Consider the following 68,955-nt stretch of genomic DNA (forward strand, 5'->3'; position numbering starts at 1 on the left):
GGCAGAATCTAAACGATGGACATGGGAGTCTCCCGGTGGACGATTCCACAACGAAATAGACCACATCATATTCAATCGACGGTTTTGCCTGACTGATGTCACTGTTGTCCCAAAATTTCGAACGGGATCGGACCACCATCTCCTTCGTGCAAAATTCTACTTCACAGAGCGGGGAGAAAGGGCTGCAAAGTTCAAAAAGAGAACTCCCAGAATGACCACCAACTGGGAACTCTTTGGTACTATTGCGGCAACATGGGAAGATGCCATTGTTGACAACATTGACGAGGAATACGATCGACTGGTTCAGCACCTCCACGAATGTGCGAGGAACGCCAAGAGAGAGATAGCCACAAAAAATCGCCTATCTTCGAAAACTCTTGAGCTAATTCGCCAGCGTGGTTTGGCGCATGCCTCAGGCAACCGCAAGCTAACGTCCGAGCTCGCAAAGCAGTGCAGAGATGCGATCAAGGAAGACCTCAAAGAGAGAAGAGCAGAAGTACTGGTAGATGCGGCAGAAGCTGGGAAAAGTATTCGTAACGCCCGCCTGTCCTTCGCCAACTATAAGACCAAGATGACTGCCCTCCAACGTCCTGATGGATCCATCACATCCTCCAGAACGGCAATGGAGAAGATTATCCATGACTTCTACTCAAATCTCTTAGATAGCCATGTCCACTTGCCGACATACCAAATTCCACAGGATGGATATGTCGTTCCCAACGTTCTCCCTTCCGAAATCCGACACGCCATTTCGTCTTAAGCTCATCTGCACTAAACCTGGTAAAGCCCCACCTCTTGGAAACTGCATCTTCTGGCAACCAGAGAACTTACACTTGGCCCATCCCACAGACTCAATCACAATAATCATGGTATTTTGAAGTCAACTTTCACATCATTCTTGGGCTTTATTTTGTGTCATGTGAACCCACTTGAGAGAGCAGAGTGATGGTACATCGGTTAGGGCACTTGCCTTACACAGGGCTGACCCGGGTTAAATCCCTGGCATCCTATCTCAAGCAATATCAGGAGCAATTCCTGAGTGCAGGACCCCAGGAAGCCCTGAGCATCTCTGGGTACGGCCCCAAACCAAAAGAAAAAAAAATCACATTTTAGTCTTAGAAGGGAGAACTGTTTTTCCTCCAGAAGGATCGATACTCCTCCTACGTTAATGAAACCTGGATACAGCTGAGAATATTATTTCTCTTTTTGTTTGAGATTTTAGCCATTGTGACCAGAGTCTGAAGAGTTGATCTCTCAGTCATCTAGGGAGGGTCTCTTGGGAGGGTCTCTAGGGAGAGTCGAGGAGGGTCAGGTAGGGTCAGGAGGGTCAGGGTGGGTCTCCTCCCAGTGTACATAAGAGGCAGGACTCCTCCGAGGTTTATGTGGTATCTGCCTGAGAAGAAGCTGCAGTGCAGGACTCCATCAGACTTCCAGAACCTTCCAGGACACATCCATTCCTGGGACAATGGACCACTCCCACCATCACTCCGGGATGAGCGCCATAGGCCACCCCAGTGACCCGGCCCCTCCACCCCAGCCTCCGGCAACCATGGAGCCCCACTCCCACGGGGGCATCGCACACACGATGCCCATGACTTTCTACTTCGGCTACAGGAACGTGGAGCTGCTCTTCTCGGGGCTGCTGATCGACTCGGCTGCGGCCATGTCCGTGGCTGTCGTGGCCGTGTTTCTGCTCGCCCTGGGCTATGAAGGACTCAAGAGAGCCCGCGAGAGGTTCGGCGCCCAGTACTCGACTTTTCCCAGACCTGACGGAACCCTCCCCAAGGTGACACCCAGGCAGCAGGTGCTGAACGCCACTCACCTCCTACAGATGGCGCTGCACATGCTCCAGGTGGGCCTGAGCTACCTGCTGACGCTGACCACTATGACCTACAACACCTACCTCGGCCTGGCCTTGCTGGCAGGGGCTGGCATCGGCTACTGGCTCTTTGGCGGGAGGATGGCAGAGGACGTGGAGTCCCAGACCCATGACGTGAACAAGGTCGAGCTCCATGAGATTTGCAGCGGAAACTCTCCTGGCCTGCAGGAATGAGCCCTCACCTCCTGTCTCTCCTGAGCCCTCTGGATCTCAGCGGTTCTGAGTTTGACAAGCTCAAGAGGCGACTGCTCCTGGACACTGTTTCCTGTGAGTGGAAACACTCACAGGAGATGAAGCCCCTGGACCGCCCAACATCCTGGTTCCTGGTCCACGTTCTCTGTCTTGTGTAATGCATGAACTCCATCCCTGGCTCCCCGGGATTTATGCTTTTGTTTATGTATTGTGCTTATGATGGCTTCTTTTTTCCCCTTAGTCATGAAAATTGTTGCCCAGTGAACCCAGAACCCAAACTTCACAATAAAACGCTTGATCTTTTGGGCTCAATGAGGGGGAACTCTCTATAGTGTGTCCTTGTGTGTGATGATCTGGCCAGAAATTTCTAGCATTCACACAGGGTGGGGTGTGAAGATCAGTAGGAGGGGCACTGCCCATGGATGTGTGTTCTGGGGGAGGTTGGCTCTTTCACGGGGTTCCTGCTTCTCTTTGGGTTGCAATAATGTTGTCAATTTGGGAAGATTCTCACTTGGCCAGAGAGAACATACTGGGGGTTGATTGCGTACAGTTAGCAGGGTTCAATCCTCGTCTCCGAGGCTGTTTCACCCTCTTGTATTGGTCCATACCCGATGGCGTATATTTGGAAATCTTATGTAGCACCGGGGAGCATAAACACCAGAGCTGTCAGATTCTGCTTTTGGCATATGGGACATGGAGAATTTGAACTCGCCACCATAGTTGTGTAAGGCAGGCGTTCTCAGCCACAGTGCTCTACCAAAGCAATCCTCCTGTCTTTTGTTGTAGGGTATTTATTATTATTATTATTATTATTATTTATTTATTTATTTAGCTTGGGGGCCAAACCCGCTGATGTCTACGACTGACTTCTAGTTAGTAATTCTGCACTTGTGGCAGGGCTAGGGGGACTATAATGGGTGTCGGGAATCTAACCCAGGTCAGCAGCATGCAGTACATATGTCCTACTCTCTGTAATATGATTCAGGCCCCCAAAGCTATATTATTTGATCTTCACACCTGGCCACTATTCTTTGCAATTCGCTTAATGGGTGGCATAAAGAGAGATTATGCAATGGTCAGGCTTGCCTTGCATGTGGCTGACCAAGCTTCAATCCCCAGCCCTCCATATGGTTTTGTGAGCCCACCAAGAGTGATCCCTGGAGAAAGAGCCAGGAGTAAGAAAGGAAGCCCTGAGCACAGTCAGGTTGGCCCCAACTCCTGCCCTCACAAAAGGGGTGCTTCTCCTTAAGCACAACACTAACCAATCACTCTCAAAGGCCCAACCCCAAAACCATCACAGCCAGAGTTGGATTTCGCACAACTTTTTTTGGCAATAACCATTCACTCACGAGCAATAGTTTCAGATTCATTTTGATTCACCTCAATATCAAACTCAACAAGAGCCTTGTGCAATGAATTTTGATATATGGATCACTTTGAAGCAAACAGGTGTTTCCATTTGTATTCCTCATTTATTTTGAGGGGCTACGGTTTCCCCACAGGACTGGACCTAGCAGAGGAGGACCAGGCTGTTTCTTGAAGGCCATGGAAGTGACAGAGCCCTGGCCGCAAGCACAGCAGCGAGACATGAGCCCTCAATCAGTATTTGTCCACTTAAGGTGTTAGAAATTGCCATTTTTTTTTTCCTTTGTTGTTCATCGGTGGGTTGTTTACTCTGCGTTGGCTTCTTTGTCGTGGTTGGTTTGGGGGCTACATGTTGGGATGTTCTGGGGATAATCCTGGCTCAGGACTCAGGGCTTGCTCCTGAAAGTGTTCAGGGAGCCCTGCAGAATTACTGTCTTTGCTGTTATTCTCTAGTTGAAGCACTGTCATAATTTCCCTTAGATTTTTTTGGACAGAAATGTGATAGTTGGGTTGGAGTGATAGCACAGCGGATAGGGTTTTGCCTTGCAAACGGCCCGACCCGGGTTCGATTTCCAGCATCCCATATGGTCACCCAAGCACACGGCCAGGAGTAATTCCTGAGTGCATGAACCAGGAGTAACCCCTGTGCATCGCTGGGTGTGACCCAAAAAGCAAAAAAAAAAAAAAAGAAAGAAAGAAAGAAATAGGATAGTTGCTTCAAGAACCTTGTTTTCTAAAACCGCCATCTCAGATCATTTATAATAATTATACCCCAAGTGTATGGTCACATTTTTCTGTGCTTTTGGAAACAAGTCGCACATATAGCATTTCTATGTTCAGATCTCCACTTTTATCAGCTTGTGTGATTTTTTTTTAATTTGGTTTATGTGCTGAAGCAATAGTACAGTGGTAGGGCATTTCGCCTTGTACTCGGCCAACCTGGCAGACACGAGTTTGATTCCTCCACCTCTCTTGGAGAGCCAGACAAGTTACCATGAGTATCTAGGCTGCAGGGCAAAGCCTGGCAAGTACTTATTCGATATGCCAAACACAGGAACAACACAGTAACAACAGGTCTCACAATGGAGCTGTTACTGGGCCCACTCGAGTAAATAAATTAACAATGGGAGAACAGTGCTATAGTGCTATTTGGTTAATCGGGGTGGTAGAACTACACTCAGTGATACTCAGGGACGAGCCCTGGCTCTGTGCTCAGGAGTGACTCCTGGAGAGCTCAAGGAACATTTTGTGTTGGTAGAAGCCAAAGGCTCTGGTTGCTTGCAAGTAAGGCAGGCACCTTATTTCCTGCACTGTGTCTCTGGTCCCGAGTTTGTAGGATTTATGCGCGGGCAGTCAAGAGTGGTAACATGCTACTTAGATTGTGTGTTGTCTCTCTGGCTTTAAAGTACTCTTCTTTTGGCTCACAATTTGGGGAGTATTTCACACCAGAGCCACCTGTTATGAGGCACTCTTCAGCCCACATGTCTTAAGCTCATCTGCACTGAACCTGGTAAAGCCCCGCCTCTTCGAAACTGCATCTTCTGGCAACCAGAGAACTTACACTTGGCCCAGCCCAGAGACTCAATCAGTAATCATGGTATTTTGAAGTCAGCTTTCACATCATTCTTGGGCTTTATTTTGCTTCATGTGAACCCACTGGAGAGGGCACAGCAAAGGTACAGCGTGTAGGGCACTTGCCTTGCACACGGCTGACCTGAGCTTAATCCCTGGCATCCTATCTCAAGCACTATCAGGAGCAATTCCTGAGTCCAGAACCCCAGTAACACCTGAGCACTTCTGGGTGTGGCCCCAAACCAAAAGAAAAAAATCACGTTTTAGTCTTAGAAGGGAGAACTGCTTTTCCTCCAGAAGTATTGATTCTCCTCCTAAGTTAATGAAACTTGGATAGACCTGAGAATATTATTTCTCTTTTTGCTTGTTTTGAGATTTTGGCATTGTGACCAGCAAAGCTGGTCTGAAGAGTTGATCTGTCAGTAAACCTGGGAGGGTCTCTAGGGAGGGTCTCTTGGGAGGGTTGAGGAGGGTCGGGGAGGGTCGGGTAGGGTCAGGGTGGGTCTCCTCCCAGTGTACATAAGAGGTAGACTCCTGCGAGCCTTACGTGGTATCTGCCAGAGACCCGGAGAAGAGGCTGCAGTGCAGGACTCCATCAGACTTCCAGATTCTTCTACAACAAATCCATTCCTGAGACAATGGACCACTCGCACCATCACTCCGGGATGAGCACCATGGACCACACGGGCGCCCCGGCCCCTCCACCCCAGCCTCCAGCTACCACGGGGCCCCACTCCCACGGGGGCAGCGCACACACGATGCCCATGACCTTCTACTTTGGCTACAGGAACATGGAGCTGCTGTTCTCATGGTTGCTGATCGACTCGGCTGCGGCAATGGCCGTGGCTGTCGTGATTGTGTTTCTGCTGGCTCTGGGCTACGAGGGACTCAAGAGAGTCCGTGAGGGCCTTCTGCGCAAGGCCCAAGAGAGGCTCCGTGCCCAGTGCTTCCATTTCCCCAGAACTGACGGAACCCGCCCCAAGGAGACGCCCCGGCCGCAGCTGCTGAGCGCCACTCACCTCCGCCAGACGGTGCTGCACATGCTCCAGGTGGGCCTGAGCTACCTGCTGATGCTGACCGCCATGACTTACAACGCCTACTTCGGCTTGGCCTTGCTGGCGGGGGCTGGCATCGGCTACTGGCTCTTTGGCGGGAGGAAGACAGAGGACGTGGAGTCCCAGAACCATGACGTGAACGAGGTCGAGCTCCATAAGATTTGCAGCTGAAACTCTCCTGGCCTGCAGGAATGAGCAAGCTCTCACCTCCTGTCTCTCCTGAGCCCTCTGGATCTCAGCAGTTTTGAGTTTGACTGTGCTCAAGAGGCGACTGCTCCTGGACACTGTTTCCTGTGAGTGGAAACACTCACAGGAGATGAAGCCCCTGGACGCCCAACATCCTGGTCCATGTTCTGTGTCTTGTGTAATGCACGGACTCCATCTCTGGCTCCCGGGGGTTTATGCTTTCGTTTATGTATTGTGCTTATGATGGTTTCTTTTTTTTTGCCTTTAGTCCTGAAAATTATTGCCCACTGAACCCAGAACCCCAACTTCACAATAAAACGCTTGATCTTTTGGGCTCAATGAGTGGAAACTCTCTACAGCATGTCCTTGTGTGTGATGATCTGGCCAGAAATTTCTAGCATGCACACAGGGTGGGGTGTGAAGATCAGGAGGAGGGGCGCTGCCCATGGATTTGTGTTCTGGGGGAGGTTGGCTCTTTCTCGGGTTCCTGCTGCTCTTTGGTTTGCAATAATGTCAATTTGGGAAGATTCTCGCTTGTCCAGAGAGAACATAAGGGGTCGTTTGCGTGCAGTTAGCAGGGTTCAGTCCTGGTCTCTCAGGCTGTTGGACCCTCTTGGTACTGGTCCACACCCGATGGGGTATATTTAGAAATCTTATGTAGCAGCAGGGAGCATAAACACCAGACCTCTCAAGATTCTGCTCTTGGCATATGGGACATGGAGGATTAGAACTCACGATCCCACTCGTGCAAGGCAGGCATTCTCAGCCACAGTGCTCTATTGAAGTATTCCTCATTACTTTTGTTGAATGGGTTTTATTATTATTATTATTGTTATTATTATTATTATTATTACTGGCCACGTTTGTGTTGACAAGGACACCGACACATCCAACACCTCTTTTGTTGCATGTTCCGAGGAACAATTCTTCTCCAGTGTTGAAAAGGGCGTGATGAGATTGGTGCCTATTTGTCTCAGTCAGACCAATGATGTCGTACTAGATCTTTCACGCTTGTACCATCAGGTCCTCGATGGATGCATCTGATGCTAGCATTGAAAGTACAGAGGATCATTTTTGTCTTCCTTCGTTGTGGCAGCCTAGTTCGGCCTTGAGATCTTATTGGCCTCTCCTTTCTCCTCCTTCTCAATGCTGACATATTGGTGACACCTTCTGGGTCAGGGGAATGAGACCCATTATAATTACTGGTTTTGGCATATCGAATACACAACGGATAGCTTGTGAGGGTCTGCTGTGCGGGCAGAATTCGCTCGGTAGCTTGCCAGGCATTTCAAGAAGGATAGAGGCATTTGGGGCGACCTCTAATCGCCCTTGTAGGTGTTACCATATCTGAACCCTATCAAATATGGTAAGGCAATTCTGGAAGATGGGTATTTAGTGGAAGATGGGTATTATTAGACCGCGTGGTCGCCCACCTACCAGATGGTCAGACTTCTTCATCAAGATCATGAACAATCGGTTTGAGGGTCTTCATGTTCCTAGAGCGAACAGATGCCACTGGGCTACACTAGCACGCGACTGGGACAAATGAAGACGTTACTGGCGCCCGCTCGAGCAAATTGATGATTAACGGGAAGTCAAGTGATCAAGTGATTATTATTATTATTGTTATGATTGTTATTATTATTATTGGGCCAGAGCGACAATATAGCCGGTAGGGCATTTTCCTTGCACATGGCTGACCCAGGTTTGATTCCTCTGCCCCTCTTGGAGTGTTAGCAAGAATATCCCACCCGCACAACAGAGCCCAGCTTGCTCATTGTGGCGTATTCCATATGCCAAAGATCGTATCAACAAGTGTCACATGGAGTCGTTACTGGTGCCCACTCGAACAAATCAACGAACAGTGAAACAGTGCAGTGATATCATTATTAGTATTTGTTGGCTGGGGGCCACACCCGGTGATGTCCAAGGCTCTTCCTGAGGAATTACCTGTGGCGGTGCTAGGAGGATCATATCAGATGTCGGGAATCTAACCCAGGTCAGCAGCATGCAAGGCATATATCCTACCCTCAGTACTATGCCCCAAAGATTGTAATATTTGATCTTCACACCTGGTCACCCTTTCCTTGCAATTCAATTAGATGTGGCTTGCATTGCATGTGGCTGACCAAGGTTCAATCCTCAGCCCTCCATATGGTCTCCTGAGCCACCAAGGTTGATCCCCGATGAAAGAGCCAGGAGTAAGTGAGGAAGCCCTGAGCACAGCCAGGTTGGCCCCAACTCTACCTCTGCTCTCAAAAAAAAGGGTGGTTCTCCTACAGGACAAAACTAACCACTCACTCTCAAAGGCCCAACCCTAAAACCACAGCCAGAGTTGGATTTCGCACATCCACTTTCTTTGGCAAAAACCATTGAGTCACCAGCAATAGTTTCAGATTCATTTTGATTCACCTGGATATCAAGCTCAACAAGAGCCTTGTGCATTGAATTTTGATACATGGATCACTTCGAAGCAGGTAGGTTTTTCCATTTGTATTCCTCATTTATTTTAAGGGGCTGCGGTTTCCCCCACGGGACTGGAGCCAGCAGAGCAGTGCCAGGCTGTGTCTTGGAGGACATGGAAGGGACACAGCCCTGAGCCCAAGCACAGAAGTGGACCCAAGCCCTCATGACACCCTCCCCACCCACAGTTAGCATTATCTACCCATGAGGTGTTAGAAATTGTCTTTTCTATTTTCATTTGTTGTTCATTGATGGGTTGTTTATTCTGCTTGGCTTCTTAGTCGTGGTTGCTTTGGGGGCTACATGTTGGGATGCTCTGGGGGCAATCCTGGCTCAGAGCCCAGGGCTTTCCCCTAGGGTTCATGGAACCCTGCATTATTACTCTCTTTGCTGCTATTCTCTAGTTGAAGCATTGTCATAATTTTCCTTTTTGGACAGAAATGAGATATTTGCTTCAAGAACCTTGTTTTCTAAATCCTTCATCTCAGATCATTTATAATAACTATATCCCAAGTGTATGGTCACATTCTGGGACCATACTAGTTCTTTTGTAAACTAGTCACACATGTAGCATTTCTATGTTCAGATCTCCACTATTATCGGCTTGTATGATTTCTTTGGGGGTGGGGGGTTTCTGGGGGTGGTAGAACCACACTCAGTGATACACAGGGACGATCCCTGGCTCAGTGCTCAGGAGTGGCTCCTGCAGAGCTCAAGGCACATTCCGTGTTGCTAGAGGCCAAAGGCTCTGGTTGCTTGCAAGAAAGGCAGGTACCTTATTTCCTGCACTTTGTCTGTGGTCTCAAGTTTGTAGGATTTATATGCGGGCAGTCAAGTGTAGTAACATGCTGCCTCGGTTGTGCATGGTCTCTCTCTGGCTCTAATGTATTCTGCCTTTGTGCCTCAATTCTCTGTCCAGTGGCCCACAATTTGGGGAGTATTTTACCCAACAGGCACCTGGAATGAGGCGCTCTTCAGCCCCCATGTCTTAAGCTCATCTGCACTAAGCCTGGTAAAGCCCCGCCTCTTCGAAACTGCATCTTCTGCAACCAGAGAACTTACACTTGGCCCAGCCCAGAGACTCAATCACAATAATCGTGGTATTTTGAAGTCAGTTTTCGCATCATTCTTGGGCTTTATTTTGCTTCATGTGAACCCACTTGAGAGGGCAGAGCAAAGGTACAACGGTTAGGCCACTTGCCTTGCACACGACTGACTTGGGTTCAACCTCTGGCATCCTATCTCAAGCACTGCCAGGAGCAATTCCTGAGTGCAGAACCTCAGGAACCCCAGAGCATCTCTGGGTATGGCTCCAAACCAAAAGAAAAAAACGTCACATTTTAGTCTCAGAAGGAAGAACTGCTTTTCCTCAAGAATGATCAATTCTCCCCCTACGTTAATGAAACCTGGATAGGCTAAGAATATTATTTCTCTTTTTGTTTGTTTTGAGATTTTAGCCATTTTGACCAGCAAAGCTGGTCTGAAGAGTTGATCTCCCAGTCAACTAGGGAGGGTCTCTTGGGAGGATCTCTTGGTTGGGTCTCTAGGGAGTGTCAGGGAGGGTCAGGGTGGGTCTCCTCCCAGTGAACATAAGAGGCAGGACTCCTTCGAGCCTTACCTTGGTGTCTGCCAGAGAACCTGAGAAGAGGCTGCAGTGCAGGACTCTATCAAACTTCCAGAATCTTCTACGACACATCCGTTCCTGGGACCATGGACCACTCACACCATCACTCCGGGATGAGCGCCATGGACCACACCAACGCCCCGGCCCCTCCACCCCAGCCTCCGGCCACCATGGGACCGCACTCCCACGAGGGCAGCGCGCACACGATGCCCATGACGTTCTACTTCAGCCACAGGAACGTGGAGCTGCTGTTCTCAGGGCTGCTGATCGATTCTGTTGCGGTCATGGCCGTGGCTGTTGTTGTCGTGTTTCTGCTGGCCCTGGGATACGAGGGACTCAAAAGAGTCCGCGAGGGGATTCATGCCCAGTGCTCAGCTTTCCCCAGACCCGACGGAGCCCGCCCCAAGGAGACGCCCCAGCCGCAGCTGCTGAGTGCCGCTCACCTTCTGCAGACGGCGATGCACGTGCTCCAGGTGGGCCTGAGCTACCTGCTGATGCTGACTGCCATGACCTACAACGCCTATTTCGGCTTGGCCTTGCTGGCGGGGGCTGGCATCGGCTACTGGCTCTTTGGCGGGAGGAAGGCAGAGGACGTGGAGTCCCAGACCCATGACGTGAACAAGATTGAGCTCCATGAGATTGGCAGCGGAAACTCTCCTGGCCTGCAGGAATGAGCCCTCACCTCCTGAGTGGAAACACTCACAGGAGATGAAGTCCCTGGACGCCCAACATCCTGGTCCACGTTCTGTGTCTTGTGTAGTGCACGGACTCCATCCCTGGCTCCCCAGGGTTTATGCTTTCATTTATGTGTTGTGCTTGTGATGGTTTCTTTTTTTCCCTTTCATCATGAGAACTGTTGCCAAGTGAACCAAGAACCCAAACTTCACAATAAAATGCTTGATCTTTTGGGCTCAATGAGTGGGAACTCTCTACAGCGTCTTCTTGTGTGTGATAATCTTGCCAGGAATTTCTAGCATGCACACACGGTGGGGTGTGAAGATCAGGAGGAGGGGCGCTGCCCATGGATGTGTATTCTGGGGGAGGTTGACTCTTTCGCGGGGGTCCTGCTGCTCTTTGGTTTGCAATAATCATGTCAATTTTGTAAGATTCTCACTTGGCCAGAGAGAACATAAGGGGGTCGGGTGCTTGCCTTGTGTGCAGTTAGCAGGGTTCAATCCTGGTCTCCCAGGCTGTTGCACCTTCTTGGTACTGGTCCATACCTGATGGGGTATATTTGGAAATCTTATGTAGCACCGGGGAGCATAAACACCAGAGCTGTCAGATTCTGCTCTTGGCATATGGGACATGGAGGATTAGAACTCACAACCCCACTCGTGCAAGGTAAGCGTTCTCAGCCACAGTGCTCTACTGAAGCATTCCTCATGACTTTTGTTGTAGGGGTTTTATCATTATTATTATTGTTGTTGTTGTTGTTGTTATTATTATTATTATTATTATTATTATTGGGCTAGAGCGATAGCATAGCCAGGTAGGGCATTTTCCTTGCACACGGCTGACCCAGTTTCCATTCCTCTACCCCTCTCGGAGGATTACCGAGAGTATCCCACCCGCACGGCAGAGCCTGGCTTGCTCATTATGGCATATTCAATATGCCAAAAACAGTAACAACAAGTCTCACAATGGAATCGTTACTGGTGCCCACTTGAACAAATCAATGAAAAACAGGAGGACAGTGCTACAGTGCAGTGCTATCATTATTAGTATTAATTGACTTGGGGGTTACACTCAGGGAGGTCCAAGACTTTGAGAAATGACTTCTGGCAGTGCTAGGGGGACCATATCGGGTGTCGGGAATCTAACCCAGGACAGCAACCTGCAAGGCATATGTCCTACCCTCAGTACTATGCCCCAAAGGCTGTATTATTTGATCTTCACACCTGCATGTGGCTGACCAAGGTTCAATCCCAGGTCCTCCATATGGTCTCCTGAGCCCACAAAGGGTGATCCAAGATGAAAGAGCCAGGAGTAAGTGAGGAAGCCCGGGTTGGCCCCAAATAGCCCCTTGCCCTCACAAAAAGGGTGCTTCTTCTACAGGACAACACTAACCAGTCACTCTCAAAGGCCCAACCCTAAAACCATCACAGCCAGATTTGGATTTTGCAAAAATTTCTTTGGCAATAACCATTTAGTCCTTTCCATTCCCTGTCCTTTCACCACTGTGCATTTTCTACCACCAATGTGACCCGTTTCCCTCTTTCCAACCCTCATTCCCAGTCTATTTCTACGGCAGGCACTTTTCCTCTCTCTCTCTCTTTCTATCTTTCTCTCTCTCTTTCTATATATTTCTTCCTCTCTTCTTTTGGTCACTATGGTTTGTGATATAGTTGGTAGGGCGTTTGCCTTGCATGTGGCCAACCTGGGTTCAATTCCTCTGTCCCTCTTGGAGAGCCCAGCAAGCTACCGAGAGTATGCCACCTGCATGGCAGAGCCTGGAAAACTCCCCGTGGCATATTCAATATGCCAAAAACAGTAACAAGAAGTCTCACAATGGAGACATTACTGATGCCCTCTCAAGCAAATTGATGAACAACGGGAGGACATTGCTCCAGGACAGTGCCACAGTGCTAACCATTCAGTCACTGGCAATAGTTTCAGATTCATTTTGATTGACCTGGCTATCAAACTCAACAAGAGCCTTGTGCATTGAATTTTGATATATGGATCACTTCAAAGCAGACAGGTTTTTTCATTTCTATTCCTCATTTATTTTGAGGGGTTGGGGTTTCCCCCCACGGGACTGGAGCCAGCAGAGCAGGGCCAGGCTGTGTCTAGGGGGCCATGGAAGGGACAGAGCCCTGGCCCCAAGCACAGCAGAGAAACACGCGCTCTTCTGACACCCTCCCCGCCCTCAATCAGCATTTCTACCCATGAGGTGTTAGAAATTGCCTTTCTTTTTTCATTGGTTGTACATTGGTGGGTTGTTTACTGTGCGTTGGCTTCTTTGTCGTGGTTGGTTTGGAGGCTACATGTTGGGATGCTCTGGAGGTAATCCTGGCTCAGGACTCAGGGCTTAATCCTAAAAGTGTTCAGGGAGCCCTCCATAATTACTGTCTTTGCTGCTATTCTCTTGTTGAAGTATTGTCATAATTTCCTTTAGATTTTTTTTCTACAGAAATGTGATGTTTGCTTCAAGGACCTTGTTTTCGAAATCCACCATCTCGAATCATTTATAATAACTATTCCCCAAGTATATGGTCACATTTTTTCTGTTCTTTTGGAAACTAGTCACACATATAGCATTTCTGTGCTCAGATCTCCACTATTGTCTGCTTGTGTGATTTTATGTGTTTATTTTTTGGGGGGTTTTGGGGGTTGTAGAACCACACTCGGTGATACTCAGGGATGAGCCCTGGCTCTGTGTTCAGGAGTGACTCCTGCAGAGCTCAAGGCACATTCCGTGTTGCTAGAGGCCAAAGGCTCTGGTTGCAGGCCAGAGCCAGTAAGGCAGACACCTCATTTCCTGCACTATGTCTCTGGTCCCGAGTTTGTAGAATTTATGCGTGGGCAGTCAAGTGTGGTAACGTGCTGCTTACATTGTGCTTGGTCTCTCTGGCTTTTGTGTACTCTTCTTTTGTGTCTTAATTCTCTGTCCAGAAGCCCACAATTTGGGAGGTATTTCACTCCAGAGCCTCCTGGAATCAGGCGCGTGTCAGTCCCATGTCTTCAAGCTCATCTGCACTAAACCTGGTAAAGCCCCACCTCTTGGAGACTGGATCTTCTGGCAACCAGAGAACTTACATTTGGCCCAGCCCAGAGCCTCAATCACAATAATCGTGGTATTTTGAAGTTAGCCTTCTTCACAACATTCTTGGGCTTTATTTTACTTCATGTGAACCCATTTGAGAGGGCAGAGTGATGGTACAGCAGGTAGGACACTTGCCTTGTACACGACTGACTTGGGTTCAATCTCTGGCATCTTATCTCAAGCACTGTCAGGAGCAATTTCTGAGTGCAGAACCCTAGGAACCTCTGAGCATCTCTGGGTGTGGCCCCAAACCAAAAGAAAGAAAAAGATCACATTTAGTCTCAGAAGGATCAATTCTCTTCCTATGATAATAAAACCTGCATAGAGCTGAGACTATTATTTCTCTTTTTGTTCATTTTGAGATTTTAGCCTTTGTGACCAGCAAGTCTGGTCTGAAGATTTGATCTCTCAGTCAGGGTCTCTAGGGAGGGTCTGTAAGGAGGGTTAGGAAGGGCCTTGGAGGGATGGGGAGGGTCTCTTACCAGTGTACACACAAAAAAATTTTAATACACAAAAGTAATTTATAACTTATTCAAATCAAACACAACATTTTATATAGAAATACATGTATGTACATATATTATGCATATACATGTTTCAAATGCATAAACTTACGAATGATAAGTTGAGAATGAGTAGTTACCATTTACCTGCAGAAACAGCAGTAATAATTTTTAATTTTGGTAAGGAGTGATAGCACAGGGGGTAGGGCATTTGCCTTGCATATGGCCAACCCGGGTTTGATTCCTCCACCCCTCTCAGAGAGCCTGGCAAGCTACCAAGAGTATCGCTCCCGCATGGCAAAGCCTGGCAAGCTCCCCGGATGTATTTGATATGCCAAAGACGATGACAACAAGTCTCACAATGGAGACGTTACTGGTGCCTGCTCGAGCAAATCGATGAACAACAGGAGGACAGTGCTGCAGTGCTACAAGGAGTGGTAGGATTGTTTGTGTACTGCTCTGCATAGACAGTGGTAACTTCCTATATCTTCTCTACAAAGTAACTGATTGGTCATACTAAATCTTAAAGTGTTCTATGCTTTTTCTTTCTAAATTCTTTTTATAAGCATACCCTAAAATTCAAAGAAACAAAGTACTAAGCTTTTTCTCCCTAATTTTTTCTGAAAGTAAAAATATTTTTATTAGGGAAATATGAAAAATATGTAGACAGGAAATATTATGCTACCAGCAAATGACTCTCACAAACTTTTTTAAAAATTTTTTTTAAATTTTCTTATTAGTGAAACACCATGAGGTACAGTTATAGACTTACAAATTTTTGTGCCTCAGTTTCAGTTTTACAATGATCAAGTACCCATCCCTCCACCAGTGCCCATCAAGGAAGTGAGGAAATGCACAGTATATGGGCTGGAGTGATAGCACAGCGGTAGGGCGTTTGTGTTGCGCACAGCCAGCCTGGCCGAGCCAGGTTCGATTCCTCCGCCCCTCTCGGAGAGCCCGGCAAGCTACCGAGAATATCTCGTCCGCACGACAGTCTGGCAAGCTCCCCGTGACATATTCAATACGCCAAACACAGTAACAGCAAGTCTCAAAACAATGGAGATGTTACCGGGCCCGCTCTAGCAAATCGATGAACAACGGGAGGACAATGGTAAGGAATGCAAGGGGACATTATATACATATATGTTGATATGTAAGTTATTCTTCCTAAGTACAACTTCTTGCACTAGATCTCGGTGACACCAAACAGTGACTGACAAAAAGACGCACATGCACGCGTGTGCACACACACACACACACACGCATGCAGTCACACACACATATGCACGCACAGACATTTACATGGAATACAGGCCTCCCTAAATTCACCACAGGCTTTTTTAGTACTTACTATTTTCAGGTTGATGATTTCGAGCCGGAATCAACGAAGATTCTTTAGCTGAGACTTTTTAGCACGAGAAGACTTTGGCATTGCCTCAACTAGGAAAATGAACATTAAGTGTATTGCCAAGAAGTAAGCTTTTTACGAGAAATAAGCTTTCTACCTAGGGAAACTTTAAGTTAAATTCAAATATCTAAGTACAGAACATGGGGGCATGCTGGTCTTGACCACATGTGTGCCCGTTTCCTCATTATGTGGATCCATTTCATCGCTTCTAAAGCCAAATTTCCAAACCCATTTTTTAAAATTTTTATTAGTGAGACACCATGAGATACAGTTGTAGACTTACACATTTTTGTGCTTGGGTTTCAATTATACAATGATCAAATACCCATCCCTCTACCAGTGCCCATTTCCCACCAACACGGATCCCAGTATCCCTCCCACCCCCCATCACCCCCTACCTCTGTGGCAGGGCATTCCCTTTTATTCTCTCTCTCTCCTCTTGGGTGTTGTCAAACCCATTTCTTAACCCAAGATACATACTTTATTTTTCCCTGATGGCTTTGAAATCCCCATTTCTATTGAGAGTCTCTATACATATGTAGTGACATTATTTTCTACTAATCTGTCTGATGTCAATTTGATTACTCAGAGCCTGTATAGAACCCAGAGGTATAGGGGAATTTTCCCTCCTCCCTGACACATATTTTTCAGTCCTGCTCAGAGTGTGTGACACATTGCTTTCAAACCACCTGAGCGAACAAGGCAAATGGGTATCGATGAATACTTAAAAGATGAAATATGGTGGCAGAGCAATAGTACAGTGAAGGAGGGCGTTTGCCTTGCATGCAGCCAACCCTGTTCAATCCCTGACATCCCATATGATCCCCTGAGCACTGCCAGGAGTAATTCCTGAGTGCAGAGCCAGGCACGAATCACCCCTGAGCATTACTGGTGTGGCCCAAAAACCAGAAAATGAAAGACCAAATAAAATTTATCAAAGAGTTAGCAACTGTAGGAATATTTGCAAGTAAATTTTCCAATTCAGTTGCTTTGATTCTTGTTTCTTTTGGCCACTGCCAGGTGTGCCTAGGGCTTACGCTGAGCTCAGGGTTCCCTCCAGGAGGTCTCAGGGGACCAGAATGGGGCGCTGAAGATCAAACACAGATGAACCTTGTGCAATGCCAGAGCCTTATCCCCTGGCCTTCTCTCCAGCTCTGCTGCCATTCGGTCGGGACCATGCACGTAACCAAGGTAAAGGAGAAAATTCAGGGAAGATTCAGAATGAGAAGTGTTTGCTCCCCTAGATGCCATTACTGCCACACAATTTTTATTTTTTTATTTTCATAAAGTTATTCACAATAATTGATTACATTCAATATTTCAACAGCAATCCCACCGCCATTACACCTTCCCACCTCCATTATTTAGAATTATCCCACCACCACTCAAGCCTGCCCCACAGGCTGATGCTAGATCATTTATTTTGTATTGCTTGTTATCGGTAGCATGAGATGTCTGCATGGTCTATCTCACAGCGATTCAACAAAAAGAGTGAAAAAAAAAATGAAATGTCTCACGGCCACCTTTGCAGCCATGCACTCCTGGAATTCAAACATTTTAAATAATTGGGGTCCAGAGACAGCTCTGCTGCTTGCAGTTCTCCTCCGAGATTCATTTGTGAGTCTCAGGATCATGGTCGCTAATGCACTTAAATGGTGCCCAGAGGCAGTTGTGCCAACACAATCTTAATGTAAGAAGGAGCAGGATCTAGGAAAGATCCAGTCACCTCAGAACCGTCCTTGGACACTCTCCATCCAATCCTCGGCTGACCCACCCACCTCCACTGAGTTCGTCCAGAGCATCAATCCCCTAGACAAGAGTTTGAATCAAAGAGCACAAAACACTCAGAAGTTTATTGGTTTCAGGATTCACTAAAAATAACAAATACCTTCGCACACCAACAATTCGGGCTGACTGATCTCATCCCTTTTCCATCCCCTCACCCAGGGTAACTCCAACATACCCCCAAACCAGTGAAACAAAGCAGGAACACAGTCTCCGGGGAAGCAAGGTTCGGGGATGTGCATCAAATGAGACACAGAACCAGGGAGACAGGATGGTCCAGTGGCTTCCTCTCTTATGTTTCAGCTCCTCAGGAAACAGCTGCCAGGAGCAGTTGCCGCTTCAATTGCTGATACAGAGTGTCAAGACGATGCTGTAGGGAAGAGGAGGTGAGGGCTCATCCTGCAGGGATGGTCAATTTCCAATGTCAACATCATGGAGCTCCACTGCTTTCACGTCATGGTTCTGGGACTCCATGTCCTCTGTCTTCTTCCCACCAAAGAGCCAGTAGCCTGCACCGGCCCCCGCCAGCAAGGCCAGGCCGAGGTAGGCATTGTAGGTCATGGCGGTCAGCATCAGCAGGTAGCTCAGGCCCACCTGGAGCACGTGCAGCGTCGTCTGTAGGAGGTGAGTTGCCCTCAGCAGCTGCGGCCGGGACGTCTCCTTGGGGCGGGTTCCATCTGGCCTCAGGAAAGGCGAGAACTGGGCGCGGAGCCCCTCGCGGGCTCTTTTGAGTCCCTCGTAGCCCAGGGCCAGGAGAAACACGGCCATGACAGCCACGACCATGGCCGCAGCCGAGTCAACCAGCAACCCCGAGAAAAGCAGCTCCACGTTTCTGTAGCCAAAGTAGAAGGTCATGGGCATCGTTACAGACATGTGTGCACTGCTGCCGTGGGAGTGGGGCCCCGAGGTGGCCGGAGGCTGGGGTGGAGGGGCCGGGGCGCTGGTGTGGCCCATGGCACTCATCCCAGAGTGATGGTGACAATGGCCCATTGTCCCAGGAATGGATGTGTTGTAGAAGGTTCTGGAAGGTTGATGCAGTCCTGCTCTGCAGCCTCTTCTCAGAGTCTCCAGCAGACACAGGATAAATTTCTGAGCCCTGCCTCTTATGTATACTGGAAGGGGACCCTCCCAAACCTTCCCTGACCCTCCCTGACACTCCCTGAGCCTCCCCACCCTCCCCGACCCTCCTTAGAGACTCTCCCTGGAGTTTCTCCCTCTGAACCAATCTCTGATGGAAAGGCTCGATAGAATTAAAAAATCCAAGGCAGGAATAGCTCATATCAGCACTCATTCTATTTCCCAGGAAGGGAAACATATTCCTATATTATGCTCTTCATCACTAAATATATGCTTCTCGGAGAGCCCGGCAAGCTACCAAGAGTATCCAGCCTGCACGGGCAGAGCCTGGCAAGTTCCCCGTGGCGTATTTGATATGCTCAAAACAGTAATGACAACAGGTCTCATTCTCCTGACTCTGAAAGAGCCTCCAATCATTGGGAAAGCACTGAGCACTGTCCTCCCATTGTTCATCGATTTGCTCGAGCAGGCCCAGTAATGTCTCCAATATGAGACTTGTTACTGTGTTTGGCATATCAAATACATCACGGGTAGCTTGCCAGGCCTTGCCGTGCAGGCGAGATACTCTCAGTAGCTTGCTGGGCTCTCTGAGAGAGGCGGAGGAATCCAACCTGGGCTGACCAGGTCAGCCATGTGCAAGGCAAACACCCTACCCGCTGTGCTATCACTCAGTCCATCATTGGAAAAGAGGAGTAAAAAGAGTCTGCTAAAATCTCAGGGCTGGGAGAAATAGAGATGTTACTGGTGCCCACTTGAGTAAATCAACAAACAACGGCATGACAGTGATACAGTCATACATCATTAATTCGAAAGATGCAGACCAAAACAAAAATGAGATATCATCTCACACCATAGACACTGCACACACCAAAATGAACAAGACCAACCAGCGCTGGCACTTTTGCAAGAAGAAAGGGGCTCTCATTCATTGCTGATACGATGACAACTGGGCTGACTTTTGAAAACAATATGGGTATTCCTCCAAAAAAAGTAGAAATGGAGTTGCTTGTGACCCAGCAATACCACGTCTGGGAATAAACCCAAGAGCCAAAAACACACAGCAGAAATGCCATGTTCGCTCCCAAGTTCATTGTATCAAAAGTCACAATAGCCAGAATCTGGAAACAACCCAAGTACCCAAGAATAAATGACTGAATAAAGAAACTGAGGTACATCTACACAATGGAATATACACAGTCACTAGGAAAAATAAAGTCATGAAATTTGCTTATACATGGACGGACGGGAGAGAATCATGTTGCATGAGTTAAGTCAGAAGGAAGGGGAAAGACGTTTGCAGAAGGTGAAAAAACATTGCATGAACCTGATATCCAAAGACAGCAGGAAAGGGATCTAGAGGACGGGTCTATTTTTAGAAGCCTACCACTAGTGCGGGTCGAGTTGGGTTGAAGAGGACAGTTAGGCTGGAGACGGGACCACTAGGATGATCTTGGAGAGGAACTGAATGCTCAAAGGATAGAAAATGATACACAAGGGGCTGGAGCAATAGCACAGTGGGTAGGGTGTTTGCCTTGCACAAGGCTGACCGAAGTTCAATTCCCAGCATCCCATATGGTCCCCCGAGCACCGCCAGTAGTAATTTCTGAGTGCATGAGCCAGGAATAACCCCTGTGCATCGCTGGGTGTGACCCAAAAAGCAAAAAATAAATAAGTAAATAAAGAAAATAAAGAAAATAATACACAAAATAACCTTTCGATATCTGTGCTAAAACCTACAATGCCTAGAAGGAGAGGGAGAGAGAGAGAGAGGAGGGTTGGGTGTTGGAAACATCTTATGACTGAAACCCAGCTATGAACAACTTTATAACTATATTTCTCAAGGTAATTTTTTTTCTTCTGAGTCACACCCAGCGATGCACTGGGGTTACTCCTTGCTCTGAACTCAGGAATTACTCCTGGCCATGCTCGGGGTACCATATACGATGCTGGGAATCGAACCTGGGTCAGCTGCGTGCAAGACAAATGCCCTACCTGCTGGGCCATCACTCCAGCCCACCTTTTTAAAAGGTGACTTTTTTTTTAAAAAGGCAAACAAAGCAACTAAACCAGAGCTCTTCAAATTATACAAATAATATTTATCATTTGAATATAATATATAAATATATGTCTTAGAGAAAACGGACTCAAGAGTCTACTCCAGAGCGTCAGGTGTGGGATAACGGAGTATAGCACAGGCAAATGTGTCCATGCCTAGTACATGCAAGACCCGGACATTATTTTCACTTGAGAGGGACCCAAAACAGTAAAAAGTCTAGTCTTGGTGGTCCATGAGGCCCACTCACCTGGCATGACTGGATGGAACACTTGGTCTTCAGTTCCCCAGATCCAGGAGTGCATGTCTGGGAGAGGCGAAATCCCCAAATAACCACCCCTGAAAGAAACCATCAGCAGCATTTTACGGTTTTGTTTGTTTGGGGGCCACAGCTGACAGTGCTCAGGGCTTACTCCTTGCCCTGCACTCTGGGTCATTCCTGGTAGGCTCCAGTGTATCCCATGGGTGCCTGAGACGGAACCAGGTCAGCCACATGCTCAGCAAGGTCCCTCCGTGATCTGCGTCTCTCCTGCCCCAGAAGCAGAATTTCAAATGTCTTTACCTATCTGAGACCAGCCAAGGTCCAGTCCACAAACATCCGTGGTTGAAAACATTCATTTCTTCTCCACCTCCACCCCCACTCCCTGCCACATCTCGATGTATCTTTGGGGATTTCTGGAATTTTCTAGAATCCAAATGTGCCGTAGGATATCTGAGAGCCAGCCACGGGCACAGAGTCACCCACTCAGCACCCTGAACGTGGCTGACATGCCCTGGTCCCCACAGGGTTTCTATCCAGCACAGTGTCTGGAGCTAATGCAGAAACATCAGCACCAGGAAATACACAGACTGGTCCCTCCCCCAGTGACTCCCAAGATTCAAGCTCTTCTCTTGTGAACTCTGGGTCCTGGGTTGACTGATTGAGGGCAACCACCTCCTTCAGCTCCAACCACCCTCACCTGAGGGCTGCACCCTTCTGCCTCACTGAGCCCCTGGAACCACCACTATATTCCCATCAGACACAGTGACTCTTTCTGCTTGGAGCCGAAGGGATGGGTGCCCGCTCCCTGAGGCTGCTCCCAGTGGGGCTGAGCATGTGCTTCCTGCCTCCTGTCATGTGATCCTCACATGCCTTCTGTTCTGGGGTCTTTGTTTCAGTTCTCGGCATTTGCTTTCTCTGCTCCCAGACCGTGGCAGCACTCTTGGGAGTACTGGTCCATACCTGATAGGGTATAGTTGGAAATCTTATGCAGCACCAGGGAGCACAAACACCAGAGCTGCCGGATTCTTCTCTTGGCATATGGGACATGGAGGATTACAACTCGCAACCATACCCACGCAAGGCAAATGTTCTAGCCACTGTGCTCTACCGAAGGAGTCCTCATATCTTTTGTTGTAGGGGTTTTATTATTATTACTGTTATTATGATTATGATTATTTGGTTTGGGGGCCACACCCTGTGCTATCCAAGGCTCTGCCTGAGGAATTACCTGTGGTGGTGCTAGAGGGACCACATCGGATGTTGGGAATCTAACCCAGGTCAGCAGCATGCAAGGCATATGTCCTACCCTCAGTACAGAGAGGTTTCTGCCCCAAAGGCTGTATTATTTGATCTTCACACCTGGTCACCCATTCTTTGCAATTCGATTAATGGGTGGCAACACTTAATCACTTAACTTCCCGTTAGTCGTCGATTTGCTCGAGCGGGCGCCAGTAACGTTTCCATTTGTCCCTGTCGCGTGCTAGTGTAGCCCAATGGCATCTGTTCGCTCCGGGAACATGAAGGGCCTCAAACCGATCGTTCATGATCTTGACGAAGAAGTCTGACCATCTGGTAGGTGGGCGGCCACGCGGTCTCTTGACATCCTGTGGAATCCAATCAGTAACAGCTCTAGTCCAACGGTCGTCTTTAAATCTCATTACATGACCAGCCCATCTGATTTTCGACACCTTGGGTGGCATAAAGAGAGATTATGCAATGGTCAGGCTTGCCTTGCATGTGGCTGACCAAGGTTCAATCCCCAGCCCTCCATATGGTCTCCTGAGCTCACCAAGGGTGATCCCCGATGAAAGAGCCAGGAGTAAGTGAGGAAGCACAGCCAGGTTGGCCCCAACCCGCCCCCTGCCCTCACAAAGAGGGTGCTTCTTCTACAGGCCAACACTAACCAATCACTCTCAAAGGCCCAATCCTAAAACCATCACAGCCAGATTTGGATTTCACACAACTTTCTTTAGAAGTAACCATTCAGTCACTAGCAGTAGCTTCAGATTCATTTTGATTCACCTGAATATCAAACTCAAGAGCCTTGTGTAGGGCTGGAGTGATAGCACAGCGGGCAGGGCGTTTACGTTGCACGTGGCCGACCAGGGTTCGATTCTCAGCATCCCATATGGTCCCCTGAGCACTGTCAGGAGTAATTCCTGAGTGCAAAGCCAGGAGTAACCCCTGAGGATCAACGGGTGTGACCCAAAAACCCCCCAAAAAAGAAAGAGCCTTGTGCATATAATTTTGATACATGCATCACTTCGAATCAGTCAGGTTTTTTCATTTATATTCCTCATTTGTTTTGTTGGGCTGGGGTTTCCCCCACAGGACTGGAGCCAGGAAAGCAGTGCCAGGCTGTGTCTAGGGGGCCATGGAAGGGACAGAACCCCACCCCCAAGCACAGCATTGAGCCCTCCTGACACCCTCTCACCCTCAATCAACATTTCTATCCATGAGGTGTTAGAAATTGCCTTTTTGGCAGCTCAGATAGAGAAGGGAGTACCAAATAAAGGGTGTTGGGAGGATCCTCCCAGGATGAAAGAAGCATGCTGATAGTGAAATATAGACGGAACATGATTGCCACTCAATGCCTCTTTTGCAAACCACAAAACCCAAAAGGAGAGAGAGAACAAAAGGGAATGCCCTGCCACAGAGGCAGCGTGGGATGGGAGGGATACTGGGATCAGTTGTGATGGAAAATGGGCACTGGTGGAGGGATGGGTATTTGATCGTTGTATAATTGAAACCCAAACACAAAAATTTGTAAGTCTACAATTGTACCTCATGGTGTCTCACTAATAAAAATTTAAAAAAAAAAGCACAAATCAGAAAAAAAAAAATTGCCCAGTGACATTGTTCATGGGTAAAGGGGAAGTCTGGATATTTGGGGAGGACCTAGACCCATCTATTTAAACTGAACAATAAACTAACTTAAAAAGAAATTGCCTTTTCTTTTCTTCCCTTCCCCCACCCCCAAATATCTGTACCACCCCTCAGAAAAAAATCCCAGTGGTGCTTGGGACTTTCGCCTGGCAGTGCCCAGGGGCCATATGCGATGCCGGGGATGGAACCAGAGGGAAGACCAGCGCCCTCCCCACTGTGCTGTCTCTCGCCAGAATACCTGTGTCCGCACACTCTCGGCAACATGCTGTAGGAAAGGTTCTCATAGGTCTTTGATTCAGCAGGACCCTGGCATTGACACAACCAAACACAACATGACCAAAGCATTGAATGGAGACTTGCACACTGACAGCCCTGAATCCCAGGTGGCCACCCTCATTTCAGAAATAAAGCCTGGGACATCACATGGTTGGCACAGGTCACAGGGTTGGAACTAGGAAGGCACATTCAGAAGCAGGATGTCGTGAGTCTGGACAGTCTGGTTCATCACAGTCTCTCCCCTGATGATGACTCTGAGCTGCAGTGAGATGAAGTCGCTGGAGACCCGTCAGGCCCAGAGCGTCTGATTCCTGCCTCTTCTCCATGGGATCTCGGGCAGGGACAGGTCTATGCCCTGAGTCCTCTGTGGGGAAAGCAGCTGCTCAGGGCTGGGTCACGCTCTGCCCGTCATCCACCCGGGGAAGGACACGCACAGTCACCAAGGGAGGCTGCCGGGAAGGACACAGCTGGGGAGAAAGTGTGTCTGGGCCTGTGTTGTCAGTCTTGTGGGAGACACAGAGTGCCCCTGTGTCCCCTTCAGAACAAGGCTGGCACCTTGAGGTCCAGGTGTGCCCTGTGGGCTTGGAAGACTCGGCTCAGGCCGGACCTGGCTGCAGGGTCCGTTTCCTCCCGTGGTTCCCAAGTGGCTCTTCCCCTGTGGCTGTTTCTGCCTGAGGAAGTTTGGCTGAGGCCACTTGGCTGCCAGATGGGCTTGTCCTCGTATCGAACTCTCTGCTCTGTGTGGTTATTCAGATTCCAGTGACCTGAAGATCACCTGGTGTCAACCCCTTGATACCAAAGGGCTGGAACTCCTTTATCACAGCTTAGAGACGAATTGGCCAATCACAGACTCCCCCCTTGGTTGTTCATCTGGGAGGTTGTTAACTCTGCGTTGGCTTCTTTGTCATAGTTGGTTTGGGGGCTACATGTTGGGATGCTCTGGGGATAATCCTGGCTCAGGACACAGGACTTGCCCCTGTAAGTATTCAGGGAACTCTGCATAATTACTGTCTTTGCTGCTATTCCCTAGTTGAAGTATTTTCATGATTTCCCTTAGATCATTTTGGGGGGGGGGGCGTCATAATTGTGATAGTTGCTTCACGAACCTTATTTTCTAAAACCAACATCTCAGGGGCCGGAGCAATAGTGCAGTGGATAGGGTGTTAGTCTTGCATGCAACTGACCCAGGTTCAATTCCCGGTATCCCATATGGTCCCCGGAGAACCTCCAGGAGTAAATTCCTAACTGCAGAACCAGGAGTAACCCCTGAGCATTGCCGGCTGTGACCAAAAAAAGCAAAAAACAAACTAAATCCAACATGTCAGTATAATAGCTATACTCCAAGTATATGGCCACATTTTTCTGTTCTTTTGGAAAATAGTCACACATGTAGCATTTCTATGTTCAGATCTCCACTATTATGGGCTTGTATAATTTGTTTTTTTGTTTCTTGGGGTGGTAGAACTACACTCAGTGATACTTAGGGATGAGTCCTGGCTCTGTGTTCAGGAGTGACTCCTGCAGAGCTCAAGGCACATTCCATGTTGCGAGAGGCCAAAGGCTCTGGTTGAAGGCCAGAGGCAGTAAGGCGGGCACGTTACTTCCTGGACTGTGTCTCTGGTCCTGAGTTTGTAGGATTTATGTGAGGGCAGCCAAGTGTGGTAATGTGCTGCTTTGATTGTGGTTGGTCTCTCTGGCTCTAATGTACTCTGCTTTTGTGCCTCAATTCTCTGTCCAGTAGCCCGCACTTTGGGGAGTATTTCACCCCACAGCCATCTGGAATGAGGCGCTCTTCAGCCCCCATGTCTTAAGCTCATCTGCACTAAACCTGGTAAAGCCCCACCCTTGGTAACTGCATCTTCTGGCAACCAGAGAACTTACACTTGGCCCAGCCCAGAGCCTCAACCACAATAATCATCGTATTTTGAAGTCAGTTTCAGCAACACTCTTGGGCTCTATTTTGCTTCATGTGAGCCCATTTGAGAGGGCAGAGCAAAGGTACAGTGGGTAGGGCACTTGCCTTGCAAACAGTTGACCTGGTTTCAATCCCTGGCATCCTATCTCAAGCACTGTTAGGAGCAATTCCTGAGTGCAGAACCCCAGGAATCCCTGAGCATCCCTGGGTGTGGCCCCAAACCAAAAGAAAAAAAATGATCGCACTTTCTTTTCAGAAGGGAGAACTGCTTTTCCTCGAGAAGGCTCGATTCTCTTCTTATGATAATGAAACCTGGATAGAGCTGAGATTATTATTTCTCGTTTTGTTTGTTTTGAGATTTTAACTATTGTGACCAGCAAGGCAGGAACGATAGCACAGCAGGTAGGGCGTTTGCCTTGCACGCAGCTGACCTGGACGACCTGAGTTCGGTTCCTCTGCCCTCTCTCAGAGAGCCCGGCAAGCTACCAAGAGTATCTCGCCCGCATGGCAAAGCCTGGCAAGCTCCCTGTGACATATTCGATATGCCAAACACAGTAACAACAAAGTCTCACAATGGAGACGTTCCTGGGCCCGCTATAGAAAAATCGGTGAACAACGGGAGGACAGGGCTACAGTGATACAGACCAGCAAAGCTGGTCTGAAGAGTTATCTCTCAGTCAGGGTCTCTAAGGAGGGTCTCTAGGGAGGGTCTCTAGGAAGAGCCAGGGAGGGTCAAGGAGGGTCTCCTCCCAGGCCTTGGAGGAGCCTTATTGGTGTCTGCCAGAATCTCTGAGAAGAGGCTGCAGTGCAAGACTCCAGCGTCCTTCCAGAACCTTCTACGACACGGCTTTTCCTGGGACCATGGACCACTCGCACCATCACTCCGGGATGAGCGCCATGGGCCACCCCAGCGCCCCAGCTCCTCCATCCCAGCCTCCGGCCACCACGGAGCCCCACTCCCACGGGGGCAGCGCACACACGATGCCCATGACCTTCTACTTTGGCTACAGGAACGTGGAGCTGCTGTTCTCGGGGCTGCTGATCGACTCGGCTGTGGCCATGGCCGTGGCTGTTGTGGCCGTGTTTCTGCTGGCCCTGGGCTACGAGGGACTCAAGAGAGCCCGCGAGGGGCTCCGTGCCCAGTGCTCGCCTTTCCCCAGACCCAACGGCGGCCGCCCCAAGGAGACGCTTCGGCCACAGCTGCTGAGCGCAGCTCACCTCCTGCAGACGGCGTTGCACATGCTCCAGGTGGTCCTGAGCTACCTACTGATGCTGACCGCCATGACCTACAATGCCTACCTGGGCCTGGCGGTGGTGGCGGGGGCCGGCGCCGGCTACTGGCTCTTGGGCGGGAAGAAGGCGGAGGACGTGGAGTCCCGGAACCTTGATAGGAACAAGGTCGAGCTGGATGAGATTGGTGGGAAGGGCCCCAAGCAGGGACAGGAGGTGCCTCCCCGCAAGTCTCCGCTCCCTGAGGCCTACCCTCTGCCTCCAGAGAACCAGCAATACTGGATGTCTCCTCTCCGTGCTCCCTTCCCTGGGGTCTACCCTTTGCCTCCAGATGGTGAAGAAGACAGGACTCTTCAGCCGGAATCTCACTTCTTTGGCACCTGGGCCACTCTCTGACCTGGACCTGCAGGAGAGGAGGAGTTTCATGGTCTCAAATCTATATGGAAACCTCCCCTGACTGCAGTTTCCACTGAACTGACAGACTCTCGTCTTGAGCCAGAGCCTCTGAGCCTCCCTGCGCCCTGGTTTCAGCTTCACTTCTGTGTCTTGCCCGATGATGACTCCCTTCCCTGGCTCCCCTGGTTACTGGGGTCCTGCCGTGTTTCTCTGGTGCATGGGTATGTTGGCGTTATCTTGGGTGTGGGGATGGAAAGTCATGAGCTCCTTCAGCCTGAGCCGTTGGTGGGCAAAGGCATTTGTTATTCTCAGTGAATCCAGAAGCCAAACTGGACAATAAAGGACTGAGTGTGTTTTTTGCTTGCAAACTCTGGTGTCTTTGTTTAGAGGTGATTCTTGGAAGGACTCCATGGAGGGCAGGGTGGGTGAGGGAGGGGAGAGTATCCAAGGATGCTCTTGGGGTGATTGGATCTTTCCTGGGATCCTGGTCCTTCTTGGATTAGGATCGTGTTGGTAATGCAGTCAAGGGCAACGGACAAATCAATCACAACAATTCCAATCATGCCTTGGCCTCCTGTGTGGTCCCACAGGAATGGAGCAAGAGTTTCAATTTTTGAGGGGGTAGGAACAGAGAAGGGTGGTCTTGGGGCTACTCAACCCTGGCAACCCTGGTTTAGTTCCTGGGCCTGGAATGTGTGGTGGTGGCTCAGTGCCACACCTGGTGGTGCTGGGGTCTAGGTTGTCACTGTCACTGTCTTCCCATTCATCGATTTGCTCAAGCGGGCCCAGTAACCTCTCCATCATGAGACTTGTTACTGTGTTTGTCTTATCGAATACGTCACAGGGAGCTTGCCAGGCTTTGCCGCGTGGGTGAGATACTCTTGGTAGCTTGCCGGGCTCTCTGAGAGGGGCAGAGGAATGAACCCGGCTTGGCTGGGCCGGCTGTGTGCAAGGCAACCGCCCTACCGCTGTGCTATCCCTCCAGCCCGGGGTGGGGGTGGGGGATCTAGATTACACCCTGCATTTCAGTCAGGGACAACCATGTTGGGGCCCAGTCCGTGCCCATCCCCAGGCCCACAGTCTGGCACGTAATATTAGTGCACAAATCCGCTCAGGGCTGTCTCAGAGAGCCTGTGCTGAGCAACTGAAGCAGTAGAGATTGTTCCCCGGAGTCTGCAGGTCAACTTCCCACATCCGATGAGAGGTGAGCTCCATCTGCTGAAAATGCTCATTCTGTCCTATCTGGTCGGTGGCTAGTTGTCTCCTCAGTAGGCACAGGCTAGGGGGGACTGGGGTACCAATTAGATGCCTCCTGCTGAGGCAGGTTCCCTCAGTTGTGTTTTCCTCCAAGGACTCTAATCCTGTAGAGCCCCACCCTTGCACTCTTAGTTCTTCTTGATCGCGTGCTTCTAGGCTGAATCTCTGAATAGACACACAAGGACTCTGGGTTTCAGTCTCTGGGCTTGGGGGAACCTGTTCTGGGGGAACCTTAGTCCCACAACACTCACGGGTTTGAGCCCAGATGGAACCTAGGTGGTGCAAACACACACATGCATACTTGGTCCTTCCCTTCTAAGTGCTTCCAGTTGCTAGGAGAGACACCATATAGAGGCCTGCCGCCTGCGTCTGTCAGTGACTTCCATGTTTGCCAGGATGGCACTCATGGGCGGCTTTGGCCTTGCCCATGTGAGCCCTGGTTCTGTGCCCGGCACCACTCAAACTCACCCAAACCTCTGTGCTTTCCTTTACAATAAAGCTCATTATATTGAAAGTCTAAGAAGAATATACTCAGATTTGGAATCAATGGTGAATTGTTTCTACTATTCGTTGTGGTCATTCTGTGTGTCTTGTTGTATTTGAGTGACCATATCTGTGACACAGTTTCCTAAAAATGGAATTTCTTCATAAAGTCTCTGTGTATTTGTAGGTAAGTCGGGCACAAAACGAATAAGCAAGAAAATTCACAAATAGTGGTTAGAGGGGCCAGAGTGATAGTACAGTGGGTAGGGCATTTGCTTTGCACGGGGCCAACCTGGGTTCGATCCCTGGCATCCCATGTGATCCCCTGAGCACCGCCAGGAGTAAATCCTGAGTGCAGAGCCTAGAGCAACCCCTGAGCATCGCTGAGTGTGACCTTAAAAGAAAAAAAAATAGTGATTAGAAAGAATTTTTCTAAACTGTACTGGCCTCCGGGGCAGGGGGGCACATTCTCAGTTTCAGGCCTCACCCTTATTTCCACTTTAAGGAGTCATATGCATGCTTCCCAGGGAGAGGGGTCCTTGTTGGGACCCAGGATGTAGGGTCTCGGTGGGGGTTTCCGTGAGGCTCACGGAGGGGCACTTGCACGTGTTTGGGCTTGTGAGACTGCCATGGCCACACACACTCCTTTGTCAGTGCTCATATGCCCCTAGTCCTCTGGCCCCCTTGATATCATTCATTTGTTTATTTATAGCATGGGAGTCAAACTTGGCAATGGTTAGGGTTTACTCCTGGCCCTGCTTTTGTTTGTTTGTTTGTTTGTTTTGTGCTTTTTGGGTCACACCCAGCAACGCTCAGGGGTTGCTCCTGGCTCTGCACTCAGGAATTACTCCTGGCAGTGTTTGGGGGACCATATGGGATACTGGGGATTGAACTTGAGTTGGCCATGTACAAGACAAATGCCCTACCCTATCTATCACTCCAGATGTTATTCCTGTCTCTGGACTTAGGCATCACTCCTGGTGAGTCGAGGGATCATGTGGGGTATTGGGGATTGAACCTGGGTCAGTTTTTTTTTCTCTTTGGGTCACACCCAGCGATGCTCAGGGGTTCCTCCTGGCTCTGCACTCAGGAATTACTCCAGGCAGTGTTTGGGGGGGACCATATGGGGTGCTGGGGATTGAACCTGGGTCAGCTGCGTGCAAGGCAAATGCCCAACCTTCTGTCTTATTTATCCGGCCCCAAATCCCAGTTGGTTGTGTACAAGGCAATTGCCCTACTTGCTGTCGTATCTCTCTGGCCCCCATGATCTTATTTAAATGCAGGATCTGTAGAATAACCGAGATAAGTACCAGGAGGTTTACTCCATGGCTTGGAGGACAGCCACACATGCTAGGGTGAAAGGGAGCTCAGATAGAAAATGGAGCACCAAATAAAGGGTGTTGGGAGGATACTCCCCAAATGGGAGAAGCATGCTGAAAGTAGACTATAGACCGAACATGATTGCCACTCAATGCCTCTTTTGCAAACCACAGCACCCAAAAGGAGAGAGAGAACAAAAGGGAGTGTCCTGCCACAGAGGCAGGATGGGATGCGGGGACGGGGGTGGGTGGGAGGAATACTGGGATCAGTGGTGGTGGAAAATGGGTACTGATGGAGGGATGGGTGTTTGATCATTGTACAATTGAAACCCAAGCACAAAAATTTGTAAGTCTACAACTGTACCTCATGGGGTTTCACTAACAACATTTTTTTTAAAAAATGTAAATGATGGAGAATGGGCACTGGTGGAGGGATGGGTACTGGATCATTGTATAACTGAAACCCAAGATCAAAAATTTGTAAGTCTACAACTGTACCTCACGGTGTTTCACTAATAAAAATTAAAAAATAAATAAATAAAAATAAATGCAGGGTCTGTGTAGGGAAGTCCAGAGAGACTAAGCGAATAGTGGGAACTCCAGGACAGGGACTGAGGGACAGGGCGGGGCGCAGAGAGTGACTGTTCAATGGTTACAAGGCTCTTGCGGGGGAGGAGAATGTTCTGGCGCTTGTCCAGGCAGAGGAAGTACGTACTGTGGGCATTCTGAGTGACACTGATGAAACTGTAAACCTTTCCTTTCATACCACATGATTTCACCCCATTTAAACAATCGCAGGGGATACTGTGATAGCACAGCAGGTAGGGCATTTGCCTTGCCTGCAGCTGGCCTGGGTTCGATCACCAGCATCCCATATGGTGCCCCAAGCACCACCAGGAATAATTCCTGAGTGCAGAGCCAGGAGTAACCCTTGAGCATCACCTGCTATGACCCAAAAAGAGCAAAAAATAAAACTGAAGGGGAGGCCAACATTCAGAGATTGGGAAAGACAAGCAGATTGAGTTGTGTGGGTCCTTAGCGTCTGGACAAGAGTATTTGGGTGACACAAGGAACATAGAGTGAATTCCAGAATGGTCACATGGGGGCTGAAAAGGCTTCTATGCTTCTCCCAGGCTTTTATGGATCTATTGTTTTCTTTTCTTTTTCTTTTTTTTTTTCCCCGCTTTTTGGGTCACACCTGGCGATGCTCAGGGGTTACTCCTGGCCCTGCACTCAGGAATTACTCCTGGCAGTGCTCAGGGGACCATATAGGATGCATGGAGTCGAACCCGGGTCGGCCACGTGCAAGGCAAATGCCCTCCCCGCTGTGCTATCGCTCCAGGCCCACTATTATTTCTTGAGGTTGATGGCCACACCCAGTGGTGCCCAGGGGCCCTGCAGGGCTGAGCCCCTGCTCAGAGCTGGCATGTGCCAGTATGAATTGTCCCCTTGTGCCGTCCCCAACCCCCTTGGCTCTTTTCCTTCTCCCCCAGAGTCCAGGCCTGGGCAGGAACTCGGCCTCAAAGATCCTGGTTCTCTTCTGTTCAATTTTGTGATTGTATTAGCGAGTGGGTGTGGATGGAGTGATTTTACTATGTAAACATGGCTAACCCACTCCAGGTATATGTAAGCAATATGTATTGTATAAAGGAAAAAATTGTATAAGGCCAGAGAAATAGTATATATAAGTGTGTGTGTGTGTGTGTATATATATATATATATATATATATATATAAAACCAACCTGGGCTTGGTCCCCAGTATCCCAGATGGTCTCCTGAGCACTGCCAAGAGTGATTCCCTTGAGTGCAGAGCCAGGACTAACTCCTGAACTCCTTAGCATCACCGGGTGTGACCCCCAAACAGACAAACCAATCATACATTAAAATGTGTTTACGTTTTGCCTTGTCTTGGTGTTTGGGCCATACCTGGCAGTGCTTAGGGCTAATTCCGGTACTGTGCTCAGGGACCCCTCCTGGCAGGCTCGGGACCACACGTGGTGCCAGGTACCAGGCATCTAACCCGGGTTGGCTGTGTACAAGGCAAACACCTTACCCACTGGACTATCAATCCGGTTCCTGATGCTCAAACCCGGGCCTGCTAAGTATAAGACAAGCACCTTACCTGCTGGACTCTCTCCAGCTCTGATGCTTCCTTTTCACAGCAGCTCTGGTTCCCACTGCTGGTGTACTTGTCTCTGCTCCTTCCCGGTCTTTCACTGTCTCAGTGGGAGACGCTCCACCTTGCCTTGTTGCAGGAGACAAGTGTTCTGTTCTGCTACGTCGCGTGCAGCCTGACTTTAGTAGACAAGGCTGCATGTAAGGCTACTGAACCCAGGTGTTGTATATGCACACATGTGCTTTACCACGAAGCAGTATTCTGATTCCCATAAGGAGCTTCTTGTTCAACAAATAACCACTCTCCAACCCTCCCAACCAACACATGACCAAGGGAAAAAGTAAGTAGATCAACGGCAGATGCAGAGTCTGGCAAACTCCCCGTGGCATACCCAATATGCCAAATACCAGTAACAATGATGGATCTCATTTTCCTAACCCTGAAAGAGCCTTGAATATGGCACTTTTTAAAATATCTCTGGGCTAGGACGAAGGAGACGTTACTGGGGACTGCTCGAGGCAATCGACGGAACAACAGGATGGTCATGACAAGTAGATCAAATTCTTTAATCTTGGTTTTGGGGCCACACCCAGCAGTGCTTAGGGCTTATTCCTAGTTCTGTGCTCAGGAATTTCTTCTAATGGTGCCTGGGGGATACCGGGGATCAAACCCTGGTAGGCTGTGTACAAGGCAAATGCCCTGCCCACTGTACTATCTCTCCGGCCCCCCAGATTAAAAACTCTTGGATTTTGCTGTGAATCCCAGTGTACCACGTAAAATTCCAATGACCTGGTTTTAAACAACAGGTTTGGGGAAAGGAGAGATATTATAGGGTATTGAGACATTTGCCTTGCATACACCAAGCCTGGTTCAAAGCCAATACTTAATATTCCCTGATTACGACTGAAGAGTGACCACTAAGCACTGACCCAGACGAGCACAGACTATCAGACTTGGGCCCCAACAAACAAAAATAAAATTGTGGATATGCACTTTCTACTCTTGCCGTGATCTTTTGCAGACAGGTCAATTCTAATGCAAGGCAGAACTGCCTCCCCAGAACACACATGTGAGTGCACCCCCTTTTCTTGCCCCCCCATATTCGCAACACTAGAGTTGGTCCAGCACAAAGATACAACATGAAATTCACACACAAAGGGCGTGAACACTCCAGGATTTTTAATGGTGATTTGGGGATCAGGTTCACTGGGCGAGTCTCTTCAGCCAGCAGCAGCTTCGGCTGAAGCTCATCCTTCCCGGCCACCCAGGTAAACCCCAACATACCCACCCAGAGGAAGAAAAAAAAAACGCCATCACCAGAAGCAGAGACAGAGTCAGTGAAATGAGATGAAACATGAAAACCGCCATCTCATGAGAAGAGTCAGGGGAGGAGGACACTGGAGCACGGAGACTCAGCTCACCGGCTACTGGAGGGCCTTGTGGGAGAGAAACACGGGCGTTGTGGACGGGACCCTTTCATCCAGGGTGAAGCAGCTGCCCTGGCCCTCCTGTTGGAGCCTCTCCATGTTCATCTCAAGGCTCCAGGAATCCTCCGCCTTCTTCCAGCCGAAGAGCCAGTAGCCGGCGCCGGCCCCCGCCACCACCGCCAGGCCCAGGTAGGCGTTGTAGGTCATGGCAATCAGCATCAGCAGGTAGCTCAGGACCACCTGGAACACGTGCAGCACCGTCTGCAGGAGGTGAGCGGCACTCAGCAGCTGCTGCTTGGGCGTCTCCTTGGGGCAGGTTCTGTCGGATCTCGAGAAAGAAGAGCACTGGGTGCGGAGCCTCTCCTGGGCCTTGCGCAGAAGCGCCTCTCGGGCTCTCTTGAGTCCCTCGTAGCCCAGGGCCAGCAGAAACACGGCCACGACAGCCACGGCCATGGCCGCAGCTGAGTCGATCAGCAGCCCCGAGAACAGCACCTCCACGTTCTTGTAGCCGAAGTAGAAGGTCATGGGCATCGTGTGTGCGCTGCCGCCGCCTTGGCCGTGGGAGTGGGGCCCCATGGTGGCCGGCGGGTGGTGGTGGTGAGGGGGGGCCGGGGTGCTGGTGTGGTCCATGGCGCTCATCCCGGAGTGATGGTGCGAATGGTCCATGGTCCCAGGAAAAGTGAGTCCTTGGGCAGAAGAATCTGGAAGGAAGACAGAGTCCTGCACTGCAGCCGCTTCTCAGACTCTCAGGCAGACAGCAGCTAAGACAGCTCAGAGTTGTGCCTCTTATATCCTGAAAGGAGACCCTCCCTGACCCTCCCTGACCCGCCTGATCTGCTTGACCCACCCTGACCCTCCCTCCAGCTTCTCCCTGCTGAACTCAATCTCTGCTCCTCGCTCTGAGACCCTCCCTCAGACTGGGTGGAATGGGGGAGGAAGGCCCACCCGAGTTCAATCCCTGGCATCCCATATAGTCCCCCCGAGCACCTCAACAGTAATTCCGGAGGGGCCGGATTGTTAGCACAGCGGGGAGGGCATTTGCCTTGCACGCGGCCAACCCAGGTTAGATCCCCGGCATCCCAAATGGTCCCCCCGAACACTGCCAGGAGTAATTCCTGAGTGCAAAGCCAGGAGTAACCCCTGAGGATCAACGGGTGTGAGCCAAAAACGCCCAAAAAAGAAAGAGCCTTGTGCATATAATTTTGATACATGCATCACTTCGAATCAGTCAGGTTTTTTCATTTATATTCCTCATTTGTTTTGTTGGACTGGGGTTTCCCCCACGGGACTGGAGCCAGGAGAGCAGTGCCAGGCTGTGTCTAGGGGGCCGTGGAAGGGACAGAACCCCACCCCCAAGCACAGCATTGAGCCCTCCTGACACCCTCCCACCCTCATTCAACATTTCTATCCATGAGGTGTTAGAAATTGCCTTTTCGGCAGCTCAGATAGAGAAGGGAGTACCAAATAAAGGGTGTTGGGAGGATCCTCCCAGGATGAAAGAAGCATGCTGATAGTGAACTATAGACGGAACATGATTGCCACTCAATGCCTCTTTTGCAAACCACAACACCCAAAAGGAGAGAGAGAACAAAAGGGAATGCCCTGCCACAGAGTCAGTGTAGGATGGGAGGGATACTGGGATCAGTTGTGATGGAAAATGGGCACTGGTGGAGGGATGGGTATTTGATCGTTGTATAATTGAAACCCAAACACAAAAATTTGTAAGTCTACAATTGTACGTCATGGTGTTTCACTAATAAAAATTTTTAAAAAAGCACATAGCACAGCGGGTAGGGCGTTCGCCTTACAAGCGGCCAACATGGCCGACCCGAGTTCGATTCCTCCGCCCCTCTCGGAGAGCCCGGCAAGCTACCGAGAGTATTCGATATGCCAGACACAGTAACAATAAAGTCTCCAATGGAGACGTTACTGGGCCCGCTCGAGCAAATCGACGATAAACGGGAGGGCCTTTACCTTTAAAAAAGCACAAATCAAAAAAAAAAAAATTGCCCAGTGACATTGTTCATGGGTAAAGGGGAGGTCTGGACATTTGGGGAGGACCTAGACCCATCTATTTAAACTGAACAATAAACTCTAACTTAAAAAGAAATTGCCTTTTCTTTTCTTCCCTTCCCCCACCCCCAAATATCTGTACCACCCCTCAGAAAAAAATCCCAGTGGTGCTTGGGGCTTTCTCCTGGCAGTGCCCAGGGGCCATATGCGATGACGGGGATGGAACCAGGGTCAGACAGAGGGAAGACCAGCGCGCTCCCCACTGTGCTGTCTCTCGTCAGAATACCTGTGTCCGCACACTCTCGGCAACATGCTGTACGAAAGATTCTCATACGTCTTTGATTCAGCAGGACACTGGCATTGACACAACCAAACACAACTCGACCAAAGCTGTGAATCAAGACTCGCACACTGTCGGCCCTGAACCCCTGGTGACCACCCTCGTTTCAGAAATAAAGCCTGGGACATCACGTGATCGGCACAGGTCACGGGGTTGGAACTAGGAAGGCACATTCAGAAGCAGGATGTCGTGAGTCTGGACAGTCTGGTTCATCACAGTCTCTCCCCTGATGATGACTCTGAGCTGCAGTGAGATGAAGTCACTGGAGACCCGTCAGGCCCAGAGCGTCTGATTCCTGCCTCTTCTCCATGGGATCTCGGGCAGGGACAGCCCTATGCCCTGAGTTCTCTGTGGGGAAAGCAGCTGCCCAGGGCTGGGTCACGCTCTGCCCGTCATCCACCCGGGGAAGGACACGCACAGTCACCAAGGGAGGCTGCCGGGAAGGACACGGCTGGGGAGAAAGTGTGTCTGGGCCTGTGTTGTCAGTCTTGTGGGAGACACAGAGTGCCCCTGTGTCCCCTTCAGGACAAGGCTGGCACCTTGAGGTCCAGGTGTGCCCTGTGGGCTTGGAAGACTCGGCTCAGGCTGGACCTGGCTGCAGGGTCCGTTTCCTCCCGTGGTTCCCAAGTGGCTCTTCCCCTGTGGCTGTTTCTGCCTGAGGAAGTTTGGCTGAGGCCACTTGGCTGCCAGATGGGCTTCCTCGTATCGAACTCTCTGCTCTGTGTGGTTATTCAGATTCCAGTGACCTGAAGATCACCTGGTGTCAACCCCTTGATACCAAAGGGCTGGAACTCCTTTATACCAGCTTAGACCTGGTGTCAACCCCTTTATACCAAAGGGCTGGAACTCCTTTATCACAGTTTAGACACGGATTAGCCAATCACAGACTCTACCCTTGGTTGTTCATCTGGGAGGTTGTTAACTCTGCGTTGGCTTCTTTGTCATAGTTGGTTTGGGGGCTACATGTTGGGATGCTCTGGGGGTAATCCTGGCTCAGGACTCAGGACTTGCCCCTGTAAATATTCAGGGAACTCTGCATAATTACTGTCTTTGCTGCTGCTATTCCCTAGTTGAAGTATTTTCATGATTTCCCTTAGATCATTTTTTGGGGGGTGGGGCGTCATAATTGTGATAGTTGCTTCACGAACCTTATTTTCTAAAACCAACATCTCAGGGGCCGGAGCAATAGTGCAGTGGATAGGGTGTTTGTCTTGCATGCGACTGACCCAGGTTCAATTCCCGGTATCCCATATGGTCCCCGGAGAAACTCCAGGAGTAAATTCCTAACTGCAGAACCAGGAGTAACCCCTGAGCATTGCCGGCTGTGACCTAAAAAGCAAAAAACAAACTAAATCCAACATATCAGTATAATAACTATACTCCAAGTATATGGCCACATTTTTCTGTTCTTTTGGAAACTAGTCACACATGTAGCATTTCTATGTTCAGATCTCCACTATTATGGGCTTGTATAATTTGTTTTTTTGTTACTTGGTGTGGTAGAACTACACTCAGTGATACTTAGGGATGAGTCCTGGATCTGTGTTCAGGAGTGACTCTGGAAGGGCTCAAGGCACATTACATGTTGCTAGAGGCCAAAGGCTCTGGTTGAAGGCCAGAGCCAGTAAGGCGGGCACGTTACTTCCTGGACTGTGTCTCTGGTCCCGACTTTGTAGGATTTATGTGTGGGCAGCCAAGTGTGGTAATGTGCTGCTTAGATTGTGGTTGGTCTCTCTGGCTCTAATGTACTCTGCTTTTGTGCCTCAATTCTCTGTCCAGTAGCCCGCACTTTGGGGAGTATTTCACCCCACAGCCATCTGGAATGAGGCTCTCTTTGGCCCCCATGTCTTAAGCTCATCTGCACTAAACCTGGTAAAGCCCCACCCTTGGTAACTGCATCTTCTGGCAACCAGAGAACTTACACTTGGCCCAGCCCAGAGCCTCAACCACAATAATCATCGTGTTTTGAAGTCAGTTTCAGCAACACTCTTGGGCTTTATTTTGCTTCATGTGAGCCCATTTGAGAGGGCAGAGCAGAGGCACAGTGGGTAGGGCACTTGCCTTGCAAACCGTTGACCTGGTTTCAATCCCTGGCATCCTATCTCAAGCACTGTTAGGAGCAATTCCTGAGTGCAGAACCCCAGGAATCCCTGAGCATCCCTGGGTGTGGCCCCAAACCAAAAGGAAAAAAAAATGATCACACTTTCGTCTCAGAAGGGAGAACTGCTTTTCCTCGAGAAGGCTCGATTCTCTTCTTATGATAATGAAACCTGGATAGAGCTGAGATTATTATTTCTCTTTTAATTTGTTTTGAGATTTTAACTATTGTGACCAGCAAGGCAGGAACGATAGCACAGCAGGTAGGGCGTTTGCCTTGCACGCAGCCGACCTGGACGACCTGAGGGGCGGAGGAATCGAACTCGGGTCGGCCATGTTGGCCGCGTGTAAGGCGAACGCCCTACCCGCTGTGCTATCGCTCCAACCCGTCTTCCTCGTTACTATAGTGGTGAGTATCCCCGCCTGTCACGCGGGAGACCAGGGTTCGATTCCCCGACGGGGAGACAAGATTATATATATATATATATATATATATATATAACCAACCTGGGCTTGGTCCCCAGTATCCCAGATGGTCTGCTGAGCACCGCCAAGAGTGATTCCCTTGAGTGCAGAGCCAGGACTGACTCCTGAGCATCACCGGGTGTGACCCCGAAACAGACAAACCAATCATACATTAAAATGTGTTTATGTTTTGCCTTGTCTTGGTGTTAGGGCCATACCTGGCAGTGCTTAGGGCTAATTCCGGTTCTGTGCTCAGGGACCACTCCTGGCAGGCTCGGGACCACACGTGGTGCCAGGTACCAGGCATCTAACCCGGGTTGGCTGTGTACAAGGCAAACACCTTACCCACTGGACTATCACTCCGGTTCCTGATGCTCAAACCCGGGCCTGCTAAGTATAAGACAAGCACCTTACCTGCTGGACTCTCTCCAGCTCTGATGCTTCCTTTTCACAGCAGCTCTGGTTCCCACTGCTGGTGTACTTGTCTCTGCTCCTTCCTGGTCTTTCACTGTCTCATTGGGAGACGCTCCAGCTTCCCTTGTGGCAGGAGACAAGTGGTTCTGTTCTGCTACGTCGCGTGCAGCCTGACTTTAGTAGACAAGGCTGCATGTCAGGCAACTGAACCCAGGTGTTGTATATGCACACATGTGCTTTACCACGAAGCAGTATTCTGACTCCCATAAGGAGCTTCTTGTTCAACAAATAACCACTCTCCAACCCCCCCAAGCAACACATGACCAAGGGAAAAAGTAAGTAGATCAACGGCAGATGCAGAGTCTGGCAAACTCCCCGTGGCGTACCCAATATGCCAAATACCAGTAACAATGATGGGTCTCATTCTCCTAACCCTGAAAGAGCCTTGAATATGGCACTTTATAAAATATCTCTGGGCTAGGACGAAGGAGACGTTACTGGGACTGCTCGAGGCAATCGACGGAGCAACAGGATGGTCATGACAAGTAGATCAAATTCTTTAATCTTGGTTTTGGGGCCACACCCAGCAGTGCTTAGGGCTTATTCCTAGTTCTGTGCTCAGGAATTCCTTCTAATGGTGCCTGAGGGATACCGGGGATCAAACCCTGGTAGGCTGTGTACAAGGCAAATGCCCTGCCCACTGTACTATCTCTCCGGCCCCCTAGATTAAAAACTCTTGGATTTTGCTGTGAATCCCAGTGTACCACGTAAAATTCCAATGACCTGGTTTTAAACAACAGGTTTGGGGAAAGGAGAGATATTATAGGGTATTGAGACATTTGCCTTGCATACACCAAGCCTAGTTCAAAGCCGATACTTAATATTCCCTGATTACGACTGAAGACTGACCACTGAGCACTGACCCAGACGAGCACAGACTATCAGACTTGGGCCCCAACAAACAAAAATAAAATTGTGGATATGCACTTTCTACTCTTGCCGTGATCTTTTGCAGACAGGTCAATTCTAATGCAAGGCAGAACTGCCTCCCCAGAAAACACATCTGTGTGCACCCCCTTTTCTTGCCCCCCCGCCCATATCCTCCACACTAGAGTTGCACAAAGATACAACATGAAATTCACACACAAAGGGCGTGAAGACTCCAGGATTTTTAATGGTGATTTGGGGTTCAGGTTCACTGGGCGAGTCTCTTCAGCAAGCAGCAGCTTCGGCTGAAGCTCATCCTTCCCGGCCACCCAGGTAAACCCCAACATACCCACCCAGAGGAAGAAAAAAAAACCGCCATCACCAGAAGCAGAGACAGAGTCAGTGAAATGAGATGAAAAATAAAAACCGCCATCTCATGAGAAGAGTCAGGGGAGGAGGACACTGGAGCACGGAGACTCAGCTCACCGGCTACTGGAGGGCCTTGTGGGAGAGAAACACGGACGTTGTGGACGGGACCCTTTCATCCAGGGTGAAGCAGCTGCCCTGGCCCTCCTGTTGGAGCCTCTCCATGTTCATCTCAAGGCTCCGGAATCCTCCGCCTTCTTCCAGCCGAAGAGCCAGTAGCCGGCGCCGGCCCCCGCCACCACCGCCAGGCCCAGGTAGGCGTTGTAGGTCATGGCAATCAGCATCAGCAGGTAGCTCAGGCCCACCTGGAACACGTGCAGCACCGTCTGCAGGAGGTGAGCAGCACTCAGCAGCTGCTGCTTGGGCGTCTCCTTGGGGCAGGTTCTGTCAGATCTCGAGAAAGAAGACCACTGGGCGCGGAGCCTCTCCTGGGCCTTGCGCAGAAGCGCCTCTCGGGCTCTCTTGAGTCCCTCGTAGCCCAGGGCCAGCAGAAACACGGCCACGACAGCCACGGCCATGGCCGCAGCTGAGTCGATCAGCAGCCCCGAGAATAGCAACCCCACGTTCTTGTAGCCGAAGTAGAAGGTCATGGGCATCGTGTGTGCGCTGCCGCCGCCTTGGCCGTGGGAGTGGGGCCCCATGGTGGCCGGCGGGTGGTGGTGGTGAGGGGGGGCCGGGGTGCTGGTGTGGTCCATGGCGCTCATCCCGGAGTGATGGTGGGAGTGGTCCATGGTCCCAGGAAAAGTGAGTCCTTGGGCAGAAGAATCTGGAAGGAAGACAGAGTCCTGCACTGCAGCCGCTTCTCAGACTCTCAGGCAGACAGCAGCTAAGTCAGCTCAGAGTCGTGCCTCTTATATCCTGAAAGGAGAACCTCCCTGACCCTCCCTGACCCGCCTGATCCGCCTGACCCGCCCTGACCCTCCCTCCAGCTTCTCCCTGCTGAACTCAATCTCTGCTCCTCCCTCTGAGACCCTCCCTCAGACTGTGTGGAATGTGGGGGGAAGGCCCACCCGAGTTCAATCCCTGGCATCCCATATAGTGCCCCCGAGCACCTGAAGAGTAATTCCTGAGGGACCGGATTGTTAGCACAGCGGGGAGGGCATTTGCCTTGCACGCGGCCAACCCAGGTTAGATCCCCGGCATCCCATATGGTCCCCCCGAACACTGCCAGTAGTAATTCCTGAGTGCAAAGCCAGGAGTAACCCCTGAGGATCAACGGGTGTGAGCCAAAAACCCCCCAAAAAAGAAAGAGCCTTCTGCATATAATTTTGATATATGCATCACTTCGAATCAGTCAGGTTTTTTCATTTATATTCCTCATTTGTTTTGTTGGGCTGGGGTTTCCCCCACGGGACTGGAGCCAGGAGAGCAGTGCCAGGCTATGTCTAGTGGGCCATGGAAGGGACAGAACCCCACCCCCAAGCACAGCATTGAGCCCTCCTGACACCCTCCCACCCTCAATCAACATTTCTATCCATGAGGTGTTAGAAATTGCCTTTTCGGCAGCTCAGATAGAGAAGGGAGTACCAAATAAAGGGTGTTGGGAGGATCCTCCCAGGATGAAAGAAGCATGCTGATAGTGAACTATAGACGGAACATGATTGCCACTCAATGCCTCTTTTGCAAACCACAACACCCAAAAGGAGAGAGAGAACAAAAGAGTATGCCCTGCCACAGAGGCAGCGTGGGATGGGAGGGATACTGGGATCAGTTGTGATGGAAAATGGGCACTGGTGGAGGGATGGGTATTTGATCGTTGTATAATTGAAACACAAACACAAACATTTGTAAGTCTACAATTGTACCTCATGGTGTTTCACTAATAAAAATTTTTAAAAAAAAAGAGCACAAATCAGAAAAAAAAATTTGCCCAGTGACATTGTTCATGGGTAAAGGGGAGGTCTGGACATTTGGGGAGGACCTAGACCCATCTATTTAAACTGAACAATAAACTCTAACTTAAAAAGAAATTGCCTTTTCTTTTCTTCCCTTCCCCCACCCCCAAATATCTGTACCACCCCTCAGAAAAAGATCCCAGTGGTTCTTGGGGCTTTCTCCTGGCAGTGCCCAGGGGTCATATGCGATGCCGGGGATGGAACCAGGGTCAGACAGAGGGAAGACCAGCGCCGTCCCCACTGTGCTGTCTCTCGCCAGAATACCTGTGTCCCCACACTCTTGGCAATATGCTGTAGGAAAGGTTCTCATAGCTCTTTGATTCGGCAGGACCCTGGCATTGACACAACCAAACACAACTCGACCAAAGCTGTGAATCGAGACTCGCACACTGTTGGCCCTGAACCCCAGGTGACCACCCTCGTTTCAGAAATAAAGCCTGGGACATCACGTGATTGGCACAGGTCACGGGGTTGGAACTAGGAAGGCACATTCAGAAGCAGGATGTCGTGAGTCTGGACAGTCTGGTTCATCACAGTCTCTCCCCTGATGATGACTCTGAGCTGCAGTGAGATGAAGTCGCTGGAGACCCATCAGGCCCAGAGCGTCTGGTTCCTGCCTCTTCTCCATGGGATCTAGGGCAGGGACAGGCCTATGCCCTGAGTCCTCTGTGGGGAAAGCAGCTGCCCAGGGCTCGGTCACGCTCTGCCCGTCATCCACGCAGGGAAGGACACGCACAGTCACCAGGGGAGGCTGCCGAGAAGGACACGGCTGGGGAGAAAGTGTGTCTGGGCCTGTGTTGTCAGTCTTGTGGGAGACACAGAGTGCCCCTGTGTCCCCTTCAGGACAAGGCTGGCACCTTGAGGTCCAGGTGTGCCCTGTGCGCTTGGAAGACTCGGCTCAGGCTGGACCTGGCTGCAGGGTCTGTTTCCTCCCGTGGTTCCCAAGTGGCTCTTCCCCTGTGGCTGTTTCTGCCTGAGGAAGTTTGGCTGAGGCCACTTGGCTGCCAGATGGGCTTCCTCGTATCGAACTCTCTGCTCTGTGTGGTTATTCAGATTCCAGTGACCTGAAGATCACCTGGTGTCAACCCCTTGATACCAAAGGGCTGGAACTCCTTTATCACAGCTTAGACACGGATTGGCCAATCACAGACTCTCCCCTTGGTTGTTCATCTGGGAGGTTGTTAACTCTGCGTTGGCTTCTTTGTCATAGTGGGTTTGGGGGCTACATGTTGGGATGCTCTGGGGGTAATCCTGGCTCAGAACTCAGGACTTGCCCCTGTAAGTATTCAGGGAACTCTGCATAATTACTGTCTTTGCTGCTGCTATTCCCTAGTTGAAGTATTTTCATGATTTCCCTTAGATCATTTTTTGGGGGGTGGGGCGTCATAATTGTGATAGTTGCTTCATGAACCTTATTTTCTAAAACCAACATCTCAGGGGCCGGAGCAATAGTGCAGTGGATAGGGTGTTTGTCTTGCATGCGACTGACCCAGGTTCAATTCCCGGTATCCCATATGGTCCCCTGAGAAAATCCAGGAGTAAATTCCTAACTGAAGAACCTGGAGTAACCCCTGAGCATTGCCGGCTGTGACCTAAAAAGCAAAAAACAAACTAAATCCAACATGTCAGTATAATAACTATACTCCAAGTATATGGCCACATTTTTCTGTTCTTTTGGAAACTAGTCACACATGTAGCATTTCTATGTTCAGATCTCCACTATTATGGGCTTGTATAATTTGTTTTTTGTTTCTTGGGGTGGTAGAACTACACTCAGTGATACTTAGGGATGAGTCCTGGCTCTGTGTTCAGGAGTGACTCTGGCAGAGCTCAAGGCACATTCCATGTTGCGAGAGGCCAAAGGCTCTGGTTGAAGGCCAGAGCCAGTAAGGCGGCACGTTACTTCCTGGACTGTGTCTCTGGTCCCGAGTTTGTAGGATTTATGTGTGGGCAGCCAAGTGTGGTAATGTGCTGCTTAGATTGTGGTTGGTCTCTCTGGCTCTAATGTACTCTGCTTTTGGGCCTCAATTCTCTGTCCAGTAGCCCGCACTTTGGGGAGTATTTCACCCCACAGCCATCTGGAATGAGGTGCTCTTCAGCCCCCATGTCTTAAGCTCATCTGCACTGAACCTGCTAAAGCCCCACCTCTTGGAAACTGCATCTTCTGGCAACCAGAGAACTTACACTTGGCCCAGCCCAGAGCCTCAACCACAATAATCATCGTATTTTGAAGTCAGTTTCAGCAACACTCTTGGGCTTTATTTTGCTTCATGTGAGCCCATTTGAGAGGGCAGAGCAAAGGTACAGTGGGTAGGCCACTTGCCTTGCAAACCGTTGACCTGGTTTCAATCCCTGGCATCCTATCTCAAGCACGGTTAGGAGCAATTCCTGAGTGCAGAACCCCAGGAATCCCTGAGCATCCCTGGGTGTGACCCCAAACCAAAAGAAAAAAAAATGATCGCACTTTCGTTTCAGAAGGGAGAACTGCTTTAACTCGAGAAGGCTCGATTCTCTTCTTATGATAATGAAACCTGGATAGAGCTGAAATTATTATTTCTCTTTTTGTTTGTTTTGAGATTTTAACTATTGTGACCAGCAAGGCAGGAACGATAGCACAGCAGGTAGGGCGTTTGCCTTGCACGCAGCCGACCTGGACAACCTGAGTTCGGTTCCTCTGCCCTCTCTCGGAGAGCCCAGCAAGCTACCAAGAGTATCTCGCCCGCATGGCAAAGCCTGGCAAGCTCCCTGTGACGTATTCGATATGCCAAACACAGTAACAACAAAGTCTCACAATGGAGACGTTCCTGGGCCCGCTCGAGAAAAATCGATGAACAATGGGAGGACAGTGCTACAGAGATACAGACCAGCAAAGCTGGTCTGAAGAGTTGATCTCTCAGTCAGGGTCTCTAAGGAGGGTCTCTAGGGAGGGTCTCTAGGGAGTGCCAGGGAGGGCCAGGGAGGTTCTCCTCCCAGGCCTTGGAGGAGCCTTATTGGTGTCTGCCAGATTCTCTGAGAAGAGGCTGCAGTGCAAGACTCCAGCGTCCTTCCAGAACCTTCTACGACACGGCTTTTCCTGGGACCATGGACCACTCGCACCATCACTCCGGGATGAGCGTCATGGGCCACCCCAGCGCCCCGGCTCCTCCACCCCAGCCTCCGGCCACCACGGGGCCCCACTCCCACGGGGGCAGCGCACACACGATGTCCATGACCTTCTACTTTGGCTACAGGAACGTGGAGCTGCTGTTCTCGGGGCTGCTGATTGACTCGGCTGCGGCCATGGCTGTGGCTGTCGTGGCCGTGTTTCTGCTGGCCCTGGGCTACGAGGGACTCAAGAGAGCCCGCGAGGGGCTCCGTGCCCAGTGCTCGCCTATACCCAGACCCGACGGAGCCCGCCCCAAGGAGACGCCTCGGCCACAGCTGCTGAGCACTGCTCACCTCCTGCAGACGGCCATGCACGTGCTCCAGGTGGGCCTGAGCTACCTGCTGATGCTGACAGCCATGACCTACAATGCCTACCTGGGCCTGGCGTTGGTGGCGGGGGCCGGCGCCGGCTACTGGCTCTTGGGCGGGAAGAAGGCGGAGGACGTGGAGTCCCGGAACCTTGATAGGAACAAGGTCGAGCTGGATGAGATTGGTGGGAAGGGCCCCAAGCAGGGACAGGAGGTGCCTCCCCGCAAGGCTCCGCTCCCTGACGCCTACCCTGGGCCTCCAGAGAACCAGCAATACTGGATGTCTCCTCTCCATGCTCCCTTCCCTGGGGTCTACCCTTTGCCTCCAGATGGTGAAGAAGACAGGACTCTTCAGCCGGAATCTCACTTCTTTGGCACCTGGGCCACTCTCTGACCTGGACCTGCAGGAGAGGAGGAGTTTCATGGTCTCAAATCTATATGGAAACCTCCCCTGACTGCAGTTTCCACTGAACTGACAGACTCTCGTCTTGAGCCAGAGCCTCTGAGCCTCCCTGCGCCCTGGTTTCAGCTTCACTTCCCTGTCTTGCCCAATGATGACTCCCTTCCCTGGCTCCCCTGGTTACTGGGGTCCTGCCTTGTTTCTCTGGTGCATGGGTATGTTGGCGTTATCTTGGGTGTGGGGATGGAAAGTCATGAGCTCCTTCAGCCTGAGCCGTTGGTGGGCAAAGGCATTTGTTATTCTCAGTGAACCCAGAAGCCAAACTGGACAATAAAGGACTGAGTGTGTTTTTTGCTTGCAAACTCTGGTGTCTTTGTTTAGAGGTGATTCTTGGAAGGACTCCATGGAGGGCAGGGTGGGTGAGGGAGGGGAGAGTATCCAAGGATGCTCTTGGGGTGATTGGATCTTTCCTGGGATCCTGGTCCTTCTTGGATTAGGATCGTGTTGGGAATGCAGTCAAGGGGAATAGACAAATCAATCACAATTCCAATCATGCCTTGGCCTCCTGTGTGGTCCCACAGGAATGGAGCAAGAGTTTGAATTTTTGAGGGGCTAGGAACAGAGAAGGGTGGGTCTTGGTGCTACTCAACACTGGCAACCCTGGTTTAGTTCCTGGGCCTGGAATGTGTGGTGGTGGCTCAGTGCCACACCTGGTGGTGCTGGGGTCTAGGTTGTCACTGTCACTGTCTTCCCCTTCATCGATTTGCTCAAGCGGGCCCAGTAACGTCTCCATCATGAGACTTGTTACTGTGTTTGTCATATTGAATACTTCACAGGGAGCTTGCCAGGCTTTGCCGCGTGGGTGAGATACTCTTGGTAGCTTGCCGGGCTCTCCGAGAGGGGCGGAGGAATCGAACCCGGCTTGGCTGGGCTGGCTGCGTGCAAGGCAAACCCCCTACCGCTGTGCTATCCCTCCAGCCCGGGATGGGTGGGGGATCTAGATTACACCCTGCATTTCAGGCAGGGACAACCATGTTGGGGCCCAGTCCGTGCCCAGCCCCAGGCCCACAGTCTGGCACGTAATATTAGTGCACAAATCCGCTCAGGGCTGTCTCAGAGAGCCTGTGCTGAGCAACTGAAGCAGTAGAGATTGTTCCCCGGAGTCTGCAGGTCAAGTTCCCACATCCGATGAGAGGTGAGCTCCATCTGCTGAAAATGCTCATTCTGTCCTATCTGGTCGGTGGCCAGTTGTATCCTCAGTAGGCACAGGCTGGGGGGGACTGGGGTACCAATTAGATGCCTCCTGCTGAGGCAGGTTCCCTCAGTTGTGTTTTCCTCCAAGGACACTAATCCTGTAGAGCCCCACCCTTGCACTCTTAGTTCTTCTTGATCGCGTGCTTCTAGGCTGAATCTCTGAATAGACACACAAGGACTCTGGGTTTCAGTCTCTGGGCTTGGGGGAACCTGTTCTGGGGGAACCTTAGTCCCACAACACTCACGGGTTTGAGCCCAGATGGAACCTAGGTGGTGCAAACACACACATGCATACTTGGTCCTTCCCTTCTAAGTGCTTCCAGTTGCTGGGAGAGACACCATATAGAGGCCTGCCGCCTGCGTCTGTCAGTGACTTCCATGTTTGCCAGGATGCCACTCATGCCCATGTGAGTCCTGGTTCTGTGCCCGGCACCATCCAAACCCACCCAAACCTCTGTGCTTTCCTTTACAATAAAGATCATTATATTGAAAGTCTAAGAAGAATATACTGAGATTTGGAATCAATGGTGAATGGTTTCGACTATTCGTTGTGGTCATTCTGTGTGTCTTGTTGTATTTGAGTGACCATATCTGTGACACAGTTTCCTAAAAATGGAATTTCTTCATAAAGTCTCTGTGTATTTGTAGGTAAGTCGGGCACAAAACGAATAAGCAAGAAAATTCACAAATAGTGGTTAGAGGGGCCAGAGTGATAGTACAGTGGTAGGGCATTTGCTTTGCATGAGGCCAACCTGGGTTCGATCCCTGGCATCCCATATGATCCCCTGAGCACCGCCAGGAGTAAATCCTGAGTGCAGAGCCAGGAGCAACACCTGAGCATGGCTGAGTGTGACCTAAAAAGAAAAAAAATAGTGATTACAAAGAATTTTTCTCAACTATACTGGCCCTCGGGGCAGGGGGGCACATGCGCAGTTTCAGGGCTCACCCTTATTTCCACATTAAGGACTCATACACATGCTCCCCAGGGAGAGGGGTCCTTGTTGGGACCCAGGGTGTAGGGTCTCAGTGGGGGTTTCCGTGAGGCTCACGGAGGGGCACTTGCACGTGTTTGGGCTTGTGAAACTGCCATGGCCACACACACTCCTTTGTCAGTGCTCATATGCCCCTAGTCCTCTGGCCCCCTTGATATCATTCATTTGTTTATTTATAGCATGGGAGTCATACTTGGCAATGCTTAGGGTTTGCTCCTGGCCCTGTTTTTGTTTGTCTGTTTGTTTGTTTTGTGCTTTTGGGGTCACACCCAGCAACGCTCAGGGGTTGCTCCTGGCTCAGCACTCAGGAATTACTCCTGGCAGTGTTTGGGGGACCCTATGGGATGCTGGGGATTGAACTTGAGTTGGCCATGTACAAGACAAATGCCCTACCCTACCTATCACTCCAGATGTTATTCCTGGCTCTGGACTTAGGCATCACTCCTGGTGGGTCGAGGGACCATGTGGGGTATTGGGGATTGAACCTGGGTCAGTTTTTTTTTTCTTTTTGGGTCACACCCAGCGATGCTCAGGGGTTCCTCCTGGCTCTGCACTCAGGAATTACTCCAGGCAGTGTTTGGGGGGGACCATATGGGGTGCTGGGGATTGAACCTGGGTCAGCTGCGTGCAAGGCAAATGCCCAACCTTCTGTCTTATTTCTCCGGCCCCAAACCCCGGTTGGTTGTGTACAAGGCAATTACCCTATTCGTTCTAGTATCTCTCTGGCCCCCATGATCTTATTTAAATGCAGGATCTTATTCTATAGAATAACCGAGATAAGTACCAGGAGGTTTACTCCATGGCTTAGAGGCCAGCCACACATGCTAGGGGAAAAGGCAGCTAAGATAGAAAAGTTAAAAGCCCTCCCGTTGTTCATTGATTTGCTCGAGTGGGGCCAGTAACGTCTCCATTGGAGATTTTGTTGTTACTGTGTTTGGCATATCGAATACATCATGGGTGGCTTGCCAGGCTCTGCCATGCGGGCGAGATACTCTCGGTAGCTTGCCGGGCTTTCAGATAGAAAAGGGAGCACCAAATAAAGAGTGTTGGGAGGATCCTCCCAGGATGGGAGAAGCATGCTGAAAGTAGACTATAGACCAAACATGATTGTCATCCATTGCCTCTTTTGCAAACCACAGCACCCAAAATGAGAGAGAGAACAAAAGGGAGTGTCCTGCCAAAGAGGCTGGGTGGGAAGGGGTGTGGGGGTGGGTGGGAGGAATACTGGGATCAGTGGTGGTGGAAAATGGGCACTGGTGGAGGGATGGGTGTTTGGTCATTGTACAATTGAAACCCAAGCACAAAAATTTGTAAGTCTACAACTGTACCTCACGGTGTTTCACTAATAAAAATTAAAAAATAAATAAATAAAAATAAATGCAGGGTCTGTGTTGGGAAGTCCAGAGAGACTAAGCGAATAGTGGGAACACCAGGACAGGGACTGGGGGACAGGGTGGGGTGCAGAGAGTGACTGTTCAATGGTTACAAGGCTCCTGTGGGGGAGGAGAATGTTCTGGCGCTTGTCCAGGCAGAGGAAGTACCTACTGTGGGCATTCTGAGTGACACTGATTAAACTGTAAACCTTTCCTTTCATACCACGTGATTTCACGCCGTTTAAACAATCGCAGGGGATACAGTGATAGCACAGCAGGTAGGGCATTTGCCTTGCCTGCAGCCGGCCTGGGTTCGATCACCAGCATCCCATATGGTGCCCCGAGCACCACCAGGAATAATTCCTGAGTGCAGAGCCAGGAGTAACCCTTGAGCATCACCTGCTATGACCCAAAAAGAGCAAAAAAGTAAAATTGAAGGGGAGGGCAACAATTAGAGATTGGGAAAGACAAGCAGATTGAGTTGTGTTGGTCCTTAGGGTCTGGACAAGAGTGTTTGGGTGACACAAGGAACATAGAGTGAATTCCAGAATGGCCACATGGGGGCAGAAAAGGTGTCTATGCTTCTCCCAGGCTTTTATGGATCTATTGTTTTTCTTTTTCTTTTTCTTTTTTTTTTTCCAGCTTTTTGGGTCACACCCGGCGATGCTCAGGGGTTACTCCTGGCCCTGCACTCAGGAATTACTCCTGGCAGTGCTCAGGGGACCATATAGGATGCATGGAGTCGAACCCGGGTCGGCCACGTGCAAGACAAATGCCCTCCCCGCTGTGCTATCGCTCCAGGCCCACTATTATTTCTTGAGGTTGAGGGCCACACCCAGTGGTGCCCAGGGGCCCTGCAGGGCTGGGCCCCTGCTCAGAGCTGGCATGTGCCAGTATGAATTGTCCCCTCGTGCCGTCCCCAACCCCCTTGGCTCTTTTCCTTCTCCCCCAGAGTCCAGGCCTAGGCAGGAGCTCGGCCTCAAAGATCCTGGTTCTCTTCTGTTCAATTTTGTGATTGTATTAGTGTGTGGGTGTGGATGGAGTGATTTTACTATGTAAACATGGCTTGTTGGGGTCGGGAGTTCCCTAGCCCTGGGAGGCACAGAGAGACCAGACAGACAAAGTTCCTGCAGGAATTCAAGCGGGGTTTTATTCAGACCAGCATGCTGGGACTCCACAGCGTACCCAAGAACGGGCAGAGGCTGTGAGCCTCGAACTCAGAAACAGGTCATCTTTTATACAGTTTGAGAACAAAGACCACATATTGCCAATACGTGTTATTTTGCACATAGTTTCCCAAGTCGTGTTTTGCTGGGTTCCTTGCGGTTTTTCTTGGAGTATCTCGATCCAAACTTCTTGACCTGGTCACATAGTTTCAGTTTCCAGGATGGTCAAAACACACTATCTGTCTTTAAACAGTTATGTCTTATTCTAGCCCATACCTTACACATCTACTGGGTTCAATCCAATTTTGTAACCTCAAGGCTGCTGAACTGTTTACAGAAAGCAATTCCGCAAGTTAATTAACTCCTTCCTAGCCTTCCTAGCTCCTTTCAGGCTAACCCACTCCAGGTATATGTAATCAATTTGTATTTTATAAAGGTATAAAATTGTATAAGGCCAGAAAGATAGTATAGCGGGGAGGGCATTTGCCTTATAGTTGGCCAACCTGGGTTTGGTCCCCAGTATCCCACATGGTCTCCTGAGCACCGCCAAGAGTGATTCCCTTGAGTGCAGAGCCAGGACTAACTCCTGAGCATCACCGGGTGTGACCCCCAAACAGACAAACCAATCATACATTAAAATGTGTTTATGTTTTGCCTTGTCTTGGTATTTGGGCCACACCTGGCAGTGCTTAAGTCTAACTCCGGTTCTGTCTTCAGGGACCACTCCTGGCAGGCTCGGGACCACACGTGGTGCCAGGGATCTAACCCGCGTTGGCTGTGTACAAGGCAAACACCTTTCCCACTGGACTATCACTCTGGCTTCTGATGCTCAAACCCGGGCCTGCGAAGTTTAAGACAAGCACCTTACCTGCTGGATTCTCTCCAGCTCTGACGCTTCCTTTTCACAGCAGCTCTGGTTCCCACTGCTGGTGTACTTGTCTCTGCTCCTTCCCGGTCTTTCACTGTCGCTCAGTGGGAGACGCTCCACCTTGCCTTGTGGCAGGAGACAAGTGGTTCTGTTCTGCTACCTCGCGTGCAGCCTGACTTTAGTGGACAAGGCTGCATGTCAGGAAACTGAACCCAGGTGTTGTATATGCACACATGTGCTTTGCCACGAAGCAGTATTCTGACTCCCATAAGGAGCTTCTTGTTCAACCAATAACCACTCTCCAACCCCCCCAAGCAACACATGACCAAGGGAAAAAGTAAGTAGATCAACGGCAGATGCAGAGTCTGGCAAACTCCCCGTGGCGTACCCAATATGCCAAATACCAGTAGCAATGATGGGTCTCATTCTCCTAACCCTGAAAGAGCCTTGAATATGGCACTTTTTAAAATATCTCTGGGCTAGGATGAAGGAGACGTTACTGGGGCCTGCTCGAGGCAATCGACAGAACAACAGGATGGTCATGACAAGTAGATCAAATTCTTTAATCTTGGTTTTGGGGCCACACCCAGCAGTGCTTAGGGCTTATTCCTAGTTCTGTGCTCAGGAATTTCTTCTAATGATGCCTGGGGGATACCGGGGATCCAACCCTGGTAGGCTGTGTACAAGGCAAATGCCCTACCCACTGTACTATCTCTCCGGCCCCCCAGATCAAAAACTCTTGGATTCTGCTGTGAACTCCCAGTGTACCACGTAACATTCAATGACCTGGTTTTAAACAACAGGTTTGGGGAAAGGAGAGATATTATAGGGTATTGAGACATTTGCCTTGCATATACCAAGCCTGGTTCCAAGCCAATACTTAATATTCCCTGATTATGACTGAAGAGTGACCACTGAGCACTGACCCAGACGAGCACAGACTATCAGACTTGGGCCCCAACAAACAAAAATAAAATTGTGGATATGCACTTTCTACTCTTGCCGTGATCTTTTGCAGACAGGTCAATTCTAATGCAAGGCAGAACTGCCTCCCCAGAAAACACATCTGTGTGCACCCCCTTTTCTTGCCCCCCCCCGCCCATATCCTCCACACTAGAGTTGCACAAAGATACAACATGAAATTCACACACAAAGGGCGTGAAGACTCCAGGATTTTTAATGGTGATTTGGGGTTCAGGTTCACTGGGCGAGTCGCTTCAGCCAGCAGCAGCTTCGGCTGAAACTCATCCTTCCCGGCCACCCAGGTAAACCCCAACATACCCACCCAGAGGAAGAAAAAAAAACCGCCATCACAAGAAGCAGAGACAGAGTCAGTGAAATGAGATGAAACATGAAAACCGCCATCTCATGAGAAGAGTCAGGGGAGGAGGACACTGGAGCACGGAGACTCAGCTCACCGGCTACTGGAGGGCCTTGTGGGAGAGAAACACGGGCGTTGTGGATGGGACCCTTTCATCCAGGGTCAAGCAGCTGCCCTGGCCCTCCTGTTGGAGCCTCTCCATGTTCATCTCAAGGCTCCGGAATCCTCTGCCTTCTTCCAGCCGAAGAGCCAGTAGCCGGCGCCGGCCCCCGCCACCACCGCCAGGCCCAGGTAGGCGTTGTAGGTCATGGCAATCAGCATCAGCAGGTAGCTCAGGCCCACCTGGAACACGTGCAGCACCGTCTGCAGGAGGTGAGCAGCACTCAGCAGCTGCTGCTTGGGCGTCTCCTTGGGGCAGGTTCCGTCGGATCTCGAGAAAGAAGAGCACTGGGCGCGGAGCCTCTCCTGGGCCTTGCGCAGAAGCGCCTCTCGGGCTCTCTTGAGTCCCTCGTAGCCCAGGGCCAGCAGAAACACGGCCACAAAAGCCACGGCCATGGCCGCAGCTGAGTCGATCAGCAGCCCCGAGAACAGCACCTCCACGTTCTTGTAGCCGAAGTAGAAGGTCATGGGCATCGTGTGTGCGCTGCCGCCGCCGTGGCCGTGGGAGTGGGGCCCCATGGTGGCCGGCGGGTGGTGGTGGTGAGGGGGGGCCGGGGTGCTGGTGTGGTCCATGGCGATCATCCCGGACTGATGGTGCGAGTGGTCCATGGTCCTAGGAAAAGTGAGTCCTTGGGCAGAAGAATCTGGAAGGAAGACAGAGTCCTGCACTGCAGCCGCTTCTCAGACTCTCAGGCAGACAGCAGCTAAGTCAGCTCAGAGTCGTGCCTCTTATATCCTGAAAGGAGACCCTCCCTGACCCTCCCTGACCCGCCTGATCCGCCTGACCCTCCCTGACCCTCCCTCCAGCTTCTCCCTGCTGAACTCAATCTCTGCTCCTCCCTCTGAGACCCTCCCTCAGACTGGGTGGAATGTGGGGGGAAGGCCCACCCAAGTTCAATCCCTGGCATCCCATATAGTGCCCCTGAGCACCTGAAGAGTAAATACTGAGGGGCCGGATTGTTAGCACAGCGGGGAGGGCATTTGCCTTGCACGCGGCCAACCCAGGTTAGATCCCCGGCATCCCATATGGTCCCCCCGAACACTGCCAGTAGTAATTCCTGAGTGCAAAGCCAGGAGTAACCCCTGAGGATCAACGGGTGTGAGCCAAAAACCCCCCAAAAAAGAAAGAGCCTTGTGCATATAATTTTGATATATGCATCACTTCGAATCAGTCAGGTTTTTTCATTTATATTCCTCATTTGTTTTGTTGGGCTGGGGTTTCCCCCACGGGACTGGAGCCAGCAGAGCAGTGCCAGGCTGTGTCTAGGGGGCCATGGAAGGGACAGAACCCCACCCCCAAGCACAGCATTGAGCCCTCCTGACACCCTCCCACCCTCAATCAACATTTCTATCCATGAGGTGTTAGAAATTGCCTTTTCGGCAGCTCAGATAGAGAAGGGAGTACCAAACGAAGGGTGTTGGGAGGATCCTCCCAGGTTGAAAGAAGCATGCTGATAGTGAACTATAGACGGAACATGATTGCCACTCAATGCCTCTTTTGCAAAACACAACACCCAAAAGGAGAGAGAGAACAAAAGGGTATGCCCTGCCACAGAGGCAGCGTGGGATGGGAGGGATACTGGGATCAGTTGTGATGGAAAATGGGCACTGGTGGAGGGATGGGTATTTGATCATTGTATAATTGAAACCCAAACACAAATATTTGTAAGTCTACAATTGTACCTCATGGTGTTTCACTAATAAAAATTAAAAAAAAAAAAAGAGCACAAATCAGAAAAAAAAAATTTGCCCAGTGACATTGTTCATGGGTAAAGGGGAGGTCTGGACATTTGGGGAGGACCTAGACCCATCTATTTAAACTGAACAATAAACTCTAACTTAAAAAGAAATTGCCTTTTCTTTTCTTCCCTTCCCTCACCTCCAAATATCTGTACCACCCCTCAGAAAAAGATCCCAGTGGTTCTTGGGGCTTTCTCCTGGCAGTGCCCAGGGGCCATATGCGATGCCGGGGATGGAACCAGGGTCAGACAGAGGGAAGACCAGCGCGCTCCCCACTGTGCTGTCTCTAGCCAGAATACCTGTGTCCCCACACTCTCGGCAATATGCTGTAGGAAAGGTTCTCATAGGTCTTTGATTCGGCAGGACCCTGGCATTGACACAACCAAACACAACTCGACCAAAGCTGTGAATCGAGACTCGCACACTGTTGGCCCTGAACCCCAGGTGACCACCCTCGTTTCAGAAATAAAGCCTGGGACATCACGTGGTTGGCACAGGTCACAGGGTTGGAACTAGGAAGGCACATTCAGAAGCAGGATGTCGTGAGTCTGGACAGTCTGGTTCATCACAGTCTCTCCCCTGATGATGATTCTGAGCTGCAGTGAGATGAAGTCGCTGGAGACCCGTCAGGCCCAGAGCGTCTGATCCCTGCCTCTTCTCCATGGGATCTCGCGCAGGGACAGGCCTATGCCCTGAGTCCTCTGTGGGGAAAGCAGCTGCCCAGGGCTGGGTCACGCTCTGCCCGTCATCCACCCAGGGAAGGACACGCACAGTCACCAGGGGAGGCTGCCGAGAAGGACACAGCTGGGGAGAAAGTGTGTCTGGGCCTGTGTTGTCAGTCTTGTGGGAGACACAGAGTGCCCCTGTGTCCCCTTCAGGACAAGGCTGGCACCTTGAGGTCCAGGTGTGCCCTGTGGGCTTGGAAGACTCGGCTCAGGCTGGACCTGGCTGCAGGGTCCGTTTCCTCCCGTGGTTCCCAAGTGGCTCTTCCCCTGTGGCTGTTTCTGCCTGAGGAAGTTTGGCTGAGGCCACTTGGCTGCCAGATGGGCTTCCTCGTATCAAACTCTCTGCTCTGTGTGGTTATTCAGATTCCAGTGACCTGAAGATCACCTGGTGTCAACGCCTTGATACCAAAGGGCTGGAACTCCTTTATCACAGCTTAGACACGGATTGGCCAATCACAGACTCTCCCCTTGGTTGTTCATCTGGGAGGTTGTTAACTCTGCTTTGGCTTCTTTGTCATAGTTGGTTTGGGGGCTACATGTTGGGATGCTCTGGGGGTAATCCTGGCTCAGGACTCAGGACTTGCCCCTGTAAATATTCAGGGAACTCTGCATAATTACTGTCTTTGCTGCTGCTATTCCCTAGTTGAAGTATTTTCATGATTTCCCTTAGATCATTTTTTGGGGGGTGGGGCGTCATAATTGTGATAGTTGCTTCATGAACCTTATTTTCTAAAACCAACATCTCAGGGGCCGGAGCAATAGTGCAGTGGATAGGGTGTTTGTCTTCATGCGACTGACCCACGTTCAATTCCCGGTATCCCATATGGTCCCCGGAGAACCTCCAGGAGTAAATTCCTAACTGCAGAACCAGGAGTAACCCCTGAGCATTGCCGGCTGTGACCTAAAAAGCAAAAAACAAACTAAATCCAACATGTCAGTATAATAACTATACTCCAAGTATATGGCCACATTTTTCTTTTCTTTTGGAAACTAGTCACACACATTTCCATGTTCAGATCTCCACTATTATGGTCTTGTATAATTTGTTTTTTTGTTTCCTGGGGTGGTAGAACTACACTCAGTGATACTTAGGGATGAGTCCTGGCTCTGTGTTCAGGAGTGACTCTGGCAGAGCTCAAGGCACATTCCATGTTGCGAGAGGCCAAAGGCTCTGGTTGAAGGCCAGAGCCAGTAAGGCGGCACGTTACTTCCTGGACTGTGTCTCTGGTCCCGACTTTGTCGGATTTATGTGTGGGCAGCCAAGTGTGGGAATGTGCTGCTTAGATTGTGGTTGGTCTCTCTGGCTCTAATGTACTCTGCTTTTGGGCCTCAATTCTCTGTCCAGTAGCCCACACTTTGGGGAGTATTTCACCCCACAGCCATCTGGAATGAGGTGCTCTTCGGCCCCCATGTCTTAAGCTCATCTGCACTGAACCTGGTAAAGCCCCACCCTTGGTAACTGCATCTTCTGGCAACCAGAGAACTTACACTTGGCCCAGCCCAGAGCCTCAACCACAATAATCACCGTATTTTGAAGTCAGTTTCAGCAACACTCTTGGGCTTTATTTTGCTTCATGTGAGCCCATTTGAGAGGGCAGAGCAAAGGCACAGTGGGTAGGGCACTTGCCTTGCAAACCGTTGACCTGGTTTCAATCCCTGGCATCCTATGTCAAGCACTGTTAGGAGCAATTCCTGAGTGCAGAACCCCAGGAATCCCTGAGCATCTCTGGGTGTGGCCCCAAACCAAAAGAAAAAAAAATGATCACACTTTCGTTTCAGAAGGGAGAACTGCTTTTCCTCGAGAAGGCTCGATTCTCTTCTTATGATAATGAAACCTGGATAGAGCTGAGATTATTATTTCTCTTTTTATTTGTTTTGAGATTTTAACTATTGTGACCAGCAAGGCAGGAACGATAGCACAGCAGGTAGGGCGTTTGCCTTGCACGCAGCAGACCTGGACGACCTGAGTTCGGTTCCTCTGCCCTCTCTCGGAGAGCCCGGCAAGCTACCAAGAGTATCTCGCCCGCATGGCAAAGCCTGGCAAGCTCCCTGTGACGTATTCGATATGCCAAACACAGTAAGAACAAAGTCTCACAATGGAGACGTTCCTGGGCCCGCTGGAGAAAAATCGGTGAACAACGGGAGGACAGTGCTACAGTGATACAGACCAGCAAAGCTGGTCTGAAGAGTTGATCTCTCAGTCAGGGTCTCTAAGGAGGGTCTCTAGGGATGGTCTCTAGGGAGAGCCAGGGAGGGTCAGGGAGGGTCTCCTCCCAGGCCTTGGAGGAGCCTTATTGGTGTCTACCAGAATCTCTGAGAAGAGGCTGCAGTGCAAGACTCCAGCGTCCTTCCAGAACCTTCTACGACACGGCTTTTCCTGGGACCATGGACCACTCGCACCATCACTCCGGGATGAGCGCCATGGGCCACCCCAGCACCCTGGCTCCTCCATCCCAGCCTCCGGCCACCACGGGGCCCACTCCCATGGTGGCAGTGCACACATGATGCCTATGACCTTCTACTTCGGCTACAGGAACGTGGAGCTGCTGTTCTCGGGGCTGCTGATCGACTCGGCTGAGGCCATGGCCGTGGCTGTCGTGGCTGTGTTTCTGCTGGCCCTGGGCTATGAGGGACTCAAGAGAGCCCGCGAGGGGCTCCGTGCCCAGTGCTCGCCTTTCCCCAGACCCAACGGCGGCCGCCCAAAGGAGACGCTTCGGCCACAGCTGCTGAGCGCCGCTCACCTCCTGCAGACGGCGATGCACGTGCTCCAGGTGGTCCTGAGCTACCTGCTGATGCTGATTGCCATGACCTACAACACCTACCTGGGCCTGGCGGTGGTGGCGGGGGCCGGCGCCGGCTACTGGCTCTTTGGCGGGAAGAAGGCGGAGAACGTGGAGTCCCGGAACCTTGATAGGAACAAGGTCGAGCTGGATGAGATTGGTGGGAAGGGCCCCAAGCAGGGACAGGAGGTGCCTCCCCGCAAGGCTCCGCTCCCTGACGCCTACCCTGTGCCTCCAGAGAACCAGCAATACTGGATGTCTCTTCTCCGTGCTCCCTTCCCTGGGGTCTACCCTTTGCCTCCAGATGGTGAGGAAGACAGGACTCTTCAGCCGGAATCTCACTTCTTTGGCACCTGGGCCACTCTCTGACCTGGACCTGCAGGAGAGGAGGAGTTTCATGGTCTCAAATCTATATGGAAACCTCCCCTGACTGCAGTTTCCACTGAACTGACAGACTCTCGTCTTGAGCCAGAGCCTCTGAGCCTCCCTGCGCCCTGGTTTCAGCTTCACTTCTGTGTCTTGCCCAAGGATGACTCCCTTCCCTGGCTCCCCTGGTTACTGGGGTCCTGCCTTGTTTCTCTGGTGCATGGGTATGTTGGCGTTATCTTGGGTGTGGGGATGGAAAGTCATGAGCTCCTTCAGCCTGAGCCGTTGGTGGGAAAAGGCATTTATTATTCTCAGTGAATCCAGAAGCCAAACTGGACAATAAAGGACTGAGTGTGTTTTTTACTTGCAAACTCTGGTGTCTTTGTTTGGAGGTGATTCTTGGAAGGACTCCATGGAGGGCAGGGTGGGTGAGGGAGGGGAGAGTATCCAAGGATGCTCTTGGAGTGATTGGATCTTTCCTGGGATCCTGGTCCTTCTTGGATTAGGATCGTGTTGGTAATGCAGTCAAGGGGAAGAGACAAATCAATCACAACAATTCCAATCATGCCTTGGGCTCCTGTGTGGTCCCACAGGAATGGAGCAAGAGTTTGAATTTTTGAGGGGGTAGGAACAGAGAAGGGTGGGTCTTGGGGCTACTCAACCCTGGCAACTCTGGTTTAGTTCCTGGGCCTGGAGTGTGCGGTGGTGGCTCAGTGCCACACCAGGCATGCTGGGGTCTAGGTTGTCACTGTCACTGTCTTCCCATTCATCGATTTGCTCAAGCGGGCCCAGTAAGGTCTCCATCATGAGACTTGTTACTGTGTTTGTCATATCGAATACGTCACAGGGAGCTTGCCAGGCTTTGCCGCGTGGGTGAGATACTCTTGGTAGCTTGCCGGGCTCTCCGAGAGGGGCGGAGGAATCGAACCCGGCTTGGCTGGGCTGGCTGCATGCAAGGCAAACGCCCTACCGCTGTGCTATCCCTCCAGCCCGGGGTGGGGGTGGGGGATCTAGATTACACCCTGCATTTCAGGCAGGGACAACCATGTTGGGGCCCAGTCCGTGCCCAGCCCCAGGCCCACAGTCTGGCACGTAATATTAGTGCACAAATCCGCTCAGGGCTGTCTCAGAGAGCCTGTGCTGAGCAACTGAAGCAGTAGAGATTGTTCCCCAGAGTCTGCAGGTCAAGTTCCCACATCCGATGAGAGGTGAGCTCCATCTGCTGAAAATGCTCATTCTGGCCTATTGGTCGGTGGCTACTTGTATCCTCAGTAGGCACAGGCTGGGGGGGACTGGGGTACCAATTAGATGCCTCCTGCTGAGGCAGGTTCCCTCAGTTGTGTTTTCCTCCAAGGACACTAATGCTGTAGAGCCCCACCCTTGCACTCTTAGTTCTTCTTGATCGCGTCCTTCTAGGCTGAATCTCTGCATAGACTCAAAAGGACTCTGGGTTTCAGTCTCTGGGCTTGGGGAAACCTGTTCTGGGGGAACCTTAGTCCCACAACACTCACGGGTTTGAGCCCAGATGGAACCTAGGTGGCGCAAACACACACATGCATACTTGCTCCTTCCCTTCTAAGTGCTTCCAGTTGCTAGGAGAGACACCATATAGAGGCCTGCCGCCTGCGTCTGTCAGTGACTTCCATGTTTGCCAGGATGCCACTCATGGGCGGCTTTGGCCTTGCCCATGTGAGCCCTGGTTCTGTGCCCGGCACCACCCAAACCCACCCAAACCTCTGTGCTTTCCTTTACAATAAAGCTCATTATATTGAAAGTCTAAGAAGAATATACTGAGATTTGGAATCAATGGTGAATGGTTTCCACTATTCGTTGTGGTCATTCTGTGTGTCTTGTGGTATTTGAGTTACCATATCTGTGACACAGTTTCCTAAAAATGGAATTTCTTCATAAAGTCTCTGTGTATTTGTAGGTAAGTCGGGCACAAAACGAAAAAGCAAGAAAATTCACAAATAGTGGTTAGAGGGGCCAGAGTGATAGTACAGTGTGTAGGACATTTGCTTTGCACGGGGCCAGCCTGGGTTCGATCCCTGGCATCCCATATGATCCCCTGAGCACCGCCAGGAGTAAATCCTGAGTGCAGAGCCAGGAGCAACCCCTGAGCATCGCTGAGTGTGACCTAAAACGAAAAAAAAATAGTGATTAGAAAGAATTTTTCTAAACTGTACTGGCCTCCGGGGCAGGGGGCACATGCGCAGTTTCAGGGCTCACCCTTATTTCCACTTTAAGGACTCATACGCATGCTCCCCGGGGAGAGGGGTCCTTGTTGGAACCCAGGGTGTAGGGTCTCGGTGGGGGTTTCCGTGAGGCTCACGGAGGGGCACTTGCACGTGTTTGGGCTTGTGAAACTGCCATGGCCACACACACTCCTTTGTCAGTGCTCATATACCCCTAGTCCTCTGGCCACCTTGATATCATTCATTTGTTTATTTATAGCATGGGAGTCATACTTGGCAATGCTTAGGGTTTGCTCCTGGCCCTGTTTTTGTTTGTTTGTTTGTTTGTTTGTTTTTTGCTTTTTGGGTCACACCCAGCAACGCTCAGGGGTTGCTCCTGGCTCTGCACTCAGGAATTACTCCTGGCAGTGTTTGGGGGACCCTATGGGATGCTGGGGATTGAACTTGAGTTGGCCATGTACAAGACAAATGCCCTACCCTACCTATCACTCCAGATGTTATTCCTGTCTCTGGACTTTAGGCATCACTCCTGGTGGGTCGAGGGACCATGTGGGGTATTGGGGATTGAACCTGGGTCAGTTTTTTTTCTCTTTGGGTCACACCCAGCGATGCTCAGGGATTCCTCCTGGCTCTGCATTCAGGAATTACTCCAGGCAGTGTTTGTGGGGGGGGACCATATGGGGTGCTGGGGATTGAACCTGGGTCAGCTGTGTGCAAGGCAAATGCCCAACCTTCTGTCTTATTTCTCCGGCCCCAAACCCCAGTTGGTTGTGTACAAGGCAACTGCCCTATTCGCTGTAGTATCTCTCTGGCCCCCATGATCTTATTTAAATGCAGGATCTATAGAATAGCCGAGTTAAGTACCAGGAGGTTTACTCCATGGCTTGGAGGACACCCACACATGCTAGGGGGAAAGGGAGCTCAGATAGAAAAGGGAGCACCAAATAAAGGGTGTTGGGAGGATCCTCCCAGAATGGGAGAAGCATGCCGAAAGTAGACTATAGACTGAACATGATTGCCACTCAATGCCTCTTTTGCAAACCACAGTACCCAAAAGGAGAGAGAGAACAAAAGGGAGTGTCCTGCCACAGAGGCAGGATGGGATGCGGGGATGGGGGTGGGTGGGAGGAATACTGGGATCAGTGGTGGTGGAAAATGGGTACTGGTGGAGGGATGGGTGTTTGATCATTGTACAATTGAAACCCAAGCACAAAAATTTGTAAGTCTACAACTGTACCTCATGGTGTTTCACTAACAACATTTTTTTAAAAATGTAAATGATGGAGAATGGGCACTGGTGGAGGGATGGGTACTGGATCGTTGTATAACTGAAACCCAAGACCAAAAATTTGTAAGTCTACAACTGTACCTCACGGTGTCTCACTAATAAAAATTAAAAAATAAATAAATAAAAATAAATGCAGGGTCTGTAGGGAAGTCCAGACAGACTAAGCGAATAGTGGGAACTCCAGGACAGGGACTGGGGGACAGGGCAGGGCGCAGAGAGTGACTGTTCAATGGTTACAAGGCTGCTGTGGGGGGGGAGAATGTTCTGGCACTTGTCCAGGCAGAGGAAGTACCTACTGTTGGCATTCTGAGTGACACTGATTAAATTGTAAACCTTTCCTTTCATACCACGTGATTTCACCCCATTTAAACAATCGCAGGGGATAGAGTGATAGCACAGCAGGTAGGGCATTTGCCTTGCCTGCAGCCGGCCTGGGTTCGATCACCAGCATCCCATATGGTGCCCCGAGCACCACCAGGAATAATTCCTGAGTGCAGAGCCAGGAGTAACCCTTGAGCATCACCTGCTATGACCCAAAAAGAGCAAAAAATAAAATTGAAGGGGAGGCCAACATTCAGAGATTGGGAAAGACAAGCAGATTGAGTTGTGTGGGTCCTTAGGTTCTGGACAAGAGTATTTGGGTGACACAAGGAACATAGAGTGAATTCCAGAATGGCCACATGGGGGCTGAAAAGGCTTCTATGCCTCTCCCAGGCTTTTATGGATCTATTGTTTTTTTTTCTTTTTCTTTTTTTTTTTCACCCGCTTTTTGGGTCACACCTGGCGATGCTCAGGGGTTACTCCTGGCCCTGCACTCAGGAATTACTCCTGGCAGTGCTCAGGGGACCATATAGGATGCATGGAGTCGAACCCGGGTCGGCCACGTGCAAGGCAAATGCCCTCCCCGATGTGCTATCGCTCCAGGCCCACTATTATTTCTTGAGGTTGAGGGCCACACCTAGTGGTGCCCAGGGCCCGTGCAGGGCTAGGCCCCTGCTCAGAGTTGGCATGTGCCAGTATGAATTGTCCCCTTGTGCCGTCCCCAACCCCCTTGGCTCTTTTCCTTCTCCCCCAGAGTCCAGACCTGGGCAGGAACTCGGCCTCAAAGATCCTGGTTCCCTTCTGTTCAATTTTGTGATTGTATTAGTGTGTGGGTGTGGATGGAGTGATTTTACTATGTAAACATGGCTAACCCACTCCAGGTATATGTAATCAATTTGTATTGTATAAAGGAAAAAATTGTATAAGGCCAGAGAAATAGTATATATAAGTGTGTGTATATATATATATATATATATATATATATATATATAAAACCAACCTGGGCTTGGTCCCCAGTATCCCAGATGGTCTCCTGAGCACTGCCAAGAGTGATTCCCTTGAGTGCAGAGCCAGGACTGACTCCTGAGCATCACCGGGTGTGACCCCCAAACAGACAAAGCAATCATACATTAAAATGTGTTTATGTTTTGCCTTGTCTTGGTGTTTGGGCCATACCTGGCAGTGCTTAGGGCTAATTCCGGTTCTGTGCTCAGGGACTACTCCTGGCAGGCTCGGGACCACACGTGGTGCCAGGTACCAGGCATCTAACCCGGGTTGGCTGTGTACAAGGCAAACACCTTACCCACTGGACTATCACTCCGGTTCCTGATGCTCAAACCCGGGCCTGCTAAGTATAAGACAAGCACCTTACCTGCTGGACTCTCTCCAGCTCTGATGCTTCCTTTTCACAGCAGCTCTGGTTCCCACTGCTGGTGTACTTGTCTCTGCTCCTTCCCGGTCTTTCACTGTCTCAGTAGGAGACGCTCCACCTTGCCTTATGGCCGGAGACAAGTGTTCTATTCTGCTACGTCGCGTGCAGCCTGACTTTAGTGGACAACGCTGCATGTCAGGCAACTGAACCCAGGTGTTGTATATGCACACATGTGCTTTACCACGAAGCAGTATTCTGACTCCCATAAGGAGCTTCTTGTTCAACAAATAACCACTCTCCAACCCTCCCAACCAACACATGACCAAGGGAAAAAGTAAGTAGATCAACGGCAGATGCAGAGTCTGGCAAACTCCCCGTGGCGTACCCAATATGCCAAATACCAGTAACAATGATGGGTCTCATTCTCCTAACCCTGAAAGAGCCTTGAATATGGCACGTTTTAAAATATCTCTGGGCTAGGACGAAGGAGACGTTACTGGGGCCTGCTCGAGGCAATCGACAACAATAGGATGGTCATGACAAGTAGATCAAATTCTTTAATCTTGGTTTTGGGGCCACTCCCAGCAGTGCTTAGGGCTTATTCCTAGTTCTGTGCTCAGGAATTCCTTCTAATGGTGCCTGGGGGATACCGGGGATCAAACCCTGGTAGGCTGTGTACAAGGCAAATGCCCTGCCCACTGTACTATCTCTCCGGCCCCCCAGATTAAAAACTCTTGGATTCTGCTGTGAACTCCCAGTGTACCATGTAAAATTCCAATGACCTGGTTTTAAACAACAGATTTGGGGAAAGGAGAGATATTATAGGGTATTGAGACATTTGCCTTGCATACACCAAGCCTGGTTCAAAGACAATAAATAATATTCCCTGATTACGACTGAAGAGTGACCACTGAGCACTGACCCAGACGAGCACAGACTATCAGACTTGCGCCCCAACAAACAAAAATAAAATTGTGGATATGCACTTTCTACTCTTGCCGTGATCTTTTGCAGACAGGTCAATTCTAATGCAAGGCAGAACTGCCTCCCCAGAACACACATCTGTGTGCACCCCCTTTTCTTGCCCCCCCCATATCCTCCACACTAGAGTTGGTCCAGCACAAAGATACAACATGAAATTCACACACAAAGGGCGTGAAGACTCCAGGATTTTTAATGGTGATTTGGGGTTCAGGTTCACTGGGCGAGTCTCTTCAGCCAGCAGCAGCTTCGGCTGAAGCTCATCCTTCCCGGCCACCCAGGTAAACCCCAACATACCCACCCAGAGGAAGAAAAAAAAAACCGCCATCACAAGAAGCAGAGACAGAGTCAGTGAAATGAGATGAAACATGAAAACCGCCATCTCATGAGAAGAGTCAGGGGAGGAGGACACTGGAGCACGGAGACTCAGCTCACCGGCTACTGGAGGGCCTTGTGGGAGAGAAACACGGGCGTTGTGGACGGGACCCTTTCATCCAGGGTGAAGCAGCTGCCCTGGCCCTCCTGTTGGAGCCTCTCCATGTTCATCTCAAGGCTCCGGGAATCCTCCGCCTTCTTCCAGCCGAAGAGCCAGTAGCCGGCGCCGGCCCCCGCCACCACCGCCAGGCCCAGGTAGGCGTTGTAGGTCATGGCAATCAGCATCAGCAGGTAGCTCAGGACCACCTGGAACACGTGCAGCACCGTCTGCAGGAGGTGAGCAGCACTCAGCAGCTGCTGCTTGGGCGTCTCCTTGGGGCAGGTTCCGTCGGATCTCGAGAAAGAAGAGCACTGGGCGCGGAGCCTCTCCTGGGCCTTACGCAGAAGCGCCTCTCGGGCTCTCTTGAGTCCCTCGTAGCCCAGGGCCAGCAGAAACACGACCACAAAAGCCACGGCCATGGCCGCAGCTGAGTCGATCAGCAGCCCCGAGAACAGCACCTCCACGTTCTTGTGGCCGAAGTAGAAGGTCATGGGCATCGTGTGTGCGCTGCCGCCGCCTTGGCCGTGGGAGTGGGGCCCCATGGTGGCCGGCGGGTGGTGGTGATGAGTGGGGGCTGGGGTGCTGGTGTGATCCATGGCGCTCATCCCGGAGTGATGGTGCGAGGGGGCGCTGGGGTGGCCCATGGCGCTCATCCCGGTGTGATGGTGCAAGTGGTCCATGGTCCCAGGAAAAGTGAGTCCTTGGGCAGAAGAATCTGGAAGGAAGACAGAGTCCTGCACTGCAGCCGCTTCTCAGACTCTCAGGCAGACAGCAGCTAAGACAGCTCAGAGTCGTGCCTCTTATATCCTGAAAGGAGACCCTCCCTGACCCTCCCTGACCCGCCTTATCCGCCTGACCCGCCCTGACCCTCCCTCCAGCTTCTCCCTGCTGAACTCAATCTCTGCTCCTCCCTCTGAGACCCTCCCTCAGACTGGGTGGAATGTGGGGGGAAGGCCCACCCGAGTTCAATCCCTGGCATCCCATATAGTGCCCCCGAGCACCTGAAGAGTAATTCCTGAGGGTCCGGATTGTTAGCACAGCGGGGAGGGCATTTGCCTTGCACGCGGCCCACCCAGGTTCGATCCCCGGCATCCCATATGGTCCCCCCGAACATTGCCAGGAGTAATTTCTGAGTGCAAAGCCAGGAATAACCCCTGAGGATCAACTGGTGTGACCCAAAAACCCCCCAAAAAAGAAAGAGCCCTGTGCATATAATTTTGATATATGCATCACTTCGAATCATTCAGGTTTTTTCATTTATATTCCTCATTTGTTTTGTTGGGCTGGGGTTTCCCCCACGGGACTGGAGCCAGGAGAGCAGTGCCAGGCTGTGTCTAGGGGGCCGTGGAAGGGACAGAACCCCACCCCCAAGCATAGCATTGAGCCCTCCTGACACCCTCCCACCCTCAATCAACATTTCTATCCATGAGGTGTTAGAAATTGCCTTCTCGGCAGCTCAGATAGAGAAGGCAGTACCAAATAAAGGGTGTTGGGAGGATCCTCCCAGGATGAAATAAGCATGCTGATAGTGGACTATAGACGGAACATGATTGCCACTCAATGCCTCTTTTGCAAACCACTACACCCAAAAGGAGAGAGAGAACAAAAGGGTATGCTCTGCCACAGAGGCAGGGTGGGATGGGAGGGATACTGGGATCAGTTGTGATGGAAAATGGGCACTGGTGGAGGGATGGGTATTTGATCGTTGTATAATTGAAACCCAAACACAAACATTTGTAAGTCTACAATTGTACCTCATGGTGTTTCACTAATAAAAAGTTAAAAAAAAAAAAAAAAGAGCACAAATCAGAAAAAAAAAATTTGCCCAGTGACATTGTTCATGGGTAAAGGGGCGGTCTGGACATTTGGGGAAGACCTAGACCCATCTATTTAAACTGAACAATAAACTCTAACTTAAAAAGAAATTGCCTTTCCTTTTCTTCCCTTCCCCCACCCCCAAATATCTGTACCACCCCTCAGAAAAAAATCCCAGTGGTGCTTGGGGCTTTCTCCTGGCAGTGCCCAGGGGCCATATGCGATGCCGGGGATGGAACCAGGGTCAGACAGAGGGAAGACCAGCGCCCTCCCCACTGTGCTGTCTCTCGCCAGAATACCTGTGTCCCCACACTCTCGGCAACATGCTGTAGGAAAGGTTCTCATAGGTCTTTGATTCAGCAGGACCCTGGCGTTGACACAACCAAACACAACTCAACTGTGAATCGAGACTCGCACACTGTCGGCCCTGAACCATAGGTGACCACCCTCGTTTCAGAAATAAAGCCTGGGACATCACGTGGTTGGCACAGGTCACAGGGTTGGAACTAGGAAGGCACATTCAGAAGCAGGATGTCGTGAGTCTGGACAGTCTGGTTCATCACAGTCTCTCCCCTGATGATGACTCTGAGCTGCAGTGAGATGAAGTCGCTGGAGACCAGTCAGGCCCAGAGCGTCTGATTCCTGCCTCTTCTCCATGGGATCTCGGGCAGGGACAGGCCTATGCCCTGAGTCCTCTGTGAGGAAAGCAGCTGCCCAGGGCTGGGTCACGCTCTGCCCGTCATCCACCCGGGGAAGGACACGCACAGTCACCAAGGGAGGCTGCCGGGAAGGACACGGCTGGGGAGAAAGTGTGTCTGGGCCTGTGTTGTCAGTCTTGT

At 50.6% G+C, this 68,955-nt stretch overlaps 11 protein-coding genes across 11 annotated transcripts; 6 read left to right on the plus strand and 5 right to left on the minus strand.

Annotated features, from left to right (window-relative positions):
• The first annotated feature begins 1,549 nt into the window (after positions 1–1,549).
• Positions 1,550–2,053, plus strand: LOC130041227 (high affinity copper uptake protein 1-like). Its single transcript, XM_056133292.1, has one exon. The coding sequence runs from the start codon at positions 1,550–1,552 to the stop codon at positions 2,051–2,053; it is 504 nt and encodes a 167-aa protein (XP_055989267.1).
• A 3,629-nt stretch (positions 2,054–5,682) lies between these two features.
• LOC130041228 (high affinity copper uptake protein 1-like) lies at positions 5,683–6,234 on the plus strand. Its single transcript, XM_056133293.1, has one exon. It carries the CDS (start codon positions 5,683–5,685, stop codon positions 6,232–6,234), a length of 552 nt encoding a protein of 183 aa, XP_055989268.1.
• Positions 6,235–10,458: 4,224 nt separating this feature from the next.
• Positions 10,459–11,010, plus strand: LOC130041229 (high affinity copper uptake protein 1-like). Its single transcript, XM_056133294.1, has one exon. It carries the CDS (start codon positions 10,459–10,461, stop codon positions 11,008–11,010), a length of 552 nt encoding a protein of 183 aa, XP_055989269.1.
• Positions 11,011–18,209: 7,199 nt separating this feature from the next.
• Positions 18,210–18,659, minus strand: LOC130041230 (high affinity copper uptake protein 1-like). Its single transcript, XM_056133295.1, has one exon. It carries the CDS (start codon positions 18,657–18,659, stop codon positions 18,210–18,212), a length of 450 nt encoding a protein of 149 aa, XP_055989270.1.
• An 8,469-nt stretch (positions 18,660–27,128) lies between these two features.
• Positions 27,129–27,893, plus strand: LOC130041231 (high affinity copper uptake protein 1-like). The gene has a single exon (XM_056133296.1). The coding sequence runs from the start codon at positions 27,129–27,131 to the stop codon at positions 27,891–27,893; it is 765 nt and encodes a 254-aa protein (XP_055989271.1).
• A 6,600-nt stretch (positions 27,894–34,493) lies between these two features.
• LOC130041241 (high affinity copper uptake protein 1-like) lies at positions 34,494–35,162 on the minus strand. The gene has a single exon (XM_056133308.1). It carries the CDS (start codon positions 35,160–35,162, stop codon positions 34,494–34,496), a length of 669 nt encoding a protein of 222 aa, XP_055989283.1.
• A 6,183-nt stretch (positions 35,163–41,345) lies between these two features.
• LOC130041242 (high affinity copper uptake protein 1-like) lies at positions 41,346–41,909 on the minus strand. Its single transcript, XM_056133309.1, has one exon. The coding sequence runs from the start codon at positions 41,907–41,909 to the stop codon at positions 41,346–41,348; it is 564 nt and encodes a 187-aa protein (XP_055989284.1).
• A 4,245-nt stretch (positions 41,910–46,154) lies between these two features.
• LOC130041243 (high affinity copper uptake protein 1-like) lies at positions 46,155–46,919 on the plus strand. Its single transcript, XM_056133310.1, has one exon. The coding sequence runs from the start codon at positions 46,155–46,157 to the stop codon at positions 46,917–46,919; it is 765 nt and encodes a 254-aa protein (XP_055989285.1).
• Positions 46,920–54,103: 7,184 nt separating this feature from the next.
• Positions 54,104–54,667, minus strand: LOC130041244 (high affinity copper uptake protein 1-like). Its single transcript, XM_056133311.1, has one exon. The coding sequence runs from the start codon at positions 54,665–54,667 to the stop codon at positions 54,104–54,106; it is 564 nt and encodes a 187-aa protein (XP_055989286.1).
• A 1,668-nt stretch (positions 54,668–56,335) lies between these two features.
• Positions 56,336–59,672, plus strand: LOC130041245 (high affinity copper uptake protein 1-like). The gene is made up of 2 exons (XM_056133312.1): positions 56,336–56,340; positions 58,832–59,672. Exons 1-2 carry the CDS (start codon positions 56,336–56,338, stop codon positions 59,670–59,672), a joined length of 846 nt encoding a protein of 281 aa, XP_055989287.1.
• A 6,592-nt stretch (positions 59,673–66,264) lies between these two features.
• On the minus strand, positions 66,265–66,912 carry LOC130041246 (high affinity copper uptake protein 1-like). Its single transcript, XM_056133314.1, has one exon. It carries the CDS (start codon positions 66,904–66,906, stop codon positions 66,265–66,267), a length of 642 nt encoding a protein of 213 aa, XP_055989289.1. The 5' UTR covers positions 66,907–66,912.
• Between the last annotated feature and the right edge of the window lie 2,043 nt (positions 66,913–68,955).

Source organism: Sorex fumeus, unplaced genomic scaffold (assembly GCF_029834395.1).
Source record: "Sorex fumeus unplaced genomic scaffold, SorFum_2.1 ptg000098l, whole genome shotgun sequence".
NCBI classification, from domain to species: domain Eukaryota; kingdom Metazoa; phylum Chordata; class Mammalia; order Eulipotyphla; family Soricidae; genus Sorex; species Sorex fumeus.

Excerpts from the sequence above, each read along its gene's own strand:
- LOC130041246 (XM_056133314.1), bottom strand. The coding sequence starts at position 66,906 with ATGAGCGCCATGGATCACACCAGCACCCCAGCCCCCACTCATCACCAC.
- LOC130041243 (XM_056133310.1), top strand. The coding sequence starts at position 46,155 with ATGGACCACTCGCACCATCACTCCGGGATGAGCGTCATGGGCCACCCC.
- LOC130041241 (XM_056133308.1), bottom strand. The coding sequence starts at position 35,162 with ATGGACCATTCGCACCATCACTCCGGGATGAGCGCCATGGACCACACC.
- LOC130041227 (XM_056133292.1), top strand. The coding sequence starts at position 1,550 with ATGGAGCCCCACTCCCACGGGGGCATCGCACACACGATGCCCATGACT.
- LOC130041229 (XM_056133294.1), top strand. The coding sequence starts at position 10,459 with ATGGACCACACCAACGCCCCGGCCCCTCCACCCCAGCCTCCGGCCACC.
- LOC130041228 (XM_056133293.1), top strand. The coding sequence starts at position 5,683 with ATGGACCACACGGGCGCCCCGGCCCCTCCACCCCAGCCTCCAGCTACC.
- LOC130041242 (XM_056133309.1), bottom strand. The coding sequence starts at position 41,909 with ATGGACCACTCCCACCATCACTCCGGGATGAGCGCCATGGACCACACC.
- LOC130041231 (XM_056133296.1), top strand. The coding sequence starts at position 27,129 with ATGGACCACTCGCACCATCACTCCGGGATGAGCGCCATGGGCCACCCC.
- LOC130041244 (XM_056133311.1), bottom strand. The coding sequence starts at position 54,667 with ATGGACCACTCGCACCATCAGTCCGGGATGATCGCCATGGACCACACC.
- LOC130041230 (XM_056133295.1), bottom strand. The coding sequence starts at position 18,659 with ATGCCCATGACCTTCTACTTTGGCTACAGAAACGTGGAGCTGCTTTTC.